The 72,089-nt window shown below is 34.7% G+C and overlaps 7 protein-coding genes across 8 annotated transcripts in view; 6 read left to right on the plus strand and 1 right to left on the minus strand.

Annotated features, from left to right (window-relative positions):
* LOC132312604 (probable inositol transporter 2) overlaps nt 1-294 on the minus strand; it is a 1,647-nt gene extending 1,353 nt beyond the window's left edge. For both annotated transcript variants that reach the window (XR_009483305.1, XM_059811025.1), the window contains exon 1: nt 1-294. This exon is cut by the window's left edge. The gene's annotated coding sequence lies outside the window, so the exon portion shown is untranslated.
* Nucleotides 295-2,200: 1,906 nt separating this feature from the next.
* On the plus strand, nt 2,201-4,143 carry LOC132314992 (3-ketoacyl-CoA synthase 5-like). The gene has a single exon (XM_059813750.1). The coding sequence runs from the start codon at nt 2,244-2,246 to the stop codon at nt 3,684-3,686; it is 1,443 nt and encodes a 480-aa protein (XP_059669733.1). The 5' UTR covers nt 2,201-2,243; the 3' UTR covers nt 3,687-4,143.
* An 8,177-nt stretch (nt 4,144-12,320) lies between these two features.
* Nucleotides 12,321-20,162, plus strand: LOC132312606 (glycosylinositol phosphorylceramide mannosyl transferase 1-like). Its single transcript, XM_059811026.1, has 5 exons — nt 12,321-14,440; nt 16,438-16,834; nt 18,258-18,421; nt 18,512-18,582; nt 19,806-20,162. The coding sequence occupies exons 1-5, from the start codon at nt 14,172-14,174 to the stop codon at nt 19,964-19,966; spliced, it is 1,062 nt and encodes a 353-aa protein (XP_059667009.1). The 5' UTR covers nt 12,321-14,171; the 3' UTR covers nt 19,967-20,162.
* A 6,484-nt stretch (nt 20,163-26,646) lies between these two features.
* LOC132312607 (receptor-like serine/threonine-protein kinase At4g25390) lies at nt 26,647-29,178 on the plus strand. The gene has a single exon (XM_059811027.1). The coding sequence runs from the start codon at nt 26,935-26,937 to the stop codon at nt 29,047-29,049; it is 2,115 nt and encodes a 704-aa protein (XP_059667010.1). The 5' UTR covers nt 26,647-26,934; the 3' UTR covers nt 29,050-29,178.
* Nucleotides 29,179-38,821: 9,643 nt separating this feature from the next.
* On the plus strand, nt 38,822-40,070 carry LOC132314505 (transcription factor bHLH118-like). The gene is made up of 3 exons (XM_059813364.1): nt 38,822-39,121; nt 39,373-39,717; nt 39,829-40,070. The coding sequence occupies exons 1-3, from the start codon at nt 38,822-38,824 to the stop codon at nt 39,898-39,900; spliced, it is 717 nt and encodes a 238-aa protein (XP_059669347.1). The 3' UTR covers nt 39,901-40,070.
* Nucleotides 40,071-46,429: 6,359 nt separating this feature from the next.
* Nucleotides 46,430-47,929, plus strand: LOC132314506 (transcription factor bHLH118-like). The gene is made up of 3 exons (XM_059813365.1): nt 46,430-46,860; nt 47,178-47,522; nt 47,643-47,929. Exons 1-3 carry the CDS (start codon nt 46,561-46,563, stop codon nt 47,712-47,714), a joined length of 717 nt encoding a protein of 238 aa, XP_059669348.1. The 5' UTR covers nt 46,430-46,560; the 3' UTR covers nt 47,715-47,929.
* An 8,787-nt stretch (nt 47,930-56,716) lies between these two features.
* On the plus strand, nt 56,717-58,327 carry LOC132314993 (transcription factor bHLH36-like). Its single transcript, XM_059813751.1, has 3 exons — nt 56,717-57,109; nt 57,390-57,719; nt 57,864-58,327. The coding sequence occupies exons 1-3, from the start codon at nt 56,819-56,821 to the stop codon at nt 57,936-57,938; spliced, it is 696 nt and encodes a 231-aa protein (XP_059669734.1). The 5' UTR covers nt 56,717-56,818; the 3' UTR covers nt 57,939-58,327.
* Nucleotides 58,328-72,089: the final 13,762 nt, after the last annotated feature.

Here is a 72,089-nt window from a genome sequence, read left to right on the forward strand (position 1 = left end):
ACGTCGGGGTTCACAAGCCGCCTTCGCCATCATCCACGGCCGAGTCCACCGCCGCTGCCATCTCGTCACGAACCAGACCATCACGGCTAAGTCCTCCCCACAGCCCATCGCCGGCACCACCTTGCCCGAACCAGCCCGTCCTCACCGTCCGATCTCTTCACCGTCCGTGCATTTTGGGTGGACGGCTATGGAGCACATTTTTTTGTCAAATATTTATTCATAAGGCTGTGTTTGGTCAAGAGGGACGGAAAGAGAAACGACAGAGAGAGAGAGATGAGATGAGATGAGATCAGATGGTAGTTTGGCCATTTTAGGTGAGGATTAAAATATATATAAAATATATATTAGGGCATATTAGATATTTTGGCTCTGTTTTTTTAAAAAGGGGTGTCATTGTTCAAGTTTGCAAATTTAGAAGGTGTTTTTGTTTAAAAATAGACTAAGTTGTATATGGCTGTTAATATAGCAAATTTCGTGTCGTTGTAATTGATCCAAAAAAAAAAAAAAAAAAATGTCAAAAAAAAACTTTTGCATTTAATCTTCAATGGAAGGCTGGTCAGGCCACTGCGTCAGAATTTCGAGTAGTGTAAATTATTCATAAAGAATGATACTTCTGTCTACAAATTAAGAACATGTCATGAGGCACATAACAATATTCTAATCTTAGGCCGAGGTCAACACATCAAAATCAAACCACTTGAAACCAAAATGAGACAACCAGCTGTTTCCATAAGAGCCCACCATTCCTCCATGTCTGGCTCTCCGACCTTTAAAAATTGCAACCACCAACAAATGTGATTGAAACCAATGGAAAATGATACAAATTCCCATTGGGTATTGTAGCCGACTGATCTGGCATGCATTTAGATAATTACTTTAAGAAAGGAGAGAAGACTGATATAGCATGCATTTAGGCCACGGATTCAAAATAAAAAAATTACACTTGTATGCAGAGACAACGCTCGGTATATCTAATTCTTTATTTGAATCGAAATATTAGACCTAAAACTTTAGTTAATGACTTACTTATCTGTTTTAACTAGGATCCGTATACATCTATGGGATATAACTCATTTGGCTAGTGTTTTAGCATTTTAGGTCTAATTTATGGTCGTGTCTAAGAGCCTTCTTCTGACTCTCCCTTTTCATTGTAAATTCCTTCTTCTATTATCTATTAGTGACTAAGAATTTTTGTAAGACACAAACCCAACAAAACACTAATCCGGCATTGCTCAAACCAAACTATCAAGAGTTTTATTATTATTTTTGCAATGATTAGAGAGTTAGAGTTGGAATATAAATTCTAGAATCAGCACTAAAGGTTTGACCCTTTAGCACTGGAATAACAGTACCCCACACGTGAGGCCATATTTGGTGTGAGTGAATGGAATCAAATGAAGTACGAATAGAATGCTTTTATTTTCATTCTTTAGTTTGGTAACTTATTTTAAAGTTGGAATGATTATTCTTCTCTAAGAATGGTGATTTCCAATTAAAGAAATAACCATTCTATTTCCACTTTAAAAATAATAATAATACTAATAAATAAATGAATAAAAAAAGTTTTTAATAAAATGTCTTTTATATATATATATATATATATATATATATATATATATATATGCATATTTATATATATATTTTACAAAAATAAAATGTTTTTATGTGCAACCAAACATAAAAATGAGAATGGTCATTCTATTCTCTAATTCATTTCATTCCCGTTTTATTTCATTCAACCACACCCAATTAGTCCTAGATTTAGGATATGTAACTAAATAAATTGGTCAATTGGTCCCACGCATGCACGTAATCTGATTGGTTTTGTAGCATTACTCAGACCCATTGAGGTTTGGTACATGTGCCTAATAAAATATTGATCCGACACATGTATGTATTGTGATTGGTGTGTTTGGACCACATATCTTATATTAATCATATATTTGGTCAAATTTTTTTTTACTACAAAGCGGTTTCTAGTTGCTGCTCCGCAGCAGCCAACTGGAAACCAACCGTGTTCTTGAACCAAATGTAGTAATGTGCATTCATCACTAACAAGTCCTCTCATCATTTACAACTTTCATTTAATTGAAGTGACAGGAAAAACTTTGGGCTAGTCCATTTTGACCCTTCCCCATGCCACCCATTAAAGCCCTCCCCAACACCACTCCATTTCAAAAATCAAACACCACTACCTCTCTCTCTCTCTCACACACACACACACACACAAACACACAGACTGTATGGAGCCTCTCTCCAACCCCAACCATGGCTCTCTGATCAGCAGCACCACCACCACAACACTCCTATCAAAGCAAATTCACTCAACCCTCTTGGAGTTCCTGAGGCTCTCTTCTCTCCTACTTGTTCTCTCCATAGAAACCATCTTCATCATACAAAAACAAAAACCCATGTTTCACACGCTCTTACTCTCTTGTTTCCTTCTCTTCTACTTCTTGCAATCTTACCTCTCAAAACACCCACCTGTTTACCTCGTGGACTTCTCATGTTTCAAGCCACCAAACTTCTGCAGAGTCCCATTCTCAACCTTCATAGAACATGCTCGCATGTTCGATTTCTTGGATGAAGAAAGCGTAAACTTCATCGCCAAAGTCCTCACTTCCTCGGGACAAAGCGAAGAGACCTATCTCCCTCCAGCTTTACACTACATCCCACCAAGATCACACCACCAAGAAGCCATCCAAGAATCCCACATGGTCCTCTTCCCTGTCTTCGAAGATCTATTATCAAAAACCAACATCTCGCCTCGCGACATCGACATCCTCATTGTTAATTGCAGTGGCTTTTGCCCTATCCCTTCACTTTCTTCCATGATTGTTAACAGATATTCAATGAGAGATGACATTATGAGCTTCAATCTCACTGGTATGGGGTGTAGTGCTAGTGCACTTGGCATTGATATGGCTCAAAACATGCTAAAAACTCATAAAAATTCTTATGCTGTTGTTCTCAGCACTGAGATCTTATCCACTGGTTGGTATTCAGGAAAAGAAAAGCCTATGCTGGTCCTTAACTGTCTTTTTCGTATGGGCAGTGCAGCTATATTGCTTAGTAACAAAAAAGAAGTGAAAAGATCATCAAAGTATAGGTTGTTTAGGACCCTAAGAACCCAAAGAGCCTTTGATGACAAGGGTTATAACTCGGCCATTCGTGAAGAGGACTCCAATGGGTTGACTGGTGTAACCCTAAGGAGGGACTTATTGCTGGTGGCCGGAGAAACTCTCCGGTCCAACATCGCCATCCTCGGTTCAACAATGTTGCCATTTTTGGAGATGTTTCGATATGGGGTATCCATAATTCGGAAGAAATTTATTGACAAGTCTGTGGAGATTTATGTGCCAGATTTTAGGTCGGTGATACAGCATTTTTGCTTGCCAGTTTCCGGGAAGCCGGTGATCAGAGAGATAGGGAAAGGGTTGAAGCTTGGAGAGAGAGACATGGAGCCTGCTTTGATGACACTGCACAGGTTTGGGAACCAGTCTTCTTCTTCACTGTGGTATGAGTTGGCATACATGGAGGCTAAGCGGAGAGTGAAGAAAGGTGACAAGGTGTGGCAGCTCGGGATGGGGAGTGGGCCCAAGTGCAATAGTTTGGTTTGGGAGTGTATTAGGCCCATTGTTGGGGAGGCCCAGAATGGCCCATGGGCGGATAATATTGATCGTTAATCATGCAAAGCCACAATTAATGGAAAAGTGATGGAGGCTGGTTTTCTCTAACGTTTTTGCATTTAAAGAAGTGTATAATCAGTATTTGGTCCTTTCTGGATAGCAGATTGTGTTGATGTACTTGGCAGAAAAAAGATTGGGTTGGTATAAATTACGTTCGCATTTATGGTCTGTGTCATTTTAATTTTTTTTTTTTTTTTACTTATTTTTTAATCAAGTAACAGTAATGTCCTTAATTTTTTTTTTTTTTTAAGGGTAAGGCAACAAGGTGACAATACTACGATGTAATGAACAATGCTTGTCTTATGCAGCATAAGAAGGAATATGAGATGGTTCAATAAAATATCAATAAGTGTTAAAGTTTTAAAAAAAAAGAAAATGATGACTACAGGAAATATAAACGGATCTTTCTGTCTTTTTCTCTCATGTATCGATATATATTACTTCTATGTTTTGAATCTAAAATCAAATAATATTTTTTGTTTCAGTGAATCGAACCATGTGATTGTGAGTTGAATTAATCAATGGCGACATCTTTATCTCAGAACAAGTAATTCACCATTCCATCGCCGATAATCTTTGAGTCAGTACTCCTCCACATCGATGCCGTCCTTTATGGACAATGATGGTGGTGAGCTAATGTATCGCTCGTGTTCATCTTCGGTGGTGTCGTTTTACGACTCCGACAATAAGTTCAACTCCAAATCCATGAAATCGAGTTGGCATTTGAAACGATGCTACATGTACGCCGGTGGCTTTGCGTCGTAGGAGGAGTTGATTGAATAGTCTATAGATATTTATTGAAGTTTTTATTGCCTATAGTCATTATTTTTTTTTTATTTTTTAAAATTTAAACATCTTTTATTGAGCTACCTCGTTGTAAGAAGGAAGTTATTGTCTAAGGCAAACATTGTTCGTAGTTAAGTATGTAAGAAAAAAAAAATGTTATTATCAAGCGCGGTAATGTTGTGGTATATAGTGAAAAATGAGCTTTTAAATTCTTATATGAATTTTTTCCTAAATGAAAAAGGAGGAAAATAATTTTCACACTTCATTTTTCAACATATGTACTTAAAAAAAAAAAACAATTTCTGGAAAAGGAAATGGAACAGTGTTTTCCATTCAAAACCCTCTCGACTCTTACTACACTTCTACGTTGGAGGATAATTATATCAGTTTTTCTAATAATAAAAAAAAAAAAAAAAAAAAAAAAAAAAAGTCAAATCAAATGAAGTGCAGTTATATATAACAAGTGAAATGCTAATATAATACTGTAAACCTGTCTTCGTCATTTATGAGCGACATTGGAAACTCAAAGAAATTGGTTGTGTTCAGTCTGCAAATATAATACCGCTGCTGCAGACTGCTGCTTGAGTCAAATCTGCAACACGAGGTTGCATTTATACCCATGCTCATCCACTTGGGCCTACTGGGGACTCGTAAACAATTTGCCCTCTTATTTTATTCTAGGCAACCAAGATGTCACATTATTTAAAGAGTAATGCTACAATTGAGAATCAATTTTGTGTGTGTTTGTGTCTGCAATTGTTATTAGTGTCTAATAAGCACTCTTAGTCACTACTAGTGTCTTCAAATAAGCAGTCTTAGTTAGTAATAATACAAATAGATTTTTTTTTTTTTTTGTCTTAAATTTTTTAAATTAACAATAAATACATCAGTCAATACCATTAATCTATCCCATCATTATTATCATTAATATGTAAATAAGTATCATAGTGGAAAAGTAACAGTAAGTGTGATCCGCAAATCCCAAACGGTTCGATTAGGGACAATTATACAAAGATTTAAGGTCATTTATTCAAATTACCCTTCATTTTTAAGTTCAGATAAGTGGTTTCAGTGGTTTGCCCACATTTGGTTGGGTTAGTTGAAGGACAGGCCCACTAAGAAACAACAAATAAAATGTATGACTGTATATGACACAATAACCATGGACCTATATCCTGAAGTTTCCTTTTTGGCTGTCCATCTGTGAGACCATGACTTCCAATTTCGATCTAGTCAGAGAAAATTTTATAATATTTAGAGGTTTCTCAGCTTTTGAATTATTAATCAGATGAGTCTCATCATCTTATTCAACGGTTGTCTAGATAGATATTATAAGAAATTTCATATATGGGGAGTGTTGAGAGGAAAAAGTGTTGGCATATATATATATATATTTACACAAAATGATTGCTATCATCTTCTTAAGTATTTTGTGCGTTCAAGAATTTTTACCAAGTTCTCTTCAAAGTGGAGATTTAAATTTGTATTACTAACGACTAAAGTTGAAACATATTTAATTTTGACATTTTCATCACAAACTAATGAGAGTTGACACATATTTAACTTTGACATTTCTTTTAGCTAACTTAAATTGTGTTTCAACACATCTGTTTTGTGTTGAAATTATGTTAAAATATAAAATAAATGGTAATTTGCACTCACAATCTCTTAGGTGTGAGTCTGATTCAATTGCCCCCTCAAGTTTACAAACTTGAACAATACCCAACCATAATAAGAGTACCTAATTGCCCTTTAATTTTTGAATTGACCCATTTAAATTATTAAAGTACAATATTAACCTTTATAGGTCCTTTTATTTGACCAAAATGACCCTTAGAAAAAAAAAAAAATCAAACTCCACCACTGCGTCCGCCAATGCCATATGCATACAGACAGGGACGTGCCCACGAATTTTTAATTGGTGGGGCCAAACTAGAAATGTAAAATTATAATTTTGAAATAACATAAAATCATTGTAAGAATTTTTTTTTTTTTTTTTTTGCAAGTTTAATGTATATTGTTAAAATGTGTCTATAAATAATATGCAATAAAATTGAAGAGAAAAGTTGTCGATTGAATCATTGTTGTTGTCAAATAAATAATTTTTTTTCTTTCTTTCTAATTCATAACAAATAATATTTATATATGTGTGTGAATATATGTGTGCATAAATATAGTATGCTATTAAAAGGATTACCATAATAATTAATAATATTTTTTTTTACTAAATTTAATAATTTATAGCAAGAGGTTTATTGGAATTTGAAAGGGTTGCAAGTAATTTCATTATTAAACTATATTTAATATCAGGAGCCATATAGTTTTTTTAAATAAAATTAGAGAGATCAACTTTAATTTTTATATAGAAAACAACTATTAGTATCTATGATTTAATACCATAAATAAAGTGTTACAAAAAATTTGAGGTGGCCAACTTTAATTTTTATGTAAAACATTACCATAAATAATTTGAATTTAATACTATAATAAAGTTTTGCAAAAAAATTGCGAGGGCCATGGTGGAGTTTGTTTTTGTTTTGTTTTTCCTTTTTTTTTTTATTTTTTTTTTTTATTGTCAAGGGTCATTTTGGTCCAATCAAAGGGCTTGTAAAAGATTAATATTGTACTTTCATGATTTAAATGGGTCATTTCAGAAGTCAAAGGGCAATTACGTACTCTTATCATAGTTAGGGTGGTGTTATTCAAGTTTGCAAACTTGAAGGGGCAATTGAATCACACTTTCCCTAAATTGTATCTATATGTCTTTATTGCAAATCTGAGGGGGGTGTGAGTGCAAATTATACTACAACAAATGTGCTAAAACATTAATTAAATGCTTAAGATACATTAAAAAATGTTACAACGAAGGATCCAAATCCAAATCCAAATCCAAACCCAAACTTGACTATTACCATTTTTAAATATATCATATGATGATTTGAGCTAACTTTAGAGTATTAAAAACTAAAATAGATTTTATAGAAAATTATTTTAAAGAAACTACAGTTATTACAATACTTCCTTTGTTAAAAGTTACCAATTTACCTTTATATTTAAGTTTGAAAATTTAAATTCCAAGGACATACATAAAAAGATGTAAAATATAATATTTTTAAAAAGAAAGTGGACAATTATTTTGAAACATACCAAAAGAGAAAGTATGACATTTTTATTTGGGTTAATTTCACCTAGACCCCCTAAAGTTGGCTTATATTTCACCTAGATGAAGATTTGGTTTTTAATGACCACTTAGACCCTAATTTGTGAGTTTGTATTTCACTTACACCCCAAATGTCAATTTGTAGTACTTTTTAGGTATAAAATGACAATTTTACCCTTTTGACCATATGTTGACTTAAAAAAAATGTATTTCAAATTTTTCATAACAAAAATACCCTTCAAGTTTTTCATCACAAAAATACCCCCAAATGAGCTTACCACAATTGCCTCTGCTATAAATTATTTTTTTCTCGACAATGACCATTGCTAATAAAAAAGTAAATTTCAAAATTTTCACTCTTATTTCTTTCTTAATTTATTAATTGCCAAAAAAGTGAATTTCAAAATTTTCAGTCCTATTTCTTTATTAATTACTTGAATATTAACATGTAAAACACCTGTTAAAAAAAAAAAAAAGCCTGTTTCTTTTTTTTAAAAAGCCTTTAAAGCAACTATTACAATCATGTAAAGCAATTAGTCAATAAATTTTAATTTAAATTTAAAACCTGTAAAAGAATTGTAATTTTTTTAAGCCTCTAAAAATCAGATGCTGATACAGTTCAATTGCATATACTACTGCTGCAGATTTTTTTTTAAACCTCTAAATCAGAACCTGTTAGAGGATTGCAAAATCAGATGCTGATACAATCCAATTGCATATACTGCTGCTGCAATTTTTTTTTTAAACCTCTAAATCAGAACCTGTTAGAGGATTGTAAAATTTTAAAACCTGTTACATTCCCAAAATATATCAATACCTGTTAAAGTCTCAAAATATATCAATACATTCCCAACATAAAGTCTCAAAATACATCAATACACTCCCAACTTAAAGTACAGAATATCATAAATACCAAATACCAAACTTAATGTACTAAATAACTGCCACAAATAGAAAATGCCATCAAATTCATTCCATCTCAATGGTGTTAAGCTCCTACTTCCTGCTGGTGCAACATGAAGGTTGAAATGAAACAAAAAATATTTATTACAATACAATTATATTCCTGAGAGCTTTGTGTTTTGTTGTTATTAGGATCAATAAATGAATTACATACCTGAGAGCCTTGTGTTGATGTGGCTTGAGTTGCTCTTGTTGCTACTGCCCTACCGGAAGCCTAATATGAAAATTGAAATGAAGAAATCTTTATTGAAATGTGAAAAAAAAAAAAGAAAAAAAAAAATTGAAATGAAGAAATCTTTATTCAATGAATTTAGTACCTCAGAGCCTTGTGTTGCTGCTGTTACTGCTCTATTCCTTTTTGATCTTTTTGGTGGATGTCTTCTTCCTCCTACTTTTGGGCCTGCTGTTGCTGATGATGATGATGGGCCTGATGCTGCTGCTCCTGCCTGTTTTGCAGTAGGAGCCTTTTGACATCCCCTCTTGTTGTGTCCAAAATATCCACATACACTGCACTGAATAGTTGACCTTTTATTTGCTTCTGCTTCACCATCCTCCCTCTTCTTTGACACTTTTGGTCTATCACAGGGTCTTTTGAGCTTTGGTGGATCCAATTCAGGTTTGTCAACCTCAGTCCACATACTTTCATCGGGCATGGGGTGGATGAAAGGAATGTAAGTCTTTGTATATGTATCCTTATTGTAGAAATCTGAACATAACTTCTCAATATCCACCCTTGTGGTAGTAATGGCTGCACATGCATGCATACAAGGAACTCCACTCACCTGCCATTCCCTACAACAACAAGTCCTCTCCCCAAGCATAACAATATAACTCTTCAGTTTTGCATTATCAGTTACCTCATACACACCTTCAGCGGGCCATGTCAATTCACATGTACCAGCTTTGGATATATTGGAGTTTCATCTTTTCTTAATTTTTGGCACTACCATGGTTGTCCAATCTGCTGTCCTTCGAAACCTTTTGTTGAATTTGGACATCACCTTTGTTCTTATACATTCAAAAACAGCAGTGATTGGTTTTGCTCTAACATTCCCAAGCTAAGAATTAAATGACTCCAAATGATTATTGGTGACATAGTCACATTTCACCCTATCATCAAATTTGTGTCTTGTCCATGTCTCCAAAGGATGCTCCATCAACCAAATTGAGGCATCCTGACTAATTGACTCAATCTGCCTCATTGCAATTTGAAATCTTCTTCATTATATGCATTTACAGCTTCCCAGAATAGTTTATTGTACTTCACACCTGGCCACCGTGTCCTAAAGTTAGCATATATATGCCTGCAACATCTCCTAGTTATTGCTTGTGGAAAAATTTCAGAGAGAGCGTTAAAATGCCCTTTTGACCATCAGACATAAAAAGTCCATGGTATATTAGTTGTTGTTGTATCACCTAGGAATTTATGCAAGTGATCCAGAAACCATTTCCAACTGTCTTTAGTTTCAAACTCAACTACAACTACTGCAAATGGATATAATCCATTATTCCCATCAAGTCCTATTGCACTCATCAAAATACCCCCAAATGGCCCCTTCAAAAAACAACCATCAATACCAATAAATGGTCTGCAACCATTAATAAAACCATTTTGACATGCTGCAAATGATAAAAAAAAGTCTCTTGAACTTGGGAGGGTCATCTATACTTAGTTTTATAAAAATTAAACTCCCAGGATTAGTTTTAACTACCTCAGCTGCATATTTCCACAGCTTTTTATATGAAGTAAAATGGTTCCCTAGAATCTGATCTCTTGCTATATTTCTAGCCCTCCAACAAGCACTAGTACTTACAATTGCAAGAAGTTTTTCTCTAACTTCTTCTTTCACATCTTTGACACTAATTTCAGGATTCCTTTTAAACTTCTCCATAAGCTTTTTTGCTATAAAAGGTGCAGTCACACTCTTAAGCTTACTTATTCTGATGCAAGTGTGCTCTGGGCCTACAAACTTCACCTTATAGGTCAACTGATCAGCCAATATAGTTGCATGAATTCTCCAACTAGAGCCTTGGTTGGCACAGTGGCAAGTAATTCTACCGGTCTCATTTTTTTCCCTAGTAAGGTTAAAACTTTTTTGGACTGAATACTCCACCAAAACCTCTCTGAAATGGCGGATGTCATAAAAAATATGGCCCTTCTCAAATTCAATTTTTCCCCCTTCAGCATATTTGAACAACTTCCCCTTCAATGATTTATATAAATAATCCACGGTCCTTGTTTGCTTTTTTCCTTTCCCTTTCGTTACATTACTCTCTATTTCATCCTCACTTTCTCCAGTCAAATCTTGATTCTCACTGTAATTAGATAACCCATCACTACTCATATCTGGAATTTCATTTTCCAAGCCAATGTTTTGAAGATTATGATCTCCCAAATTCTCAACTCCTTCATGAACACCAGTCCAATTTTCATCATCACTATCACAAAAACTATACTCAGATCCACTAACATCACTTGCACTGTTCTCTTCTTCACTCATCTCTTCACCGACATTTTCTTCTTCACTGACCTCTTCACTAACATTCTCTTCTTGCCTCACCACTACTTCTATCACCTCATCAACATCATGCAATATGTCATATGCCATTTCAAACTTGAATAACACAAAAGAATCAAAATGGTGAGACATTGAAGCCCCAGTAAATTGTAGACACACTTAACTCGAATTCAGTGACTATCTGCTGTTTTTTGCAGAGACATGAGCAGTAAGCTGCCATGACAAGACCCCTTTCTCTCTCTCTTCTCTCTCTAAATAGTATCTACAATATAAGAGGGGAACAGCGAGACAGAAACATAGGGTTTGATTAGGATCGTACCTGAAATTAAGGTTCTTCAACGAATGGCCTCTGAAAATTAGGGTTTGATCTACCACAGTGAATTACTTGGTTTCGCCTTAAAAAATGGTCACAAGAATCTACTCAGGAGCTTCGGCAAAGAGGATCTCTCGAACGGGCGGCCTCTGTAGGAGAATCACTAAGATTTCAGAAAAGCGGCGAAACCTCCTCGTACGGGCGGAAGCTACATCATTAAGGTTGATGGCGAGATGGAACGGCGGCGGAGGCTAGGTTTGGTTCGGAGATAAGGGTGTTGGGTGTTAGATGCAGAGACGATTGAGGGTGTTAGATGCAGAGGAGAGTGTAGGTTTGTGTTTGCCATTTGGTTCGCCTATTTTGGGTTTTTTTGTGTACAATGTCATTAGGTGTACAATGTCAGGGGTAGTTTTGCCTTTTAAAATTATAAATTTTTTGGTATTAAATTGTATTAAAAATTTAAGGATAAATGGGTCAATTCCCTTGTGTCAAAGTCTAAAAAAACAAACTGGGGTCTAAATAGTCGCTAAAAAATAAATCTTCATTTAGGTGAAATATGCACCAATCCCAGGGATTTAGGTGAAATTAACCCTTTTTATTTTGAGACTGGGGAAGGATTAGAAAGGAAAAAATTGATACAATTGACAACAAATTTGACAGACTTAAAAAGGGACTTGGCGACGTACAAAACTAAATATGTACATATAAAACATTGTTTCTCACAAGAAAACCGTAAACATTCAACGAGTCTTTGTTGTCCGACTCTAATATAAATTACTCTGAATGCATACTAGAGGTAGGGGTGAGGGCAAAAATCGTCTCCAGACACCCTCTCACTGGAGGGTGTCCATTGCTGACATGGAAGCCAAAAAACAGGTGACATGGTAGGGGTAAAAATAGTATTTACTCTTCTTATGTATATGTATGTATATAATCTATGTGTATGCATGTATATGTATATAATATATATATCTGTACATTGTCTTCCACTTCCTCGCCGCCCACCGCCGCGCCGACCTCCGCCGCACCATCCTCACAACCTTCCCTTACCTCACAGAAACCCATTTTCTCTATCCTTCAAGGCTTAGATCATTCAAGAGAGAGAAGGCATGTGGGTCAGATGACGGCGAGAAGAACCCAGACGATATAGGAGCTAGAGTTGCCGGCGCCGGCGACGAGATCCCCGGATTCTGAGAGGATCCTCGGCTGAGATCGGGTCGGCGATGAAGTGGAGGCCGACGATGTGGGTCGGCGATGAAGTCAATCAGCGGCGTGAAGATGATCCCTCTGGTGACTCCGACCCCTTAGTTTGGCGACGGCAGGGATGTCGCCGTTGAAGACGAAGACAGTGATTCGGTCGATGGTGGAGTTCGGCGATGCTGGAGTTGACAAAGGTAACAGATCCGGCAGCGGCGACGGATCCGGCGGAGATCACTGGTTCGGCCGGCTGTGATGATCTCTGGAGCCGGCGAAGATGGAGATGGCGGTTGAGACAGATCCGGCCAGCTCTCCTTCAATTCATCCTCATCTTCACAACAGCTCCGAAACTCTTCTTCATCTCCTTCTAATTTCACTTCCCTAGCCAATTTCGCAGAAGAACCAACACCAAATATTGTTTGTTCCTCCATTCCCAGCCACAATTACCCTGTAACTAGAACACTTCAAGGTGTGATTGATATCTAGCAAAACCCATCAACAAAAACAATCCAAAACTCAAAAAACTACATCTTTTTCTCAAAGTCACAACAACAAAGATTTTTTTCAACAGCTCAGCTCCTATTTCTGAATCAAAATCTAAGCAAAACCCATCAACAAAACAGTCTAGAACTCCGACTTTAGCCTGTGTATCTAAGAAAATCACTAATTCCATTATCAAATAATGATCTTTTGGCTACTTTTTATTTTTTATTTTATTTTTTTTTATATCAATAATCTGTGAAATACAAATCAACGAGTAGATCTAAAATTCCAAATGATTTCCAGCTACACCTTACAATCTAAATTAGGAACTGCACAAACCAAAAACATAAATTACAGGGTCTTCGCAGCTCAACCTTAAGAAATATGATTCTGGGTTCTTTATTTGAGATCGCCGTTGGCAGCTCCCCGGAGTCAGACCTGCGTGTAATGTATGTGTATATGTGTCTCTGTATATATGTATCTGTGTGTATATGACGATGGAGTATGGGTAGAGAGAGAGAGAGGAGCAAGGACGATACCGGAGTTCCTGAGAGAGAGAATGGACGGTGGTGATCCCGGCCGTTGCGGTGGTGGTGGAGGAGGACCGGTGGTGAGGATGGTTTTGGTATATTGTATTCGTATATGGTAAGTATGTATGTATATTGTTTGTAGTATTCGTACATGGTAAAAAAGTAAGGTTTAACAGTTATTGCTGACTTGGCGCTTCGTCATCGCTGACAAAGCAATGACATGGCAAAATTGGTTGACATGGCTTAATCCCAGCCATTGGATCCTCAGTGGACCCTCTCCGGTGAGAGGTGCCCAGGAGATGATTTTTGCCCGGGGTTTTGACCTTTGTGCAAGTAATCCACGCATATATGTGTATAATATATATATATATATATATATCAACTGTTCAAACAATAGCGCCTATCTAGAGAATCATTTCCTACTGAAGAATTTCAAATAAAAAACACAACTTCTCTGCATGTAAGCGACAAGGAAGAAGACAGTCTGGAACTTTGACTCGGTCTCGTCCATCAACAGACTAGACTTTGACGATGTCAACCCTCGTCGCAATCAGAGACAGCGTGACCGCCGACGTCGACGCCCTGTACTCTCCGGCGAAGGAGAAGGCGTCCAACAGAGGCGGCTACATTGCCCGATCGCCGCTCCTCCACCGCCGTCTCCGCCACTTTCTCGGCGGCGCGAAGGTCAAACTCCTCCTCTCTCTGTGCTTTCTCTGCGGCGTTTTCTTGTTCACTTCGAGACTCGGTTCGTTGATGGGTTGGAACCCTCACTACCCTTCTTCGGTCTCTTCTCCATCTCGGTAACTCATCCTTTCTTTGATCGATCTTTCATTTCAATTCGTATATGTAAACACTCGCACAGAATACCATTATTGCTCCACAATTGAGTCGGGTTGTTTTTAATTGTGAATAGAGATGAATTATATTTGGTATTGAAATTAAATTAAATTTTAATATTTGATTGATGTAGGACCAATTTTGTTGTTACTTGTTTGGTTGTTGGAGTTTTTATTATTGGGATGAAATCTTGTTTATCATAGATTAAGGTTACAATCAAATTTTGATGTGGCGTAGATGACATTGAATTGAAACCATGTATCTTAATTATCTGGCTTTTATTCAGGATAGTAATATAATTAGCTTTACTATTTAATTTTTCCGATAAATGGACTTGTCTCAATTATAATATTGTATATAATGACAATTGGAGTTGCAAAATTAAAAAATTATTACTTAAAACCTAACGGGATATGAACCTTAAGGCAAAAGTGGCAACAATGGTAAGATAGATGATGTGAAGGAGATAAGTAAAATTGTGCCCTTAATCACGGTTAATTTGTATAAGAAAAGCTTCTGAAGGTGAACAAAAAACTTATGCACCATAGAGAAAATATCTTTTGAATATAGAAGAAGTTCCATTTTGCATTTAAAGTTACCTTCATTTTTTTTTATTTATTTATTTATTTTTTTCTTCTTCTTGTAAGTAGGATTCAGAAACTATTCTAAGTAATCAGTTTGTGTACATAACTTCCAAAAAATAAAAGATAAGAAACAAATAATAAAAAGCATACTACTTGATCAAGTGTACTAGGCATATCACATAGCCCTTTTAAGTTGCATTACCACAACAATACAGGTTGCATTTTACTTTGCAGACTGTAAATAGTTTAGTGAGCTCTTTTTCTCTTGGCATATTGCCACCATGAGAAATAAAACTCCTCAGCAGTGAACAAGTTTATGGGGGTATGGATGGAGTCATATATACACAAACATGCCCATATGGAATATTTTGAAAATCATTAAGAAATTAATATGAAAGGGGGGAGAGGACTCAGCATTATACATAGTTGTATTACTAGTTTTTTCTTTTTTTATTTTTGAATTATCTTCCATATTAAGTTTTTAACTTATTAGTTATAATAATAGAACTCAAATGAGAAACAGAGTTACTTACACGAACATAAACCTGCAATGTAAACCTCCATCTTCCTCCCCCCCCCCCCCCCCCAAAAAAAAAAAAAAGTTTTATTTATTATAACATTTCTTTAAATCTAATTTCAGTTATATTCTAATGCTTGTGATGGAGTTTGTGGTTGTGCCCTTGGCCTTGACTGTGTTCTTTCATGACATGAATTCATCGTGTTTGACTAAGATTGTTTTAGGCTTTCTAGAGTTATGCTACATGGCCGAGCTCCTTATGGCTGGAATTTTCTTATCTATTGATTATGTTTTGTCATGTTTGCTTGATTTTTCATCACTCTATCCACTACCCTATAATTTTAAACGGATGCTTTACTCCCCTTGTTGATATCTTTATTTTTTAAATTAAAGGAATTTCCATTGAAAATTGGTTTTATAATCAAAAACTCTTTTCAACAGTTCAACACAGTTCTTTCTTGACCTTTCTTGGTCCGTACTTCTGTTGGGAAATTATTTTGCTGAGCATTCTGTGTTATTTGTTTTTCAGACTCAGTAAGAACTTGCAGCAAATTATGTCTGACATTCTATCATTCTTTGTGCTATCTAAGAATCATAGCAACCATTTAAGTTGGGGAAGTGTTGTTTCTTGTTGCTTTTCCTCACAATGATGCTAGAACTAGAACTAAAATTTTCTGTGCATCTCTTTCGTATATATTTGTGCTTATACTTGTATACATGTATTTCATTTGATATATGTATTCTAGAAGTCTGAAGACTTTCCTTGGTGTTATAGTAGTTTTATGCAATATTATTTGAATTATTGGATACAACTTTCGCGTTACTCTGAATAATCTTAATCTGTCAATATTTTTTATAGGGGGGGCTATACAGTGCTTATCAACACATGGAAAAGAAATTCTCTTCTGATGCAATCTGTTGCTCATTATGCATCCTGCAGTGGTACTAATGCAATACATGTAGTGTGGAGTGAAAGCGATCCGCCATCAGAGAGTATAAAAGCTTCTCTCAAGAAGATCGTGTTGACAAAGTCAAAGACAGCTCATAAACCCAACTTCAGGTTTGACCTAAACAAGGAGGATAATTTGAACAATAGATTTAAGCCTATTGAGGATCTCAGAACCGATGCAATCTTCTCGGTGGATGATGATGTAATTGTTCCATGTTCTACTCTGGATTTTGCATTTGCTGTATGGCAAAGTGCTCCACTCACAATGGTGGGATTTGTTCCTCGCATGCATTGGCTGGATGGGGAGGTTAGTAGTTTAATGTGGAATATTCACTTGGATAATTTGTTTAAATTTTGCTTGGTATTAGAAGTTGTAATGACAGATTTATGTCTTATATGAATGCTGTGTTAGGACTTTTGGTTGAATGAACGAAAGATGAATTCATGTTAGACAGCCATATTTGTGCTTTTCATTGTGCATCTGCTGATGCCTGATGAGATTGTTGATAAGAACAATATGATCTTACATGAAAACCTATTCAGGGTTCCTTTGTTATAACTGACTTCAACTAGAAAACCCAGCATAAGCAATTCTTCACAATTGGTATTTGCTGAAAGTAGTAGCTTTGAAACCCATTATATGTCTCTACAAAGCAGCTTCTTTTTGGAGACCTTTGCTCTTTATTGCCAGTTTTGTCAACAAGTTATCGGTTAACCTCTAGGGCTTGTATTCTTTTTCAACCTAAAACACTTTCTTCTTGGTGTTAGTCCAACCCTGTTTTTTTGTCAACCTAAAACCCTTTCTTCTTGGTGCTAGTCCAACCCTGTTTTTTTTTTTTGTCACGACCTTATGGCCCTAAATTAAGTGTTTATCGTTGTTTAAAGATTTCTGGAAACCAGTTTTTTTAACAACCAGCAATTTATTTGCTTTAAATTTTAGCCTATTAAACGAACTTAAGAACCTTCTTATATTCTTTCTTTCTCATTATGTTTTTTTTCCCTCATAAATTCTACAAATAAGATGCCTAACCCTAGCCCACTTCTTATTCTTCTTCTTCTACTTTTTCCTTTTTCTTGTAAATCCCTAGCCCACTCTTTTTTTTTTTTTTTTTGGGTTAGTTAAGTACTCACACACATCTCACAAATTGCCCGCTACAGGTCTTAAACCTCTCACATCCCCTTTGAGGGAGAAGAGGTTATACCGTTGGGCTAATGGCCCATTGCTCCCTAGCTCATTTCTTGAAATTTCATAAACTACAGAAATTGTTTCTGAATTATGGCATTCTTTTCAAATAACCTTCTTGGTGCATATTCTTCCTATTAATAATGAAAACAATTTGTATAAAGTATTTAAATATTTGACATAAAATTGTCAGTCATGAAATTATGTATTGGTATTCTGCTGCTAGCATATCCACCAAGTTATGGTTTGTATATTTTCTACCTGGAATTTTCAGGTTTCCTCACTACAGATATCCTATTTTTAAAGCATATATAGTAGCAACTATTGCTTTATTTCCCTTTTAGTGAATAATTCATTACCAGATTAGCATCTACTGTGAGCACTCGTGTATATGAATATACAACTATACATATTTTCTCAAAAGCTAATTTCTTCAATTGTGTCTTGCTTGACAATAGAAGTTCAGGAAACCTATTACAATGGTTTTCTTAGGAAGATTAGTCTTAGGTTTTCTTCATTTTGTTTGTGCCCATTTCCGTTTGTACAGAAAATTGGCATTACATATTATCAATATGGTGGACGGTGGTCAGTTTGGTGGACGGGCACTTACAGTATCGTTCTTTCAAAAGCAGCATTCTTTCACAGGAAGTACTTGGATTTGTACACTTATAACATGCCCTCATCAATCCGTGATTATGTAACCAGGGAGAGGTTTGCATAAATTATTGGTTAATTATTTTGCCATTCTGGTATTTAATTTTACTTACTTATTTTAATTCAATTTTCTCTGCTTTTTCACAGAAACTGTGAGGATATTGCAATGTCTCTTCTTGTTGCAAATGCTACTGATGCCCCTCCAATCTGGGTCAGAGGTAATGATCATTAATAATTTCTTTTATTTTTATTTTATTATCAGGTACTGAAAAATCATGTTCAGATGACAATGAACTACATCTGGTTTGGAGGTTTTATATATAAAAAAAAATTTATCAAAAGAATGTTCAATGTCTAGAACAGGATTTAATCAATTTGTTTAAATTATCCAATTGTTTAAAATTTGGCCATGTAAATCTATTGGCTGGAACATTAGAGGGGCAAACAAAAACAACGAATAAGATGATTTTCTTTACTCAGACTTTAACAGTTTATATAAATTTTGTGCTTGTTATGGAAGTGGCACTACTTGAATGCATTGCTGCTCTTACACATGTTATGTTAGAGAACTATCTTAGGACAACCGTGACATGGATTTTGTTGGCAGTGGTCTAAAGATGATTAGAATTTGTACGGTTCTGTAATCGTTTTAATTACTTTGATCGTTTTCAAAGGTTTGCATTATTGCCTTTGTTCAATATATGTTCCTGTGTGCATCCTCAAATCTTGATGACACAAGTAGCATGGACCCTTTTAGGGAGGAGCCACCTCAATGGTAGACATGTAACACTCTTTTCTACGTGTTTGAGGCACACTGTAGGCTTTTCGTTATTTCTGAAGTAATTTTTACCCTTGAATACACTGTCAACAGATGCTGAAATTCTCTAAACAGGTTCATCTCTTGCTTTCTAAGAATTGGTGTATTAGGAAGCCTGCCAGTTACAAAGGGTCTATTTGCATTAAACAATTAAAAATGAAAGGTTTAGCGTACCTTTTAGAACCTGAGAATTTTATATTTAAATTAAACTAAGGGTGTGTTTGTAAAACGTATCCTAAAGGTGGAGGACGTGGGTAACATCTCTAAAAGAAGCTACTGAGTATCGAACTTTTGAGGCATGAATTTAAGAATTACTTTGAGATGTAGCACCTGGTTGAAATTGTTACTCTGTTTATGGTTGTTATTGTTTTCACAAATCCTGTTCAATTTAATGAAGCTAATGACGGTACTAGTCATTGCTAATTATTTATGTACAATTTGGTCAGCACGAGTCTAGAAATAGCATCCTGTGGTACATGCATTTCAGAGAATTGATATTTCTGTAAGTTGTTAATCCTTAGGTGCTCTTGCATGACATGGATGTCCTAAATTTTACCTATTGATAACTTTTAATTATGCGAAGTCTACACCTTTCACGAGCTGTGACAATGTTACATTTTGCAGGGAAGATATATGAGATTGGGAGTTCAGGCATAAGCAGTTTAAAAGGGCACAACAACCGGAGAAATAAATGCCTCAACGATTTCATCTCCCTTTATGGGACTATGCCCCTTGTATCAACCAATGTAAAAGCTACGGATGCAACACATGGATGGTTCTGGTGATCACTTTAAATGGTGCCAACGCTCTTCCAACTTTTGACGCAATCATGGTTTGTTCAGTATATTTCCTGTATATATACTTTACTTGGAGCGAAACTATATTTAGAGTCTTAGGTTACAAATATTTGATATAACCTTACTCTTAATCTGGTTATCCTATTTATTTTATTCATTAATCTATCTGAAAATTTTAGATTTAGGTCAGATTGTTCAGTAACAAGACAATTACTAAATGTTTACCTTTCAAAAAATAAAAAAAATAATTTTTTGGTAATGCCTAAGCACGCCTCTCAATTGATTAACAAGCTGTCCTGTTAAGAAACAAGCTCGTGCTTATTGGAAGATTGTTCCTCATTGTGTCTGGTGGTGTTTGTGGCGTGAGAGAAATAACAGATCCTTTGAAGGAAAAGAATCATCCTTAGCTAATTTAAAAATTCATATTCTTCGTTCTTTATTCTTTTATGTTAGAGGAAGTACATGCTCCTCGATTGATGATTTCTTTGATCTCTTGGATTCTATTGGTCCTTAGATCTTTTCTCTTGTATTAGGGATGCGTTCCCTTTTTGAACGTTTTTCTAATATATTTTTACTTATCAAAAAAAAAAAAAAAAAAAATTGCTAGACATTAGGGCAAGGATGAGAGGTTTAGAGACAGATGTTGAAGATGATATGACTGAAAGAAACTTGGTTTGCCTTGAGAGTCATGTGGTACCATGAGGTGCTGACTTCAAAATAGTTGAACTGATTGTTTTTTGGCATCTCATGGCATCCTTAAATCCAGCGTGTTTGTAGGCATTCTAAGGTGAATTTGAAGGATCTTTGAGGAGAAACTTTATATGGTAATCTTGAAGTGCTGAAGGGTTAAATATATTTTAGAAACAACGGTCAAGCCGAGTATATTTCAGCAATAGGGGATATCTTAACAAGCTTTTCTATTCCTCATCATTGGGGAAAATCTTTCTGGACTTTAACACCATCTCATTTCTGAAATCGCATTTTTAGAGTACAATAAGTGTGAAGTGGATCAACTTGACAGGACTGCTAATGGAGAATGTGATGTTGGATCTGAAATTCTTTGTGCACTTCAACCCAAGCCCCATGTGAACTTAGGTAGTAGTCAGGTTTATTAGTCCAGATGCATGTGATTTAGGAAATTGTGTGAACCCGGTAATTATGTCATTTTTAGAGTAGAACAAGTGTGAAGTGGATCAACCAGACAGGACTGGTAATGGAGAATGTGATGATGGATCTGAAAATCTTTACTGCTAATGGAGAACGTGATGTTGGATTTGAAATTCTTTGTGCACTTCAACACAAGCGCCATCACGCTATGAGAACTTAGGTAGCAATCCACTTAGATTGCACAGAGCAAGCCCGAAGGATGACTTTCCGCTCCCTCACATTGACGTCCTGGTGGACAACACTGCAAAGCATTCCATTCCATGTTCTCGTTTATGGATGGATTCTCCGGATACAATCAGATCAGACTCGTAGAAGAGGATTTAGGAAATTGTCTGGGCTAAGTAATTATGTTAGCCTAAAATTTGACGAAAATGCTTGTCGGTGGTCACTCTTGTGCAGAAATGCTTCGCGGCTTACTCTTTTGTATCTTCTTTAGCTGTGTAAGGAGGAGGAAAGGAAAAACAATTTACTTGCTTTTGGAGGTAGCAGCCCTGTTATATTTCAATAATTCTGCAAAATCATTTTGAGTTCTTAAGGTTCAAATTCCCTCATTTATCTCATAATCTTTCTTCTATGAGCCTTTAATCAAAAGATTATTTTGACTTGAGTTCGAATAGGTTTGGTTCATTCACAGTTCCGCGGCTTGTGACAGAATTTATGTTTGTTTAAATAAGATATGGTTTACCCTTTTAAAGCTATTAGAGCAAGTCCTGTAAGTTTTAGAAATTTTGGGCCCAATTTAGAGATGCTAGTAGTCCAATGGATTATGTTTGACTGATATAAATAGTGTATTAAAGGCTTTTTTTGGGACAAAAAAAGTAAAAAAAGAAAAGAAGAGATAAGTGCTTTTTTAAATAGGAAAAAAAATATTGTATATGATTGTTCTTTAAAAAAAGGAAAAAAAAGTGTCATATGGTTGTTATTTTTTCTAGTTTATTTTAATGATGGTATTGTATTGTTTATGTTAAAAAAAAAAAATCATATAGTATTGTGCTGTTTTAATCTTTCTAATTCATAATAAATATTATATTGTTTAATAATTTTTGTATGATATAGCTGTTATAGCACTTAGGAGAAAGTAAAAAGAAAAAAACAAACAATTTATTTATGAGAGCGAAAACGCATCATTGGAGCATCCGAGATAGCTAAAATTTAGAGAGTCAAAAATACTAACGTGATTCCTGAAAATGTTAATGGGATAATTGAAAAATGTTGACGTGGCAAATTTGGAGGCCCAAATTTTAAAGGTGTCATTGGAGATGCTTTTATTAGTTTTTGACTAAAATTTTATTATGATAAATCCTGAATTTTGAGTCTAAAATATAAACATATTCAGATTATAAAAAGATAGCATAGGCTTTCACAAGTGGTTCTTTTGTCTTTGCAAGCGACAAAGTGGTCGGTCGACCCCCACGTGTTCTAAACATTAAAGGCAATATCCATTAAAAAAAAAAAATTATTAGATGGTTCAATCGAATTAACAATTATATTTAATTTTTTTAAATTTTTTATTGGAATGGTGTTTGGAATATATTTCAAGATATATAATTATAAATCTGTTGAAAAATATATAGGTACATGCTTAACAATTACCTTTCCGTCTCAAAACGAATGTCTATTTTAAAAAATTGTGACTCACTCTGTCTCAAAAACAGAGTGTCTATTTTGAAACAGAGGAAGTAATTATTTTGATAGAATAATTCCTTGAGTAAGTGTTTCATGTATTCACATTTACCTGCATATCTTGAACAGTCACATGTTAATTTATGTGATTGTATGAATGAATTTTATTGAAGTTCATTAACGGAACATGCATCTTCTTAATACGATTGGAGACCAACTTGGGAGGTTTATAAATATAAAGTATATAGGTTGATCATATCTCAAATTCAACCGACTCTTCAAGTTCTCTACACTCAAAGTCTAAGAAGTTCTCAATCTTTTATTATTTATTTCATTTTATTTTTAGATTTAAACATTTTATATTGTTTTTGATAGTGTATCGTACAAATACACTGCGATTGAATTGAGTGAATATTAAATATGGATTGACAAGATGTGTTTGTAAGGGTGTGCGTGAGAGGAGAAGACATTCAATGTGCCTGGTGTAATGTGCACCGGGCACATCATAGCTATTTGTGTAGTGCACGCTCAGACGGATATGGATGATTGTGAGGTGCACCGGGTACATTGAATATCTTTTCACGTGTGAGAGAGAGATGCTAGGGCGGGCAGATGATGGTGTTGAACAGTTGTGCTTGTGTTTGTACGTGCACAACACGAACGAGAACGATTGTGATGGTTGGACGCCCATTGAATATCTTCTTGTGTGTGAGAGAGATGCAATGCTGGGCACTGCAGGTGGTGGTGTTGGGCCGTTGTGGGTAACACAAGTCAGTCATGTTTGGAGTGCAAGTAATTGGTGTAATTTTGTTCTAAATTAAACATTGAAGCATGTGGGACACCGAGGATTTGTTAACTTTACTTGACTAGATCCCACCAACTGTGTCAAGGGTCAAGCAACACACACATGGGCATCTGATGGAAAGAGTGAGTCCAAAGTACATAATTTAACACTATTTTTGGTTTACCAAAGACTCATCTAAATCTTTGACTCTCACAATTCTTAAACATATGAAGTGAAATATTTTCAATTGATTTTTTAAATATGTCTATTTTCCACTTTCAAGGAAAAATCTTTGGACCTAGTTTATGGAAAAAAAAAAAAAAAAAAAAAACGTCCAATGGTGGACAGTGCTAGTCAAGTCCTCAATCTCTTAATTTTTCTCCCTTTATTTGATTCTGTTTCCCCTTTATTTTTATTTTTTTATTTTTTTATTTTTGTCCTGCTCTTTCCACTGTTAAGTTCTTGTTATTATTTTTCCTTTTGTTTTCACTTTACATGGGAATAAGTTCTATTCCAAGTTCAAAAAGTCCAAAGGAATTGGAACCAAAAGCTTTTAAGAGAAGTGGAATTGAGAATCTGTTTTTTGCTTTTAAACAATGTCTTTGTAGTATAAATCCCATGTTCTGTTTTTTTTTTTTTTTTTTGGACATATAAATATCATGTGACTAAGCACAAAATTATAATGAATTTGAAGAGAGATTTTCCTTGTATCAATTTGCTGGGTGGACAGTGAATATTGTTAACTCGGACGTTAGGTTTGTTCTTCATAAGTTTAAAAATATCTGAATTTAAAAAATAAAAAAAATAAAAATGGGAATTGTTTGTTACTGTTTAGGTGGAATTCAAGTTCCATCTACTCAACATTATAAATTGGATTGGACCACAGAGGCGCCACTTAGCTAATGAAATGGGAAATCATAATTAAGAGGTAAGAAATTAGACACCCCACCAACTGCAAATTTTTTGTTGATTAAAAATAAAAGTAGTCGGTGAAAAAGTGTCTCTATCGGTTGACAAATTCAATATATGATTGTCAAACCCATCATAAGAAAACTCAGTCGTTTTCTTACTCCAGCGTGGAGCGCGCTGTAAAACAAAACAAGCACATACTGTTTGAAAATATTGGAGAAGCAAACAAATTTACGTACTGCTAACCTGCTCCACCATCTTTTAACATTTTCTCCATTGACGGCTCATATATATATATATATATATATCTATCTATTGCTATGATTATAAATGATTTTGAGTCTTATATTTTCAAGCTTTGGCAGTCTTAGTAGTAACCAATTATTTTCTGCTGCCACGACAGCCAAACAGCAATATAGAGCCCATCTACTGCAAACTTTCATGTTCCTTTTCAACCAAATTGAAGAAAATTGTTACCACTGACATTAAATAGTATAGAATTATTTTCTCTTCCTTTTTATTTTTTATTTTCCTGCCTTCTTTCTACCTTTTATTTTAAAAAATATAAATATATCACTAAATTAAAATAACATAATATTCAGTTTATTAGAAAGAATAATAAAAAAAAATACTTCAATATTATGTTTGCAAGTTTCAAATCGCCACTTTTGACTTAGAAATAGAAGAGATTTAGTTTAAATTTTGTACCCTTTTTTTTTTTTTTTTAAAAAATTTAAATTTAAAGTGCAATTCATTGCACCCAAATGCAACATAAATATACTTTTTCTTTTGAGAGCAGGAGAGAAACACTCACTTAAATTTCCTTTTGGTAGCCATTTTATTTTATTTTTTTTGTCTGATGCATTGTAGGGGTTAACTATTTCTATAATTAAATAAATACGTAATTCACTTAAAAAATTTTAAAATTATATTTTGACCTTAATTTTCACAACAATCTACATGCCTGAATAATTTGATTAATAGATAATTAACTTCACGTTTATTATAATTATAAAGTTGAGGGTGCAAAAGATAATATATATATATATATATATATATATATATATATATATTTACATATTTCTATACTATTATTAAAAGTACAAAGGGTGTCAAGAATTTTAAATCGTCATTAAAAATAAATAAATAATAAAATAAATTACTAATTAAAAGTAACTAATTAAAATAAATACAATTATACTCTTAAAAGTTATCAATCAAAAAAAATCCTATTATACTCGGACATCATTAAAAATAAATATATAATAAAATAAATTATCAATTAAAATAAACCCTATTATAGTCTTAAAAGTTACCACCTAGAATAAATCTTATTATACTCGGAATTCTTAATAAATTCCCAATTAAAATAAATCCTATTATATTTTTAAAAGTTACCGATTAAAATAAATCTTATTATACTCAGAATTCTTCATGACTAAAACAACTAAAACAAGTTATTAATTAAAATAAAATAGGTAATTGTTTAGCTTGATTCAATTTTTTTCTTTAGTTTTTATTTTTTTTAGAGTATGTTTTATGTTCGGTTGGTGATAACAATGGTTGATTTTGTAAATTTCAATTATACTATTATTAAAAGTACAAGGGGTATAAAGAATTTCAAATCATTATTAAAACCAAATAAATATTAAAATAAATTATCAATTAAAATAAATCCTTTTATACTTTTAAAAGTTACTAATTAAAATAAATCTTATTATGTTCGGAATTCTTAATAAATTATGCTTGATTATTGTTTAGTTTTGGATCATAGTTAATTTTTTACATATTAATTTTATCAACACATATAGAAGCTAATTTTTACATATAGAAGTTATATTATTTCTATTGATTATTGTTTATTTTAGTTTTGGATTACGATTATTTTATTATTACATCTACTTGATTATTGTTTATAAAATTTATTAATAAAAAAATAATAAAACTGAACTCTTATAAATATATATTTATTATGTCTTTATAAATATTAAATATCAACTATTTAAAATAAGTTGGTAATTATATATATATATATATATTTTGTTATATCCAAGAGATACATGCCTCGAATTTTATTCGTGTAGCATTGCTCGAATAATAATGTTGTTAAGAAAATAATAAGTTATAGGAAAAATCATCATTGGTGTTTAGAGAAAATATGAACCTAAAATGGGGCACTACTGTAATTAAAGCAAGGTACAGAATGAACAATACCAGTTGCACAATAAAGTCAACAACCAGAATTCAACCCCAACGAAGAAAAAGTAAAAAAAAGGAAAAAAAAAGCACTCAATAATCTTCACAAAGAAGCAGGAGAAAACGAAACAGCACTAGTAATACAATTTGGCAGAAAGAAAACAGTGTGTTTTTTGGTTCAACAGGTCTCAATCTGCAACAACAGTAAAGCTAGAGAGCTATGTGGTTCAATTCTCCTTGATCATTGTCTTTCATTCTCTCTCACAATTTTCTCACCATGCCATCTCGTCAGATGTTGCAGTTATCACCACCGTTGATCATCCCCACCACCGCATCACCACCGTCGATCATCCCTCACCACCATCACCACCACAACAGCCACCTCATTCCTCCACTCGCCGGCGGCGTTGCCGCCGCCTTCTCCTGCCTCATCCTCCTCACCGTCTGCTTCCGCAAAATCTCCCGCAAACGCACCGTCCCCGCTGATTCCAAGCCGCCGCACCGCTTCTCCTACTCTTCCCTCCGCCGCGCCACCGACAATTTCTCGGAATCTCACCGTCTCGGCCAGGGCGGCTTCGGCTCCGTCTACAGCGGAACCCTCACCGACTTGAACCTAGAAGTCGCCGTGAAGGCTATGGACGCCGGTTCTCTCCAAGGCGAGCGCGAGTTCCAGAACGAGCTCTTATTCGCCGGAAAGATTGAATCGAATTACATCGTCTCGCTCATCGGATTCTCCTCTGACCGGAAACGGCGGCGTATGTTACTGGTGTATGAGCTCATGAGGAGCGGAAGCTTGCAAGATTGCTTGCTTCATCGCAAATGTCCGGAGCTGATGGTATGGAAGAAGAGATTTTCGATCGCGCTCGATATTGCTAGAGGACTTGAGTTTCTTCATCACTACTGTGATCCTCCGGTGATTCATGGAGATATAAAGCCGAGTAATATACTGTTAGATCGGTATTTCAATGCAAAGATTGGTGATTTCGGATTGGCGAGGTTGAAATCGCAGGTTCAGTGTGAAATCGCGGTAAATGACGGATTTGAGGGGAAAAAGAAGGACTTGGAAAGCAATGGTGCAGTCGTAGCAGAGGATAATGGATCCGTGCTCGAAGATACAGAGAGTGTGATGACGAACGGTTTTGAGGAGTTTAATGGTGGCATCGATCAATCGCCGGAGAGTTTTGTTAGGGTTACGGTTGCCGAGGCATCGCCTGAGACGGTTGCGGAAACTCCAGTGTCACCAGAGATGGTTGAGGGGGCTCCGGTGTCGCCACGAACAGTGGCAGCGATGGCGTCACCATCGGAAGGTTTGGAGAAGGCGAGTATGTCGGAGGGCACTTTTGATGGAATTAGCGTGGGGAGTGGGAAGGAAATGATTGGCGGGGGCAGTGTGAAGCAGAGTGGGAGGCGAAAGAAGAACCTTTCAGGGAAGGATTGGTGGTGGAAACAAGATAATGGCGGGACTGAGTCTGGGGTTGTGAAGGACTATGTGATGGAATGGATTGGAAATGAAATTAAGAAGGAGAGGCCTAACAGTGGTTGGATTGGAGCTTCGTCTAGCTCTGGACCAATTGGGAAGATCGAAAAGAAGAAGAATCGGAGGAGATTGGATTGGTGGATGTCAATGGATGATGACAAAGATGTGAAGAAAGAGAAGAGAAGACCTGCAAGAGAATGGTGGAAGGAGGAGTATTGTGAAGAATTGGCAAGGAAGAAAAAGAAGAAGAAAAAACAAGGGCCAGCGTCCATTGGCGATGATAGTCATAGCGAAAATTGGTGGCCACGGGATGAGGATTTGTATGTTGATAGAAAGAAGAAGAGGAGTAGGAGCAGGAGCAGAGGTAGTCGCGGTAGTGTGGATTGGTGGTTGGATGGACTTAGTGGCGAGCTCTGGAGAGCTCGCCACAACAGCCATGACTCGGAGAACCCTAAGAGTGGTGGTGTTAGCAGCACTCCAAGTATGAGGGGAACTGTTTGTTACATTGCCCCTGAGTATGGTGGTGGTGGGGATCTTTCGGAGAAATGTGATGTTTATAGCTTTGGGGTTCTATTGCTGGTTCTTATTGCAGGGCGTCGGCCACTGCAGGTGACCAGTTCACCAATGTCAGAATTCCAACGTGCCAATCTTATATCTTGGGCCCGTCACCTTGCACGCGCAGGGAAGCTTCTTGATTTGGTTGATCAGTCTATCCAATCTTTGGATCGAGAACAAGCTCTATTGTGCATCACAGTTGCACTCATCTGCCTGCAGAAATCGCCTGCCCGCAGGCCATCCATGAAAGAAGTTGTGGGGATGCTCTCTGGAGAGTTAGAAGCTCCCCAATTACCAATTGAATTTTCCCCTTCGACTCCGTCCCGCTTCCCATTCAAGCCTCATAAGAAAGTTCGGTGAGTTTCTACTGTTTGGTGCCAATACTTGCAAACGGCAATGTACTGTTGAAGATCATAGTTTCATCATCTTTGTGGATGATTGTTGTAAAATACTACAAAATTAATATATTTAATGGATTTTACTTGCTCATTGTGGATACTTGTGTAGCTAGTAAAGCAAGATAATCTTTTAGTATTGCATAATTAAAAGGCAAATCAAACACACTGACCCCACTTCATATTTTCTCCTACTCTGAATTTCAGGAATGCCTGGAATTATTGGATACCTTTTTTAAATGTGGCACATACTTTTTGCAGTGAGGCCATCTTAATGAGTAAATATGATTAGTGTCCATGAAATTGAACAAGCATCATGCTTTTAGTCAGTGGAGAGTTACTGGGCCAGGGGAAATTATCCCTGCTTGTTGCTGCTCTTTTGAAGTCAACTAACTTTTGTCAGTGCAAACTTATTCACTTAGTCTTTTTGCTAAACATTGCTAACTTAATTCATTGATAGAAGGTGAAATAGTTCATGCCTTCATGGTTTTTAAGTGTCATAGTGAACCTTGGAAATGCAATTTAGTTATACCAATTAAATATATGTAATTTGGCAGGACTTTGGTACAGTATGCCAGGCATTAGTTTGAGCCCTTATATGGCATTATGACCAGGCATTGCCTATATGTATAGCTTTCATATTTGATTGTTCTCAGATGATGGTGATACATAAAGCTGTTCAATTTAGCATCTCTGTTATCTGTTTCTTCTAAGGTTATATGAATATTTATTTATTAGTGCCCCGTATGAATATTTGTGTTCTTGCAGCCCAAGCAAAATAAGTAAGCAGATAAGTCATTTGAACAAGGGTTTTGGTTCTGTGGTAAGGTTTTGTGCTTCCTTGAAATAGTGGTGTTATAGATAGGTACAGGCATTGGGCTTCTCCTGGCTTTAGGCTCAATGCTTTCTACTTTTTATTTGTGGTTCTGCATGCATTGATGGAGCGAGCTTAGACTTTGGTTGTGATAAGAACTAGTTGGTGTTTGTTGGAGAGATTGAACAACAAACCCAATTAATTGTGGCTTGCCATAAATATGCCGATTGAGACTCATAAAACAGAGGACAGATTTATGCATGTGTGACACAGTTTGGAGTTTTGACCCGATTCCTACAATTTTGCATCCATTTTGATATCAGTTCTATTAAAAAAATTAAATAGGATCAGTCCCATTTTTAATTAAAACCCTTTTCCAGTAGACAATTTACTAATGTTTTCTTTCTTTTTTTTTTTTTTTGTTTGGAGAGAGAGGGGGTGAGGGGGGAGATTTGGTTTGTTTAATTAAGCTATTTTATATAAGCAAAACTAGGTACATGAGTTTCATTTTTTAAAATAGCTTAATTAAAAAAAAAAAAAAAAAGGAAATACATAACAAGCAAAAAGACAAAATTGTCCTCTTAACATGTGGAAATTACAAGAAAAAGTTCATCAAAGGAAAATGAAATGAACTGTTGAAGAGATGATCATGAAACTGTGAACACTGAACACAGACGAGACTTGAAGAGATCTACAACCAAGTAGCTCCACAAGATGTCCTACCAGAACTCTTCTTTGTGCTGCAACAGGTGAGCAAGACCATGGTGTTGTTCCAAAGCCACGAGGAGAGGAAAGAGGCCATGCACTAAGTTGAAATTGACAAGCTGTTTAAGAGTTCAGACTTAAATGAGTTTATTCTGAGAGCTTCTGACTTAGTTTCTGAGGTTGCATGGATGGAGAAACAGATTGATTTGGTGACTTAATTTGTGAAATTGGAAGAGAAGTTGTGACCAGCGAAGATGGTATGATCGAGACAAGGGAAGCTGAAACGAAAGAGTGATGATTTGAAGGGTTCTATGAGGAGTTTATCCATCAAAACTACTATTTTCTCTTCAGGTTTGCATAAATTTCTGATTATTTTTTGAATTTTGTTTTTACTTGACAGGAATTTATGCAAATATCCAAGGAGTATCTGTTGTTAAGAACATTATGAAAACCTCAATTAATCAACTCAAATTAGTGTTTATTTGCTCGATAATTTTAGATTCTTTTTCTTCTGCTTTCTTGATGTTGATGGTCCAAACTGTAACTTAGTCCAGTAGGCAAAACATTTGATGCTTAATTCTTCTTTTCTCTTGCCATCTTTCTCAATTCAGGTTGTGGCACCTTGTGTTTTTCTGGAGAGAGTTTGGAATAAAGGCAGGATAGATTTCATTATCCAGTGGGCAAATGATAGGTAATTGCTTTTTGGTTGTTCATCGAAGTAATTATTATAGGGGCAATTGTCTAGTGTCATGGTAAAGGTTGACTGACAAGCGTGGGGATGGAGTATATGAGAGCAGTAACTTTATATGCTAAGCAATGCCAAAGGAGCAAGGTTCTAGTCTTCCTTGCCCAGTACCTCACATAGGCAGGACAAACACTGATAATGGCCTTTTAGATAAAAGTAATTGTCTTAGCCATCAAAAATGAAATTGTGTGAGATATTGCAGCCTGAGATAATACCATATGCTTCCTTGACTAGTTACAATTCAGTAATTTCTGTGTTAATAATACAAATTGATGTTCCAGCTTGTCCTCACTCTGGTATTACATATATAACTATAAAAATTCTTCACAACAACTGCTGCATAAGGTTAAAAAGAAAGGTGGCTGTCCTTCCAAAATCATTTTTTTTCCCTTTTATTTATTGAGGTGATATAGATTATGTAAATCTGTACCTTTTGTTATGCATTTGGAACAAGGCTAACAGTGTTCACCATTCTTTATGCCAGTTATTCATATCTGGTTGACTGCTTTCAATCATTTATCGGGTGTGTCTGAGCAGACTTCATGGTAAGCAATTATTATTATTTTTGTTCTCTCTGATTCTCTTATGTTTCTGCTTGTTTAGGATAGTTGGAATTCCTGGAATAATTATTGTTATAAGCAAGGAGTTGCTTTAATATGGCATTTTTATTTATTTATTTTTTACCTTTCTCTTCCCTTTTTTCTTAGATTTGCTTTTGTATGTCATGGACTTTGGTAAAAATAGGGGTATTAGAGGATGGTAGGAGCGAGTACCAATGGTAATGTATTTAATGCATGACATGTTATTGGGTCTCAGTTTAGGTATAGAATTGAAAAGGTTTTACATTTCACAAGAATATCTAACATATATATATATATATATATATATATCCAGAGTCTAAATTACAGTGTAAAGTAACGATATCCAATTAAAAAAAAATGGTGAAACACTCATTATTTATGCAGGAGACATGAAATAACTGTAGGAAACTAAGAATCTGAAGTAATGACCAACAAATAGACTTTGATCTGGATCCAAAACCGTGGCAATGTTACTGCAACTTGATAATTGTGTAAAATGATGTTGAACCCTTTATTTTATTTGTAGCTGACTGTAAGGCCATTGGTTGAGATGTACTTCAGCTGTCTGTCCTTGAACCAGCTGACCAAGCTCCTCATTTTTGTTCATTCCTGAATATTCTCAACTTCTTACAAAACCACTGAATCCATGAAGCAACTTGAGGAACAAAAGTCCTTATGGTGCTTCCATGTTATAGGAAAAGATAACCACCAAAGTGGAAACTTTGTAGCATTGCATTAAGATTAGCTTTCTAGTCCACAATTATCCTTCCCTGCTTGATAACTGGTTCTGAGGCACATATTGGCCATTTCTTTTGGACTAACAATGTGCCTGATGTGTTGTCATTCCATCACCAAATTTCATTAACGTTCACTTAAGGCACCATAAATGCTAGTTTCCCTCGTGTGACCTGTTTCTCTTAGAGATTTTGATGATTAGTTTGAATCATAAGGCTGTCAACTTTTTATTCTGGTAGGATTTGTTGTTCTCTTTACATATAAACCAGAACAGGTTCCTACTGCTTTGGTTCATACAATTGTACTAGAATACTTGTTCATTCTTCGTGCCTAGTCTTCTTGAAAGTTCTCGGATAGCTTCTTGAGGATAAATTAAAGCCTATCCATGGAAGTTTATCACTACTTGAGAGTTCTTTTGTCTGGACCACTCTTGGGTAGCTTTAAAACAAATTTGCTAGTGGAAGGACAAAGGATTTGGTTCATTACAGTCATGAAGGCAGTTTCAGTGTTGAAGAGATTGACATAACAAGTCATTCATACAAGCCTACATGTTTTGAAGGCGGCTTTTGAATTGTCACCAAGTTTGATTCGAATTTGATGGTATCTTTGAAGATATTTGAATACTTGCAAGCAGGTCAAACATATCATTTTCTCTTGAAATCATGGGAATTGGTACTTGATAGTGACCAACACATGTTATCATTAATTGGTACTTGATAGTGATCTACTCATATGCCATGATGATGCGACTATCTACACAAATGTTCTGTGATCCATCACTCTTTGAATTAACAAGGTCAGTTCCACACATGGTCATGCCTTCTCTAATGTACCTTTTCTTAACAACAACATGACATTCCATGCAATTTTTCTTACTCTTTTGGTTTCACATATGGTAATGAGGCTTGTTGGGTAGACTAGAACCCCAGAATCAAGTCTATTTGATGTCATTGTCTCTTAAAGAAGGAAGTCTAGCTGCTAATTCATCAGGTGTTAACTTGGAATTTCTCCAAAAGAGGCTTCAACTCACTAAAGACTTCTGAGGACTTTTTCTTTTGCCACCAACATGCGAACAACATTACTTCACTTTTTGCTGCTCACCTCTTGTAAAGGCTTGGGAGCCTTATATTCCTTAGTAAAGAAGAATTCCAGGATTTCATCCTGAAGGTGTATGTACTCTTGTGCCCATCATGGATGACATTTCAATGATACTGCAAAGAAATTCCTAAAAGAGTTAGTAGCTGATATCTATAGGAATTGCATCACCCCAAGTTTGGTCTCCAAAATTTTTACCTAATTTCTTTTTTTTTTTAACCATGCAATTCAGTTAGGCTTTGGACAGAGCTGAGTCTTTCGGTAAGGCACGGTCATCATACCTCAAGAAAGAATATTTTCACAACTTCCACTATCAACAACAATGGTGAACACTTTGTCATTAGATCTGCATCAATTGAAATAGAGCAAATCTACACTAGAATCAATCCTCACGTTGCATTTCACCTTCCGAATCAGACATAGGCTAATTGATCCATCACACATTCTTATTAGATCTGCATCGCTTGAAATGGAGCAAATCTACATTAGAATCAACACTCACGTGGCATTTCACCTTCCAAAGCAGACATAGGCTCAATTTATCCATCAACAGTCTTCACTATCGTTTCTTGGTGTTGAACTTGTACCTGCACCACATGATAATTCACCTCTGAACATGGGTTGAGACTATGAACATCCACGAAGATTTGCCTCAACTTCGAAGGTCCATTGATAAGTATCATTAACTTCACTTCATCATGACTTGGTGCACTCAGCCTGCCACATTCCTTGCCACTAGTTGCTTTAGTCTCTTAAATATCTTTACGTGTTTTAGCTTGAAAAATTCTTTAGTTTCCTCCATCACACTCTTGAGATTTTGGTGAAATTATTGGTAGGAGAAAATGTAGTTTGAGCAAAAAACTCCAAGAAGAATTTGAGGCTTTTCTTCAAAGTTCCGATCTCTTGGACCTTTCCCAATATGCCGAAGCATAGTCACATGGGTAGGATGCCATTAGTGATTGAATGCATGCTGTAAGGTTTTCATTTAAAATCATCATCATATTTCTTGGGCTGCATGCATTGTTATTATAAACTTCTCTACTGTAATTGGTGAGGGATGTCGTCATCCTTTTATGACCCCTACTTCAAACATCCCTTACTCGTAAACTATATATTTATATTAATCAAGAAAAGAGAAGATAGAAAATCTTTGGAATACCGATTAAGATACATGTAATGCCTTAATTGTGACATTTCTTAGCATCCTTTGGCTGATTGTCAGTGACAATATTATTCCCTGTGCTAGTCATCAAAATTTCAATGATTGAAGCATCAATTGATGACAAGTTGACCTGATTGTTTAATTTTAATGACAGAGGAAGCATAGAGGATTGACACCAGATTAGTTGCGAGTGTCAAGTAAACTGATTGGCACCTTCGGAATGGCATCAAATTCTCGAAAAAGTCAAATCATTTGTCCATGCTTGACTTTGTTCATTGGTCTGCACCATAAAACAGAATTTAGAAACCAAAGATGCGTCACTGCGTATATAATCAGGTTGAAGATTTGATCGAAAGAAAAGCAAGCACTGTGACAGAACTCAATCTAATTTTAAATTTGCAACGTGAATGGAATTGAGTTGGCTTTTCATTTTTTATAAATTAAATCCTCTTACTGTTATTTAATTATTTTTATTTTCTAGCTAATCTAATTTTGATTCCTGACAACTCCAGTGTCAAAGAGTAGCAGATCCAATATTATATGAGATCTTTCATTGCCCTTGAAGTGGAAGTTCCTTAGAGACATTGAATGAGGAGAGTATAAACAAATGTTTAACAGGTTTGAATGTTTGATCTCATCCTTCTTATGTTATCAAAATCGAACGATTGGTACATTATTCAAAAGGAAGAATTGAAAATTATGTAGAGAGTGTGGACTTTTGTCAGCAGTCCATGTTTCCTTGGTTGAAGGCATATTCACCAACTGTTTCTGGTGAAATCATGTGACTTTGTGAAATTTCCCGCCAGTAGTGCTTACTGAATTTGAGATTTGATTTGGGGTTTTCTAAATTTGATTCTCCACATGAGTTTCTGCTCAACTCTGTTATGAATACTAACCCATTAGAATAACTAAAGAGCTTCACATGTTACATTACTCCGTTTGTTTGGACGCAAAATATTTTTCAGAAAATATATTTTTATTTTTTGGTATTTGATTGTCGTAAAATATTTATGAAAAAAAAAATATTAAAATTTAACAAAAATAATTTATCCATAAATTTTGAGCAAATTATTTTACATACGCCGCCCGATGGACTCGATCTTAATCTCGATGTAGACCTTTGCCAAATACAGACAAAGTAAAAATAAAAGAATATTTTACTTGAAAAATAAAAACATTTTTAAAAAAAATTATTTTACGTCGAAACAAACGGAGTCTAAATGCAAGTATTTTTTCCAATTTGTTTGAGGGAGCTCATACCTCAAGACATTTTAAATTGTTGAAGTGGAAGTCTGTGTATGGTGTTGGTTCACCTGCTTTGCTTAGTTCCTCTATGTATTCCTTTGAAGTGTTGTGAGTAATATTTTTATTATTTGGTTGTAAAATTGTTGTTTTGTTTCTTGCTGCTGTATTTTTTTTTTTACCTCATTGTTTTACATGGAGGCATTTGGTGCTCCTGTAAAGGGAGTTCTTTGATTTTCTATTTTTGTTTTCTTTCTTCTCTCTACTAATCTGAAAATCTTGATTTGGCGATTTCGAAAGCCACAAAGCCGGAGGTAGATCGGTGAAGTGTATCGTGTGATGACACCGATGATAATTCAATATCAATAGAGTTGTGATGTGTCCCATTACGTGATGTCACCATAACTTCATATGATGGGATCCACCATACTTTTTACATAAATTGAATTCGATAATTACTAAATTTAATATGTAAATCACAACTATTGAGACTTTATTTAAACATCGATAACTTGAACCTTCAGCTATGTACATTCTCGCTTTTTGTTCTTTTATTTGTTGGTCGCCTAGGAAGACTTTGGGTATGGGAATGTTTGGTATGGGAGGAGGAGAAAGATGAGAAGGTTTTCTTATGATTAAATTTATTGTCACCAACAAACTTCTTGTTGTGACAGCTATGAAATCACTAATAATTCTAAAGTAATATATTTTGTTTCAATGTCTCACGTGGTCTTAATTATGCCAATTTTTTAAATCCTTCTCTCCAACAAAGGAGGGCTAGACGAAAACCCCATATAACCTTGTTCCAACGACTTCAATAAAGCTACGGAAATTATCTGGTAGGTATCATAACACACATCGACAGTTATGGCTCTATAATTTCTATTAGGGTTACGATCACCTGCTTGTGTCTGCCAAGTTTCGAACATGGCCTTATGTGTACAGACCCAATCACATTTCTGGGTCTCTTCAGAAGTATACAATTGATAAATGTTGACCCACATGGTAGGTATATATATATATATATGAGCGAGTGGGTCAATAACATTCATCATTTTATACTTGGAGCCCCTTTTTAAGGCACAATGTTTTACATTTTTGTAAGAAAAATATAACTAAAGCTTGGACCCAAATCCCTTTAAATTCTGAGTTAGATAGTACCAAATTTGATGATCCATATAGGGCACGGAGTACGATATATACATGTATTATATAATCAATATTCTTATCAAGAGCATAACCACTACAAGTGAGATATAAATAATGTGTCTAACACGATTGAATGGGCAAGAGAAGCAACCAAGCTACCTCCTCAATTATTTTTCTATTGCTTTACAATACATAATATCAGCTTCTCCAACTAATGCACTTGCAATATAGTATAAACTATAAGGAATACCCTATACTATAAGGGATACCCTATCTTCTTGAGATCTTCTTCTGATACTGTTGGTGGGTTGTTCCTCTTTTTTTTTTTTGAAAAGATTTGTGTCCTTGCTTTTCTTTCTCCTTTTACCGACTGTACGGGTGCATGCACCTCCGGGAGCATGATATTTTCAAGATTATATGGGCATAAAATAGAGTTATATATAAATTTTAGGAATATATAAAATGGAGTCAAAAATGTTTGGAAAAAACATGGAGTTAGACCAAAATGCAGATATGGACATTAAATCATCCTATTCATTTGTCAAAACTAGCCTTACTATTTTCAAGCACCATTTTTGTAGACGCAAGTGTGAACAAAGATACCACTATTGTGCACACATATGTGTACTATTTTTTGTGCAAATCATGTCATTAAAATGGTCTGTAAAAAATAAAAAAATTTGGTACCTAAAAATAGTAAAGATAATTTGGATAAATGAATCATAAGTGTTTCTTCATGACTCTATATTTTATATATATATTTTTTATCTGCATACTGGATTGTTGATCCCCGATTTTCGCATTTTCTTTTATTTTTTTTGTTTCTACGAGATGATCCAATATACCATGCTCTTTCAAATGTGACTTCCATTTAGGTGGTCCAAATTAAAATAAACAGAAGAATATTGCATTACTGTCTGAACTCCAATTTTCAAGGCGATTTGGAATATTTGCTTGTAATTAAGAACAAAATTAAAAGACAATTATCATACAAAAGTTTCTAGATATTCCAACGTTAAACTGACCATATGGATCCAATAATGAGGTCAAATTAAGAATTATAAAAAAAAACCAACTGTACCTTAATTGTTAATTAGCTTGTCAAATGATGATAGCAAATTGGATTATTATAATGATCATATATACAGTCGAGAAACACTGCTAGTTTTAAATATATTAATTGTACGTAAGTTGCTGGTCCATCAGGACCCCAAGTGTGAATGACTCGATGGAGATGAGTAGGGTATCAGTTGTTCAAATGTACAGTGCTCAGAAGCAATTAAGCATTTAAAAAATGGCTAATGAGGTCACCTTTTATATCACCCTTGTCTATGAAGAGATTGCAGAGAATCTTGGCATGTTATTGAAGATTTCATAAGCTAATACAAGCATATTTTCTTCATTCTTTGCCACCTCCATTGATACATGCACCAAGAGATTGAGAAGGACCTTAAAATCTTGAATATCTCTTAATCTATACTTACCTATATATATATATGTGTGTGTGTGATGTTTCCTTTACACCAAAGGGATGAGCTGGTTTTTCAGATCCCCTCTAATATTTCAAACCAACAACTGAAAATCCAAGAAGATCTGATCAAGGGTCAATCTTTACTGCAGGAGGGCAGTAGCCCTACCAACAGCGTGGGTAAAAGGCGGCGAAAACTATTTCGTATTGGAGATGATAGCACTGAGCATGATGACAAGCAGAAAAGAATTACGAGGAAAGAGATTGAAAAGCAAAGAAGGAAAGCAATGGCTGACCTTTACGCGTCTCTTCGTTCACAACTCCCTGTTGAGTACATCAAGGTGAGGAGCCAGACTGTATTTTAATTATCCTAATTTTCCCCCATGGTTTAGTTTGATTTATGGAACTTTCTAATTATATATTATGCCACTGCAATTGCTGCTGTTTCTTGAATGTCTTAATTAGAGATATATATTATACTTCCATTACCTCTATATAATCTTTATTCTTTCTGTGTGTGAGGCATTGGATTGTAATTTGATTGGTTTGTAAATATATTCATGATTCTAGGGTTTTGTTAATGGTGTTTCAGGGAAAGCGTTCAATATCCGATCACATGCATGGAGCTGTGAATTATATAAAGCTCTTGCAGAAGAAGATCAATGAACTGAGTATCACGCGAGATAAGCTTAAGATGTTGGACAATTCAAGTGGTATTGGTTCTGCAAGTGGAAGCTCAAATAATAATTGTTTGCCTAATAGTGTCATGGTTAGCCCATGCTTGGGTGGTCTGGAGATTTTGATCACTTGTGGCTCAAATGAGGATGTGTTTCCCCTATCAAAAGTGCTTCAACTACTGCTTGAAGAAGGTCTTACTGTCATTAGCTGTGTTTCCTCTAAAGCACATGAAAGACTGTTTCACACAATTCAGTCTGAGGTAACTAGTGCCACTGATGATTCATTCATTTCTAGGTTTAGGGTTTTCTTTCAAGTTGTTTAATAAGTGGAAGAGCATTCTTACCTCTATCTTTATGTACTATCCTTGCAGGTGAGCGATCTGACGTGCATTGATCTATCTGTGCTGCAGCAGAAACTGACTGATTTGATTAGCATGGGTTAAATTTCCAGTAACAATTAGTCCAATGGTATAACATCTCCTCTCTCCAAGGGGAGATGAGGGTTCGAGCCCTGTAGTAGAATTTTGTGAAATGTGTCTGAGTACTCACCTAACCCAAAAAAAAGAAAAGAAAAAGCATTGTACCTGTCCTTTGGAGACTATCATGTGTATAATCTGATCCAATGCATTTGAAAACCAAATTTGAATTTTGTGTCTATAAATCATAGCACATATCCATATCTCATTCTTTGCAGGCACTGTTTCTGAGAAACTCCAATGGAAAATGAAGATCTTCTGATCTTCATTCAAAACCTTCTTGGTTAATAATTCTAAAGAGTGTATACAAAAGATTTTCTGTTGAGGATTTTTCACAACACACCTTTTCAAATTATAGTGAGATTGTGGGGTTGTGCCTTCAAATTTGCTTGTGCTTAAGTTTTAGTATGATCCTTGTCGTCATCTTCCAGCTTGATCTATTCAACTGAATTGAGAAGCCACTAAGCCAGATGCAGACATACCTTTCCCTACTTGGATGATACAGCCCAATTGATGATCCCTTCATGTGTAAGTATGAGACTCTCACCATTTATAACTGCTGAACATACCTTTTCACTCTTGTTTTCATTTTTAAGTCTATTTCAATTTAGTAGAGTTGCTTTTTTACAATCACCAGCAAGTATCAGCAATATCAATGATATATATATATTCCTGGTAAACAAACTATATTAACAAAAGATGGAGGGGAAAGTTGCTGTCATGTTATATATGCATGCCTTGTAAACTCATACAGTTTTCTCTAGTGATGAACTAATAAAAATTCAAGATTCCATGCAACTCTTCATGAGTACTAATTAATTACAAAAGGTTGCAATTCTATATAAATTTAAATAAAACAAAAAGCCTGACAATGTTAGTCTTATTTCTGTGTATATAGTACTTGAAATGAGTTTTATCTCCAAGAAATGTGGCGCTGCTGTATAAACAGCTCACTTTGTCACATTACTAGCTTATAGTATAAACTTTGATTGTACAATATTAGTAAGAATCTATAATGTGAGAAAGTATTCAATACCCGGGGTTATTTACACGTGGTACTCTCGCCCAATCAATGGTAATGAAAACTCTCAATTTGCATGCCTTGATACAAAGAATTGAGTAGTTTTCAAGGAAAAGCATGGCTATACATATATTGGATACGGATACCACATGTATAGTACCTCCGGATATTGTATACTTTCTCAATGCGTTTATTAGCTTATGGTACTTGAGGTGAATTTTATTTCCAAGAAAGACAGCGCTAGCTGTATAATCAGCTCATTTTATTACAAAAACAATTGACTCTTACTTTGCATGTTATCGGAAATTTGTTACATCCAATATATGGGAGGTTGTGGCATTAAATCTATTGCATTTCCGCCCTAGCTAGCTAGTTGATTAATTACACCTTATGCAGTATGCCTTTTTCTTTGAATATAAAAGCACATATGAAGATTTGACATTTATAATTTCAGAAAGGAACATTTGTCTACCATGGTGTATTTTTTTCATCAGAGTTACATCAATATTTAATAACAACCTACTAGGGTATGAATGTAGAAGCATTACCTATGCTTAATTTTTCATGAACAGCTAGCTCTTGCATATATATGAAGCAATAGTGGGATGTGCAACTTATATAAAGATTTTGGCTTTAACTAACCATTTTTCAATCATAGCAGAAAAAGTTCATCTAATTTCAGTTGTATACCATCTCATGGGAAAATTATATTGGTAACCATGTAGAATATGATGGACATATGCAAATTAAGCTATTGATTACAAAAAATATGATTTTTGTGAAGTTGTGACTCGAATTTTGTTTTAGCCTGGGTAACACAACCCGATTTCGACAGAAATTTTTTTGACCCACTTTTCTCTTGCACGTCTTGGACTTGTTTAGGACTCTCTTACTAGTATATAATAAGGCGGTTTAAAATTTGGAGTGGGATATGAGAGAATACTGAATATTGCAAGAAAGAGAGTGAGGGAGAGCTAGGTTTCATGTTTTTTGGATAGCGAAATCTTTTCCCGAATCTTTACCGTAGATGTAGGTTGTTGCCAAATCACGTAAATCTTTGTGTAGCGTGTTTACTTTACGGAGACTTATGCCTCTCTTTGTGTGTGGCGTGTTTGTGATTCTTGATTGTGTTTGTGATTCTTGATTGTGTTCTTGGTTCCCGGTATTTGTTGTAACAACTTTTTTATTTTTTTTTTATTTTAATAATTTCAGCATAGTTCAAAATCTGGTGATGCAAGGGAAGTCATTGACTACTGCACAGAGATGGCTCATGGACTCCGATTCCTTAGGGTATATCTCATTTTGGTGTTGCTACAGCTAGTGCTTCTTTGTTGGTTCGTTCTGTTGATCTCACTTCGCCGTTGATCATTTGCTCATGTCTCATTCTGTAGCTTTTAATATTTGAGCTTTTGCCTATAGGCTTTGTTCCTTCGTGGTTAGAGGGGAGGGGGAAAGTGTAAGGCTTGAACACGATTTTTTGGATACGGAGAGCCTTAAATGTTTTTCTTCATGGGGGGTTCATTTTTTCCTCATGGGTACTTAAACATTAGTTTATTCGGTGTCTGTTCTATTTGTTTGGGGGAATGCGGGCACTGTCAGCCTTGATCTCACTGTGCGTACAATATATTGTCACCTCACAGGAAGTGTGTGAGCAATTGTGGCTAGCATTCCTCTCTTAATTCCTTGATAGGCTTTTGATGTATGTATTTATTTATTTTTTGGTAAGTGTTTGACGTATGGAGTATAGTCCAAGTCAAGATTGACAGGATCTTTATGAGTTGATCTATATAAGGAAGGTCGGAGGCTGGTTCAGTGTAATTTATTATTGTAGAGGCAGTTGGGTCACAAGATGGAGTTGTGTTTTCCTTTCTTGTATGAGAAATGCTAGAAGAAAGGAGCCTGACCAATTGCTACTACTACTTCACATGAAAGCAGCCAGCTTCCAAATGTACATTGGAGTGGGACGGGGCAGTTACTAGCTAGCTTTGAGTTTTGTATACCACTTAATTGAAAATGGTTCCATTGTATTTTCATTAGCCTCGTTCTTACATATTTTATTGGATTCTGTGTGCTTATGTACGAATGACAAATTTCAAATCCCATTCAACATCTTGTTTAGCACTTGTAATTCTGCAATTTTTATTGGATTATGTGTGCTTAAGGTAAATGATCGAGTTTTATAGATGTAAAGATCGAGATTTAGATGTGAAGGGAAAGAACCCCTAATTACAATAGGCCAGGTTCAAAAGCTGCTAAAACAAGTTTAGAGAGCCTAAAGCCACCAAAAGCACAAAAAAACGAAAATGCCAGCTATGCACAAAATAAAGCTGGTGAGAACAACAAATATACAAGGAAGAGCAGGTGGGGCTAGAACACCCACACACCACAGACAAGAGCAGATCTCTGTGAGAGGACCAAGAAAAGACTAGAGCCCATCAGTTCAGAAGCAACACAACAAAAAGCTAGATTGAGGAATGAGCCCTTCCTAATACTCTAGTTTTCCTCTTATCTCTATACTTCCCAGATAGAGTACACAGAGCAGGAAAACTATATCTATATATATATGTAGTCTCTGTATAGGTTCTGGGTTTTGCAGGACAAATCAATGGACATATGACGTGTGAATGCTTAAACTGAAAATGAGATGATATTTGATTTTTATTATTTTTATTATTATTTTTTCATTAATTAGATTTTTGGATGCTTCTCTAATTAGAGATTTCCATTTATGGCTAATCCTAAACAAGACATGAACATGTATTGGCACAAAAATGGGTAATCACTTTTTTTATATTCATTTTAAAAGTGATAGTACACTATACACACACACACACACACACACACATATAGATAGATAATCGATTTGTCAATTTTAATTCAAGAAGTATCCACCTGAAGCCAACGACTGCACGTGCACACCTTGGAGCACTTAATAATGAAAAGAAAAAGAAAAAAAATGTATTCTACGTGGAACACAAGAATTGAGAAATAATCAAAGAAGCCCTCCTCTTCTCTGCCCCCAAAAGTAAACCAAATATTAAGAAGAAATTCCCTTTCAAAAATAAATAAATAAATAAACCAGATAGTACCTAAATGGAAACAAATTTAAACTTTTTTTTTTTGGGGTCCAAATTAAACATGGTACAATTAAAAATTAATTTATAAAATCTTAACGTGTCATTCTTGTTCGGTGGTAAAAACTTAGTTCATAAATTCATCACGAAGTATATGGGTGCAGAAAAAATAGTATTTGAATGCACAAAACTGGTACCTTACTTATAAAAAGACAAATTGGGCACTTAAAAATAAATGCACAGTGATTTTTCATCCCCACATCAGCAATTTTAAATCCTTTCCAACAACAAAGCAGGCCTAGACGAAAGCCAATATAACCCACCCTTGTTCCAGCTACAACTTTAGTAAAGCTAGGGAAATTATCTGGTAGGTGTCATCTACATCGACATTAATGGTTTTGTTGGGATCGGAATCGGGATCGGGATCACCTGCATGTGTCTGCCAGGATTCGAACACAGCCTCATGTGTGCATACCCAATCACATTGTTCGGTCTCTTTAGAATTGATAAATGTTGGCCCACATGCTCTATATATCCAATTCTATACATGGAGTCCCTTTTTTTAAGGGACAATGTTGGTACATTTTTCAAATCCATTTAAATTCCGAGTTAGAGATAGTACCAAACATGATGATACATATAGGGCACGGAGTACCATACATTACGGAGTATTATATAATCAATATTCCCATCTGTATATAACCTACTACAAGTGATATAAATAATGTATTGCTTTACAATACATAGTATCAACTCCTCCCGTTCATGGACTTGCAATATAGTTTAGACTATAAGGTATAACCTTATCTTCTTGAGATCTTCTTCTGATACTGTTGGTGGGTTGTTACTTGCTTTTCTTTCTCCTCTTCCCCACTGTACGGGTGCATGCCCCACCTGACAGGGAGCATGAATTTTTTTTGGAGATTATATGGGCAAAAAATAGAGTTCTAGATAAATCTTAATTGAGAAAAATGTAACACAAGTATATGAAAATGGGCCCTACGCGTTGACGTGGTAGTGCCGACAGGGCCAAGATGCTAACGTGGCAGCTGGCCGGTGTATCAGCTGGCTTGGTGAGGCTGACCAGTTTTTGGTGGTGTTGGGACGGTTTGAGTTTGAACTTTCTCCTAATATAACCAGAATTGCGAAAAGGATGGTTAAATTACAAGTTTATCTTTTTACCTACCACTTAGGTTTCTTGCATACTACCAATTACCATTTATGATTATATCTTTCATATTACTATTTATAGGTTACTTATTCATCAATCGCTCACCTACCTTCAAACCTTCTCCACATTTATGTAATCTTCATATACTAATTCAATACAATATAATATTTTTTTTTTATTATTATTTTTTTAATTTCTAACATGGTTTCAGTGCTTTACGGAGTAGTCATCGTTTGGGATGGCACCATCAGCCACATTCTCGGCAGCGCTTCCGTATCCCAACCTTTAATCTCAAGTTCATAATCAGTAAAAACTTTATTTGCCCCGCCTAATCAGCTTTCAAGACACATCATCCCAATTTCACGGCAATAACGACATAATTTTGCCTCATCAGTGCTTCATCCTCAGACATACTCAATAACATTGCCAGCAGTAATGTGTCACAACAGTTGTCATGTCAGACACAACCACTAGATGCCACGTTACCTGTCAGGTCAAACACAGCCAGCAGCAGTGTCGGCAGTAATGGCACATTACTTGCTATTAAATATGATGATGTCATCATATAATTTTTTTAATAATATATTTGAAAAAAAGGAACTATGTACTGGAAAGAGAGGGGCATATATATACCCCATCATGTACAAAAAAGCAGCAGCAAATAGAGACATTAGAGCAAGGAGCTCAATCAGAAATATACTCAGGGAGCCTCCCAAGTGAGCTGGAACCATTTTGAAGTGGAGTTGATTACATCAAGGGCTAATGCTCTTTCAAGTGTGACTTCCATTTAGGCAGTCCAAATTAAATAACAAGAAGAATTAATTGCATTATTGCTGAACTCCCATTTTCAAGGTGATTTGGAATATGTGCTTTTGAATGAACAAAATTAGAAGACAATAATCATACGGAAGTTTCTAGATATATCAATGTTAATGGCACCACATGGATCCAATAATGAGGTCAAATTAAGAATAAAAAATCCCAGATGTACTTTAGTTTGTCAGATGGGAATTGGATTATAATGATCACATATATACAGTCGAGAAGCAGTGAAACACTGCTAGTTTTAATTATATAATATTCTAGGTAAGTTGCTGGTCCACCACCATGTGTGAATGAGTCGATGCAGATGAGTAGGGCATCAGTTGTACAAATGTACAGTGCCCAGAAGAAATAAGCATTTAAAAAATGTGTAATGAGGTCACCTGTTATATGAAGGGATTTCATAGAATCTTGGCATGTTATTGAAGATTTCATCTCTCTCCTTAATTCTTTGCCACCTCCATTACTGATACACCAAGAGATTGAGCAGGCCTAAAAATCTTGAATATCTATCTCTCTCTCTCTCTCTCTCTCTCTATATGATGTTTCCTTTACACCAAAGACATGAGCTGGTGTTTCAGATCCCCTCTAATATTTCAAGCCAACAACAGAAAATTCAAGAAGATCTGATCAAGGGACAAGCTTCACTGGAGGGGGAGGGCAGTAGTCCTACCAGAAGCGCTGGTAAAAGGGGGCGAAAACTATTAATTGGTATTGGAGATGATCATGATAACAAGCAGAAAAGAATTGTGCGTAAAGAGATTGAAAAGCAAAGAAGGAAAGAAATGACTGACCTTTATGCGTCGCTTCGTTCACAACTCCCTATTGAGTATATCAAGGTGAAGAGCTAGACTGTATTTTCATTATATATCCTAAACTTTTTTCCCATGTTTTAGTTTGATTTATGCCAAAAAAATTGATGAATACTTTTATCTGGTCAATACAATTGCTGTTGCTTCTTGAATGTCTCAATTAAAGACATTATACTTCCCTTCTTCTTATGACCCTCCCTCCCCCCACCTCTATCCTTCTTTCTTTGGGCTTTGGATTGTGATTTTCTTGGTTTCTATATATATATATATATATATATATATATATATATATATATATATATTCAAGATATATTCTAGGGTTATATATGTTAATGGTGTTTTAGGGAAAGCGTTCAATATCAGATCACATGCATGGAGCTGTGAATTATATAAAGCTGTTGCAGAAAAAGATCAATGAACTGAGTATCACGCGAGATAAGCTCAAGATGTTGGAAAATTCAATTGGTGTTGGTTCTGCAAGTGGAAGCTCAAATAATTGTTTGCCTAACAGTGTCATGGTTAGCCCATGCTTGGGTGGTCTGGAGATTTTGATCAGTTGTGGCTCAAGTGAGGATGTGTTCCCCCTATCAAAAGTGCTTCAACTACTGCTTCTTGAAGAAGGTCTTACTGTCATTAGTTGTGTTTCCACTAAAGCAAATGAAAGACTGCTCCACACAATTCAGTCTGAGGTAGGTAGCTAGTGCCACTGATTTATTTATAATTCATTGATTTCTAGCTAGGTTTAGGGTTTTCTTTCAAGTTACGAGTGGAAGAACATTCTTACCTCAATTTATGTACTATCCTTGCAGGTCAGCGATCCGACGTGCATTGATCTATCTGTGCTGCAGCAAAAACTGACTGATTTGATTAGCGGAAGTTAAAATTCTAGGCAACAACGTATCTGTCCTTTACCAATGAGGGTTTGAGCCCCGTAGTGGGCAATTTATGAAATGTTTGCATGAATGCTTGCCTAACCAAAAAAAATAAAAAAATAAAAAAATAAAAATGTACCTGTCTTTTGGGGACTACTCTTAGTACTATCATATATATAATCTGATCCAATTAATGCATTTGAATGAATTTTGAGCCTATGAATTGTAGCACATATCGATGTCTCATTATTTGCAGGCACTGTTTCTGAGAAACTCCAATGGAATTAAATGATGATTTTCTGATCTTCAATCAAAACTTTCTCGGTTAATAGTTCTAAAGTGTGTACAAAAGATTTTCCATTAAGGATTTTTCACAATGCACCTTTGCAAATTATAGAGTGATCGAGATTGTGGAGTTGTTCCTTCGCTTATGCTAAGTTTTAGTATGCTTCTTGTCCTCATCTTCCAGCTTAATCAATTCAACTGTATTGAGAGGCCAGATGCAGACATATCTTTCTCTACTCGGAGGGTACAGCCACTTTGATAAAACCCATTCGTAAGTAGACTATCACAATTTATAAATGCTGAACAAATTTGTTCAGTAGAGTTGCTTTATTACATTCACTGGAAAGTAGATTTTTTATTTATTTATTTTTTTTGTTGGTTACTTTGTTGCTGTCATGTTATATGCCTAGCTTGTAAACTTATATAGAAAACTCAACCGATAAACTAACATAATCACATATAATAAAAGTTCATGATTCTTTCGCAACTCTTCATGAGTTCTGATTAATCACAAAAGGTTGCAATTCTATATAGATTTAAATAGTAATAATAAAGAAGACAATATATATTAGTCTTATCTCTGTATAGTAAGAAAGGTGGCGCTGCTGTATAATCCAGCTTCACATTACTTAATTATAGTCTTATACAAGTTATCTTTCTTTAATTTCCTTTGTTTTGATCTGGTTCCAGATTTTGTAGCTAGTTTGGCTTTCACTTTTGTGCCTTGAGCTTTTGGTTCCCCTTGTTTTGATTGTTTGCATTACTTAATTATAGTCTTATACAAGTTATCTTTCTTTAATTTCCTTTGTTTTGATCTGGTTCCAGATTTTGTAGCTAGTTTGGCTTTCACTTTTGTGCCTTGAGCTTTTGGTTCCCCTTGTTTTGATTGTTTGCTCCAATTTAATAGATTTTCAAATTAGAGAAAGAAATAAAAACTTTGATTGTACAATGTTAGTAAGAACCTATATATAATGTTGTATTTGCGTATGTTAGTTGAGGTGAATTTTTGAATTTAAAGAAAATTAATATTGTATTGATTAAGAGAAAGGACTCTTACTTTCCATGTTATTGGAATTTTGTTATGGGAGGTTGTGGCATTAAATCTCTTATTGGCAGCATGCATTTTTCTTTGTATATAAAAGCACATATGAAGAAGATATGATCACACTTAGAATTTCAGAAAGGAACATTTGTTGATGATGTTTTATTTTCATCAGAATTACATTAATATTTAATAACAACATACTTGGGTATAAATGTAGAAGCTAGCATCACCTATGCTTAATTATTCATGACCACCTAGCTCTTGCATATATATGAAGCAGTTGTCGTTGCTCATTTGCTCATGGCTCATTAGCTTTTAATGTTTGAGCTTGCCTATGATCGAGGCCTTGTTTGTTCCTTGAAGGACTAGTTTGTACATTTATACCTTAGTCAATGCTACTCACCCAATTTATTACCTTAAAAAAAACAATTTCAGCATATTATATATTGTCATGAAAGGAATACTTCTCCCTTTGAGAATGTCATTTGATCTCTATTTGATTTTTTTTTTTTTGACACCTCCTCCCTGATTTAGAAAGTTTTAAGCTGCTCAAGTTCCTAGGTTTTTTATTTATTTATTTTTATTTATTTATTTATTTTTTTGTGTTTGGAGGAATGATAGCGACAAGCGTGCATTGTCTGCCTTAGTCTCACTATGAAACTCACACCATTTGATGAGAAATTTTAGGTAGCTGGTTCGGGACTCGGCTAATTACAAGACGATAAATTTATTTAGTTTTTTGGTTGGTTGCATGACATCTTGTGATTTGGTTGGACCACATAGTCCAAAACTATCTAATATAATTTCTCTCATTTGACATAATAGTCGCCAAGCAAAGGGCGTGCAATTGTCAGTAAAATTCCTCTTTTACTTGATAGGCCTTCGATGTCTCCTAGATTTTATTTTGGTCCCCAATCACTGGGTATATGAGTTAATGTTTATAGGGAAGGAGGGTGGTTCAGTGTGCTTTGCAACCCTAATTTGCATTTAGTAAAAGAGAGTTTAATCCATACAATCAAGCACTACTCACAGCTGTTTGGAAATTTTAGTGTCAATTGGTTGTTTGCAGCACCAGTACTGAAGATTACTACTTCACATGAAAGTAGCCAGCTTCCAAATGTACATTGGAGTGACAATATTCACTAGCTTTGAATGATCTGAAAATTTGAAAATATTTTATTCATTTAACATAGGGTCATGCATTTAATTTGTAGATCCGGAGTTGGACATCCATCTCATGCAAATGAAAATGGTTCCGTTGTATTTTGTATAGCATTTGACACCAAACCATTCCATTGAACCCTCAAGTATCATTTTCATTGCCCTTGTTCTTCAATACTTAATGGGTTTTTTTGTGCTTAGTGTCAGAATGACAAATTCCAGATCCCAATCAACATCTTGTTTACCTTTTACTCTGCAATTTGTTGTGTGAAATTTAGCTTACCATGAGTTAATTAGAGCCTATGGTTGTCATGTGTATAATAATAGCTAGGCCTCAATTTTTATTTATATTTTTTCATAAGTTGTGAGTTGTATAGATGTAAAGAGATTTACATTTGAACTGTGAAGAGGCCAAAGCCATAAAAAAAATTAAAAAAAAAAAAAAAAAAAACAGCATCTATGAACAAAAGCTGCTTAGAACAACAAATACCACAAAGTAGAACAGCTAGGGCTAGAACACCCACACCACAGAAAAGAGCAGATCTCAAAGAGGACAATGAAAAGACTAAAGGAGGCATCAGTTACTGATGAGCATTAATACTTCTGCCAGCAGTCTGCATCTGATAGAGTAATTGTTTATGGACATAACAGCATATAGAGCTTGAGGAATGAGCCCCTTCCAAACACTCTAGGGTACAAAAGCTTGTACGTTGATGAAGACTTGGCCTAAATTAATGTTTGTCATGTATAAAGAATTACAGCCTGCCACCTATTTAAATAGGCCTCAATATGAAGAAGAGTCTATGACTCTATGACTGGACGCTTTTTGGTTCAAGTAACCAACACCTATATATATACCTATATACTCCATATATATATATTATACTATTATATGTAGCCTCTGCATCCATTGTAATATCTTCTTGATTTTGTTGTCATCTTGCTTTGTTTCTTTAGGGATGTCAACAGCCGGATTTAGTCACCGGACACCAACTTATCTCACAAATAAATTATTTTTCTTCATGCATTTTGTGGGGGTGGGGGGTTGTTAAAATAACAATTTAAACTTATAAAAATGGTGGGGAAAGGGGTGTTAAAATAACAATTTAAACTTAATATCATAAAAATTTCAAATTATCATAAGAAATCGGCGTGTTTAGAATTTGACAGGTTAAAATTTTTTTTTCTTAACCCACCCCCTAACTCTATTAGAATGATTCCAAATTCATCCCTATAAGAATAAGAAAGTGTGTAAGTAATGCATAGACGGCCGGGTTAAATTGGCATCCTTGTTGCTCCCGATGATCTGAGTTTTTTTTTTTTAATAGATAAGCTTGTATATAAAAAGGGAAATATTTACAAAGTCTGGACACAGCAAGCCTATAGGTCACAGTAGACCAAGGCATCACAAAAGTTACAATAATAACCAAGCAATTGCTGAACAAAAGACACTCTAAACCAGACTCATCCACACATTGAGTGACATGACATTGTAAGCTAATCAATTAGAAACCAAGATGTGAGCATGCTACAAAATACACTCTAAACCAGACTCATCCACTGTAGTAGAGAAGGAGGGGTGAAGTAATTTGAAGTGTGACTCAGTGAAGCACAAGGCAACCATTCAGTCACATTTTTTATTCATCAATATATTCACTTATTATCACAAAAAAAAAACAAAAAAGGTTTAGGTCAAATCATGAGTGGAATAAGACGAGTGAAAGCCCAAACTGAAAATGAGATGGTATTTGTCTTCTTGCATAAGCTTTTTGAAAAAACAGCAGATAGGCATGTTACATGGACGACTAAATCTTAAACAAGATGTGAACATGCATAGGTAGAAAATTGGGTAAATAAGTTGATATATTCATTTAAAACTCATGATGTTACACTATAAATCATTAATATGTCAATTTTAATTCAAGAACAATCCTCCTCAAGTCAACGACTCCACCACCAGCTTGGAGTTAATAATTAAAGAAAAGGAAAAACAAATGTGTTCCACGTTGAACACAAAAACTGAGAAATAATAAACGTGAGCCAAAAAAAAAGTGTTTTCGTACCAGTTTTACACTAAAAAGTCGGCTTCTTGGTTACACATGCAATCAATCATTTTTCGTCAACAGGAAGTTCGACAAAAATGTTGAACCAGTCTCCCTAGCTCTGCGCCAAAAAGTTAACCAAACAGTAAGAGGAAATTTCCTTATAAACCCATAAAAAAAGGAAGAATAAAAGAAATATATATACACACACACAATTACTTGCGCATTTCATTGCCCCAAGTCAATGAGACCTTGACTTGGATAACAATTTCATTTACCAACATCATACCTCAAAATTCATTCCGGTCAAAAAGTTTCAAATATAATTGTTTGAAATTATTATTATTATTATTATAAAAAAAAAAAAAAAAAAAAAGGTTGCTAGACCTAGACAGTACCAAACAGTAATCACTTGATCCGTGTAGGTGGGAACTGGACACATTGACCACGTTAGTTGACCAAAAGCACAACTGTTGATGTGAATGGGTTCTTAATTTAAGAAATAATTAGATAGTCACGTATTATGAGTTGAATAAAGTTAGACATATTACCTAATTACATGCAATTAAACTGAGAGAAATACAATACCACACATTACAATATTAAATTATTGATGCAAAATTATTAATTCTAGGATGCAACAATGATATAAATTTGTTGTTTTTATATTTTTTATTTAAAAGTGTGACAGTGCTACATCTTAATGTAATATACCATGAAATATGTATGTAATACTTAAATCTAATGGCACCCTAATATAATTAATTTTTTTTCTCTTTATTTTCTCATTGATATCTCAAAATCTAAGAGCTTTGTATGTGGTAGTTTTTGTCCCCTTACTATATATTACTTCCCTAGTTTTAAGTTTCTTACGTTAAACTTATAAAAAGTAAATATCACATATTGTGGACCCACTATAAACATATTTGATAATTCATTTACTACTAATATAATTGAAAAATATTAAAATCTATCCTCTTAAAAAGTTAGATTCTTAAAAAGGGACATTTAATTTGAAATGGAAGGAGTAATAGTCACAATATATAATAGAGTAGGGTATATCTTGTATGAATCAAAATTCTCAAAAGCTATTACATAATCTCCAACACTTGTGTGCGTATGTTTAAAATAAATACATTATTAACAGCTCCTGATTAAATAAATGCAATATCCTATATATAATAGCATTTTCAAGAATGGATAAAAAGAAGAGGGACATAAATCTAAGAGAAAAGTTGTATACTCCATCCGTCTTATATATAATTTTTGTTAATCTTTATATTTTGAGATGTACCAAAATACATGTCTTATTTTAAAAATGGATGTACTATTTTTTATAATATTCCCAAACTATCAATTTGACATTAATGAGATTAACAAATGCACTAATTTTTTATTTTTTTTTTCTTTCTAATTAGTACTGACACACATGTCTCTTCTGATACTTGAACCCTGACCTCCCTTTGGGAGGTAAGGGGTTGATACCACTAGGTCACTGCCAGTTGGTACAAATGCACTAATTAGGAAGTACTGCTTTATCTTTAGTAAGGATAAATTTGAAATTTTGCTCTTATCAAGACAATAAAATGTATTAAAAGTCCACTTTCGTAAAAAGTTGGATTTCCAAAACAGCCCAAATTTTTTGGAATGGAGGGAGTATCATTTATTAGGACGTTTGCCCTTTTTTTTCTTCCCTATTTGATACTACATTTGCCCTTATTTATACATGCCAACACCACTACTACCTTTCGCAGCCACCTTCCAACACCACCACCTACACCACCACCGCTTTCCATATCTACCACCATCTACCATCGCCATTGCCATCATTTATTATTAAAAAGATTATAGAAGAATGTCATTTTATTAATTTACTAAGAGAGATAATTTGGAGAATTCAATTTTAAATTTTAAATTGTCCAACCAAATACTAGAATGATTATTAACATTTAATTTCTTTCATATTTACAACTAAACAATAAAATTAGAATAGTCATTCCACTTCATTCATATTCTCATTACATTCCTGCACACCAAGATTGAAATAGAATAAATTAAGATTTTCTTAATATATATATAATATTATTGAATATAAAATAAAATATAAGGACAAAATTATAATTTATCACTTTAAAGTGGGCAAAGTAACCTTTCTCCATCGCCACCTCATAACTACGTGAATTTTTACTCTAAATTTTCATTTCTCCCCTAAAGTCATTTAACCTCTCCCTTGAATGTTCTAAAACAGGTGGAGATATTTTGTCATCCCGGCTCAAACCAAAGATCAAAGAAGAAACGTTCAAGTTTCAACTAATAAATCATCAACCTAATTGACATGGGACAAGCAGGAACGCGCTGTAAGCAATGTTTTATTCGGCTATTTTTTTCAAGAATTCGAAAAATGTAAATGGTTTTTTAAATTACAAAAGACTCCTCTTTGTCTTGTCTTGTTAGCTCCATGTACTTGTCTTGTTTCCCATTTTGGGCTTATACAATTGTAGTTTTTTTTTCGATAATTGTTTATACAATTGCAGTTACTTTATATATATACACAATTCCTTGACATTTCCAAAAGTACATAAATTTCATGACTAGGATTGGCAATATACAATTGCAAAAACATGTACAAATACAATAATACCTCATGCGTAAGCTGATGGATTATAATATCTTCCATAATTGAGCCGTTATCTTAAGAAACATATTTATTAACTATTGCTTGTCTCTCTAAAGTTAATTAAGATATATATTAATAATTTATTCTATCACAGTAATAATGTCATGAGACATACTTAGTATCAAATCACCATAGCACACGTCTCTCCTTGTGTGAAGAGCACACAATGCGTAATTAAAGAACATATAATAAATATGTGTGAGTGTATATATATATATATATATATATGTATAGAGAGAGAGAGAGAGAGATAGAGAGAGATTGCAGAATGCCTTTTTTATTCACAAAACACACTCCCACGCAGTACATATGTATGCCATATATATAGGTGTTGCACTTGGTTTCCCAAAGAAGCCACAAATGAAATCTTCTCATATAAGCTAAATATGGTTATGTCATGGATGACATACATATATTGTGGGCCCTACTTCCATTATATATTATATATATAACAGAACAATCTTACTTTCACACTTGTACATATATTATTTTTAGCTTTGTACATTTATTATTTTGAAATTGTAAATATGCCCCATCTCAAAATTTTCAAATAAATAAAAAAAGCTCTCAAGTTTTAATGATTCTTATTAGCTTTTACTTTTCTTAGTTTTAGATCCATTTGGTCCTTTTTTTTTTTTCTACTCTCTCAAACTCTCTTTTAACGGTCTAACACAAAAAGTGAAATGAGAGAATTTTAGAAGTCATAGTCGACCATGACTGACCTTAAAGTCTATACACAAGAAATGCTAATCCATTCTTTTCACTCATTCCATTGGTTGTGCAAAGTTGAATTTTCTTTTAAATAAAAAGAAATACAAAAGAAGTAGATTTTTTTGTTAAAATATTGTATATATAATGATATTGATAATAAGACATTTGTGCAATTCTTTTTGAAGACATTAGACTTTGTATTTATTAGTTCAATTCAAAATTTTTTTATCTTTATTATTTTTAAAATTATTCTGTCCCCATTAGAGAAATTTTTTTGACTCCACCACCGTACTATAGCCTTGGTGTGATTTAGCATTAGTATATTTTCTCTCAGGAACACACATAACGCAAGTGTATAAACGAATAATATTTTCCTTCACACGGATGGAAGTAACCTTCTCAAACCACGGATGTGGTAGGATGATGACAAGATGATACTGTAATTTTTAAAAAAAAATTTAATATGTATAGGAAAAAATATATCAAAATCTTAATTTTCTCTCTTTTACAAAATTGTTTTTTTTTTTTTTTTTAATTATTGATAAGAATATACTCCATTTTATAATTTTAGGAACTCAAAGTCTCGCTATTCACTTTAGAAGGTACATAATATCATAAAGGTACAAAACATTTGGTTTCCCCTTAAATCACACAATTTTTCTCAACAGATGTTACTTTCACACTTAGAACGCTTATACTCTGCGCGCACTCTGTCTCAAATTTTTACTACTTATGATTTAATTCTGTCACTCTTGCTTTCGCTCCCATTTTCACTTTATGTGACTTAAATTTCCTCTACGCCATTTAAAATTTATTAAAATTAACACATAATTGGTCGGTGTAGGAGAGGTCTCTCCTCACCCACGTCCACACAGGTATTATTAAGTGTGAAATTCCGAAACTTCACCATGAAAGTGTGAACTAAAATGGTGGGTTGCGGCCTAACAAAAGTAAAGTGCCCACATAATAGATAATAAAATTAATGACTCTGGTGGGGTCACTACTACTCTCACCTTTTCCATGGAGAAATTGTAAAGTATATTGGAATCCTAGGCCCATCGAAGATCACACAGTACTCTATATACCCTAACCCACCCTCTCATCGTCTTCTCATACATATATATATATCAATTGTCACACATAGACTAGCTAGCTAGAATTTAATTGAAGCTTGATTAAATTTTCTTCCCTAATGTTTCCTTTTCACCATAGTACTACTGATCACGAACTCTCGCAGATCTGCTCTACTATCCACCAACAACATGACAACCAACAAGATCTGATTCTTGATTTTGATTCTGTACCCGGCAGCAGTAATCTTACCAACAACATCATCAACACTTCTTCGGACCACAACAATGTTGTGGATACTAATGTTAATGACAAGAAAATCATGCGTAGGGACATCGAAAGAAAAAGAAGGAAGGAGATGAGTGATCTTTGTGCTACACTCCGATCTCAGCTTCCTCTTCAATATATCAAGGTGAGGAAATTTTATATATATATATATATATATATATGTTCTCCCTATTATTAAATTTATGCATTAGACCATGAATTTTATTTGAGATAGAAATTGCTTACTAACATATTGTAGAAGCCTACTGGTTTGTGTTACTTTGCCAAGAAATGAGTGATCTTGGGGCAATTCAGAATTGGTCACCCTCTCTCTATGTCTATCCATCTGTATGCGTTTGTGTGGTGGTGGAACTGTATTTTTTGTTTTTTAGGGTTTTTATTGATGGTTTTTTTTTTTCCTTCAGGGAAAGCGTTCACTAACTGATCACATTAGCGAGGCAACGAATTATATAAAACACCTGGAGAAGAATATTGAGGAAATGAGTGGGATGAGAGATGAGCTAAGAAAGAAGTCGAGTTCAAGTGCTTTAAGCTCGGAAGATGGAAGCTCAAGTCAGTGTGTCATGGTCTTCCCTTGTTTGGGAGGAGTGAAAATTGTGTTCAATAGTGGCTTCAATGAGGAAAGATTGCATCTATCAAGGGTGATGAAAGTTCTGCTTGAAGAGGGGCTTAGTGTCATTACTTGTGTTTCTACCAAAGTAAATGAAAAGTTACTCCACACTATAGAGTCTGAGGTACCAATATCACCCAAATAACTCATTTATTGATTGCAAATTTTAGGGTTTTGTGTGTGTGTGTATGTGTGTGATTAAGTTGATATATATATGGATATTGCGAGAGAAACCTTGAAATCTTTCATTAATGTTACCTCACTGCAGGTCAAGGATTTGACATGCTTCAATTTATCTGAGCTGCAAAGAAAACTAAATGATGCTGTAAATATTGGTCCTTGAGAGAAATTTGTAAGTGCCACTATCATGGAGATCGATTAATTTCTGCACTGAACATGATAAGAGTATTGATCGAACATTAGCCCACATGGATCAAGAGTCAGGTTAATTTTGTGATCATTTTTCTCGTCCATGCATGCAGGTTATCTATAGCTAGGAGTTCTATTTTAGCTTGAATTAATGCATTCATTGTGGCAGGTTTTTTATGATGATCATGTTTGACATGTGATGTTGCAGTCTTTGCTGGTTTTGCTTTTTTTGAAGCCTCTTTGTAAAATTATGTGTGGAATGCCCAAAGAAATTAATGGTTGAGCCTAAAACAAGTACTTGTGCCTATTTTCGCATTTGCAAGTAGTGAGTTTTGTGTTGTACTGGTTTAATTTACATTGTCATGCACCTCTTTAAATGGTTTTAAAATGATCTGATATACTAGATCTTCACATATATTCAATTTTCGTTAATCTAGATTTGAATCTAAAAATTTGTGTCAGTATATTCATTCTGGGACTCAAATCCTATCCAAAGAAACAATGGTCCGTTCCATCCAGTTATGAATCAAGGCACTAACTAGATGGAACGGAACCGGAGAGAATTTTGTTCCATTCATTATGTCCTTCCCAACTTTCTCGAATAACTAGACCATGCTAGGTAATGATCCCTTTTATGTAATTTTTGTAGGACTTCTGACAGATTGGAAGCTAAATTGAGAATTGTGCTAAAGCAATTAGCAATCACAGCTTGTAGATAAGCTGAAATATTATTAATGTTTGGGTAAATCTGCTCTGCAACACATCTATAAATATACTAGCAAAGAAATATCACAAGGACAGCCCAATTTGAAATTATCTCTAAAAATTATGAAATAAATAAATAAATTTTGAAAGAATTACAATGGAATTTGTTAATAAAAAATAAGATATATAGAAAGAAAAAAAATCAGCTAAATCCGATTCTTATTCGACCACTTACAAAATTCTCAAACTATGAAATTTGTTTGAGAATAAAATTTGGCCGAAAAGTGACGTACATCATGAACCGAAGTTCGTATAATTATCATTGGACCAAATCTGAATGGGAATGGATCTCCAAGAGTTGAAACAGGTTCATCAAACTGCACCGAAAAACATGTCAGCCCCTCCATTAGTATTTCAGCGGTCCAAACGGTTCCCATAAGTGCCCACAACATGTTCTACATCAACTTCCATTCTGTTAAAAGAGTTGCTTATACACACTATGGAGACTTCAACCCTTGACCTTAACATTAGAAGGCAGGGAAGTACCACTAAGCTACAAACTTTGGTAGTTAAAGTTTTTTTTTTTTTTGTTAAACTTTGGTAGTTAAAGTTGCTTATACTATATACCTTTGTTGAATTTTTTTATTAATTTCCTTTTGTGTGTTTGTGTCAACAGTGGAGTTTGGAATAATTTGATTAGTGTTATTAACCTTAAGAAGAGCAACAGACTATATTAATAGCTGAAATTATCACATTGCAATATGAAAAATGATACTCATGCTGAATTTTTTATATTTTTATGATACACAAGCAGCATGTCACAAAAATTTTAATGCCTTTACTCAATTTCATCTTTTATTACATGAATTAAATGGATTGAAACTAAAGTCAATGGATTAGGTTGAATCGTTTATTACATGAATTATAAAGTGTTTGAGCATTTGATCTATTGACTCCAATTTCAATGGTAACATTGAACAATTTACTGTAATGGAAATCAATCGATGAAGAGGCCTCACTTTATGAAACCAAATAAAACTTAGCATAATCATAATCTATGGCTGAAGTCATAATCTCTGATGCAATCTTTCATATATTTTTTTTTACTTTTTATTGTGTATTAAGGTGAGATAGACCCACAGTTATTTTTTGGGATAGGTAACAAAAAAAGGAAAAGATGACCATGTCCCACATTACTCTTTGCAATAATATGTTCAATCCTAATCCTATGATGGAATTTTTCTTAATTGCCTCTCTCAAAGATTAATTTGATGTTGAAGTATCACCTATATTAATTATCCATGGAATAGAGAATAATCCCATTGTCTCTAATGAAAATTTAGTCAAAGTTGCATGGTAGATCACAGCCTGTACTTGCATTGTTTTGTGAAAACTTCTTCGAAGTACTGAAGCTACAATTTCTTAATAGTTCAGATTGATTTACAAAATCTTTGTAGAACATAATTTAATTGGTTTCCAGAATACACTGGGTTTTTTTTCCCCTTAGTTGTCTCTCCTCTCACCTAATTTACTCAGTGTCATGATCAGTTTAATGGTGATTGGTGATCAGTTTTTTCTGCATTGACTTTTTAATCAGTACTTAGTGATAAGCATATAAATTTCCTATGGAAGGGTTGGTAGACTTCATTACTACTTGATTTGGAGGTTGTTTTGGTTCCATCTTATTTTGCTTGAACCATCTTTGCAGCAACCATGATTTTCCATATATATGCTCTTCGATCATATAAAATAGAGAAAAATTAGTAAAAAGGGCACAAGCTAGGTTCTGTTATTCCAGGTCTACAAAGGTTTAGATGTGCTCGGTATTACCTTCGCATGCTAATGTTTTTTGTTTTAAACCCGTGACCTCTGAATTAGGAGGAAAAAAAACTTTAAAAGAACAGAAGTGACTAATGTTACTAATCACATGGATAGTTACTCAATAATCATAATGGTAGAGAAAACTAATTAATTTAAGGTCATCTTCGGAATTCTTAATTTGCATATTTGATCCATTCTTTAAACTTCTAAAATTTAAGTGTCTAGGTAAAGAAATCACTATTTGTGAAAAAAAAGAAAAAAAATCCAACAATTTCCAAATCTCTGAATTAACCTCCTTTTTATTATTTTTTAGATGTAAATAAGTTTATATTCCCCTTGTTCTATTGTATTTGTTTTTTTTATATACTTGTCTAACTTACCCCCAAAAAAAAAAAAAAAAAAAAAAAAATCCACACACACACACACACACATACTGTTATATATTTGAACTTCCCCCAATTTGAATGGAACATTTGGCTGTCAACTAGAAATTTAGAACTAGCCTTGCATGGGGTACCTAATCTCGTGGCAAAAGTATAGAGAAGGATATATTTATCATATAATCTGATTTTCTTGGAAAGAGAAAATCCGGAAAGAGACATACTCCTATAATCCATCCAACAATAAGTCTACCAACTCCCAACTTTTCTTGGTATTCAAGATATTTTTATACATACACATATCACATATGACATACTGTAATGTATGTGTATATAATAAGGAGACACACACGAGGGACCAGAAATATATACAAAAGAAGAATAAAGATATCATATGACATAATGGAAAGTTGAGAAGATTGTATGGGTTGAGATGCTATCCACTCCAATAGTAATCTTCTTATTTCTTCTCAATCTTTTGGGCGCCTTATACAGTTATACATATATACATATAACACATGTATATAAAATGGACCCAGACACATATACAGGTGACCAGAAATATATATACAAAAGAAGAAAGATATCATATGAAATAATGTAAAGTTGAGAAGATTATATGCGTTTGATCGAGATGCTATCCACTCCAATAGTAATCTTGTCATAATTTCTTCTCAATCTTTTGGCCAGCCTACCCAAGATTTAGGTATATAAAATATTTAGATACTCTCTGCCATGACTCTATTCATGTAACCAACAAATTGGAATTAAAATCAAAATAAATTACTAAGATCTACGGAATATAATATCGGTCGTCGGTGGTTCAGGCACGAGGACTCAACAAGTACAATTTCTTTAGAGTCTATTTAGTATTAACAATAAGGTTGTACTTGATAAAATACTGTTTTTGCAACTCAGACCTCAATTCAGAGTCCGATATGTATAACTTGGTGAGTAAGATGCTCACTATATGGATCGAACCTGTACCTGTTTTTAAGGAGGAAATGTTATACCAACTGAACAATTGACTCCGTAAATTGTCAGCAGTGTTCTCATCTTTTCAAAGAAATCTTGAAAAATTATGGTAGTGTGTGGTTGAATTACCATTCTATTGATAATGGGCAAATATACTGGCCCCAAACAACCGTGCAAAATGTTGGAATGGAGGTTTTTTTTTTTTGGTGAAATTTTAAGCAGCTGATATAAAATGAAAGTATTCATGGTGGGCCTTTGGCCAAACAAGCCCTGAAAACTAGGACACAAATAAGCCCAAATAGGCAAACAAGTTACAAGCCCAGTCAATAATCAAAATAGATAATCGCATTTAACGGTTTGATTAGTCGTTAATGGTGCTTATGAGTACGTCATTCCAGTGAGCCCTAGCAGGTACAAGAGAACTGCACTGCAATTCTCTGATCTCAGTTCGGTGGCATCGGTGGTGGCCGGCAACAAGAAGGCAATAGATTTCAGTCCATAAGGATGCGTCTAAAAGTTGGGCAGTCTTGAAGGAACCCATTTTGAATGGCCAATATAAAGTGTTGGTACTAGTATAATTCGAATTCATAACTGGAGAAAAATATACAAGAAAAAAACAAAAACAAAAAAAAAAAAAAAATAAAAGTCTTATACACAAATATTTAATCTTCCTCCCCTTCCTCCGGACCAGTAATTCGAACTTTGATTCCTCATTTCGTTGATAGGTAATTTTTATTCATAACAAGAAGTCATAAACTCTTCATATTTAATCACATAATTGAAATATATATTAATTGATTTATTTGATTTTTACATATCTCAAACAAATGTGAAGAGCTCAACCATCAAGTCTAAGGTTCGTACGAGTATCAACTAGAACTATTGCAACGAGACAACTCTCCTAATAGTATTACTTAATTTTGGATTAATTGCAAAAAAACATATGATATAAATATAGTGCATATAATACCCCTCGTAATGATTTCGTTGAAATAAACTAAAATAGCCTTGCCATGAAAAAAATAATAATAATAATAATAAAAATAAAAAACAAAACAAAAATTCAGAATTCAAATAGAGTTTTTATTCTTTTCTTGAACCATCAATGGAATTGCAGAATACTCTCAAAATGAAGAGGCTTTTCTTGGGTGTTCTGAGTGTAAATTTAACGCATCGAAGGCTTTTCTTGGGTGTTCTTTTTAAATTGTTTTGGGCTCTGCCGTTTTAAAAATTTGGGCTTTGTCTTATAATCTTATGGGCTTCTGTTTTGCCCTCTTTTTCACCTTCATTTCTAATAATTTAAAAAGAAAACAAAAATCAAAAAACACATTTCACAAACAAATAAAAGTCAAAAACGAATCTATATAAGTGCGGTTCTGACAGGATTTTTTTTGGTGAAAGCTCATGCCAAAAACACGACTTTATGCTGATATTAACTTTATAAACATACCAAGATCATCATAACTTCTTTTATCTTTTAATGTTATGTGCCAAGATGATCATAGCTTCTTTTTTTTTCTATCATGGTATGTTTGTCTTGACGTGACTATTTTTTTTTATCCGACAACTAAAATATTCTGAACGTGGTTGGATTTAATATGTTTTAAATTATGGATTCATATCTTTAGGTGTACCGTGTACCAACTTACCAAAGAAAAAAAAAATTATATATTTTATTTTTTAATATTTACAAGTGTATTCCAATAGAAGCATTATATAATTTCGAGAAGCAAGTTGATTTTATATCATTGTCAATTAAATTTTTACTTATGTGTTACTATGTAATTGACCAGACCAACACTTTTGAAACCTTATAATAATTTCTTATTTTTGTGAGGTCCAAATTAAATAGTTGTATGTGGGCTTGGGCTTTCCTTCGCCCGTGTTTATAAATTTGGTTCTTTTACCGCTAATTGAACTGGTTTTTGCGCTCTCTCACACACACATTATCTGCAATATGTTGTTTCCAAACTTGTGAGAAGATATTAAATTGACGCATATTGATGACAAAAATAATTATTTGGTATAAATTGTTGTGTAAAAATTTTAGATAGCCCATTGCCTCTTTAGGTACAGGCAGAATTTTTATAAAATGGTAAGATTCTTCAATTATAATTTGAAAATTTTAAATTTAATTTAAAAATAATCTCTCCATATATATAAAGTTAAAATTGCATTTGGTGCTTTATAAAGTTCTAAACAACTACCATCACAATGATTGAAAAAACACAAACCAAAAAAGGCAAAACTTTAGAACTCTGAGTTCAATAAGACAAGATTTGATTGATAGACCACTTCTTAATTTTTTATAAGGATAATGTTATTAAGAGGGATGAACTCTTTACATTTAATTTGATTAAAATATTTTTTTGAATAATTTATTTAATTATTTTATTATTTCAAAAAATTATCTCAATTAAGTGACTAAATGTAAAGAAATTATGAGTCTTGTCACAAAAAAAAACTCTTACTTTTCATCCAATTAAATTGGACGTTAAAAAAAATAGTTTATGTTTTTATATTTAATTTAATTTGTGTATAAATTTGTTACCAATAAAGTACGTGAACAGTACCAATTATATATATATATATATATATAATTGGTAGTAATCAAAGTTCCTCTGCCTATTATACCCTTCATCGGATCCCAATGTGCAATACATATTAGTACTTAATAAAAGCATCATGGTAAACCTACATGCCTATATTAGGACACCCTACAAAATTGTCTAGGATTTGATTATGAGAACACATGAGTCCTCTTCTCTCATAAGTAATTCAATGCTCAAAGAACAAAAAGCAGTGTACCCAAAAAAGTTGATGAATGAAGCCTGTGAGAGGATTTGCATGTAGGACACACTCTCTCTCTCTCTATCTCTATCTCTATCTCTCTATATGTCTCTGATATGTATGGTTTATATTGCAGGAAAAAGTGAAGCTATATGTGTTAAAAGAAAAGTCGCCGACCTAAGTAGTAGTAGTAGTAGTAGAATAGGCATTTCAAGTAGAGCACAGAGGAGGTATCTACTATCTAGATGCCATTTACTTGTCATTCTGTGTTCCATGATAACGGTTTGTGAAATTTAAGGGACCATTGTGTGAAGATAAAAGTGACCATAAATACACTTACATATACAGACACACACACCATCTATATGGTCCAACTTTGTTGCAGCCTTATAGCAGGTGCAATTGCCAATAGCCCACTCACACACACAGAGTGATACACCTGTATATAAATCACGGGCGACAATATGTCACACCTATAATTATAATTCACGTTCATCTAGTGACTGCCATTTAAACCATCAGGTTACCACAAATATTACTGTACTACTTGTTTGTTTTTTTTTTTTCATCAATAGTTATTTGACAACTGGTAATGAATTTGTCCAAACTTATTTCTGTCAAGCAATAAAACTAGGCAAAAGACACATTTTGGATGGTACTTTTCCATCATAGCGATATATTTATTTTTAACGGGATGAGATAGTACATAAATACACTCTTAGTTCTTTATTTATTTATGTTTTGTCAAAAAAAACGCACATACTCATTTATTTCTATGTTGATCAGATGTTATGGAATGATGAAATTATAAAATATAATAATAATATGCGAAAACAGTGAAGAAGAAAAACAACCACACAAAAATACAAGAATTTATGTGATTCGGCACAATTATTTTGCCTACGTCCACGAAACGCACCGAAATGTTCACTATCAACAATAATAATGGATGTTTACAAGAACTTTATACGATTTGCTCTTTGTCTCATAATCTCTTGTGTATATGTCACAACCCCGATATGTCACACACTTTTATCATGACTCACTAGGGTTAATACAAAACCTAATATTTATTGTGGAAACAACTTATTTCCCAAGAACCTTTTGGAAACAAATCTTCAATTTGGGAAACAAATCATGTAGCTTATTTACATCGATCAAACTGGTTACGGCTTTGTGATACCCCTAGAATCCGAGAAATGGGTTGATCAGACCCAAGCCCAAACTGAGAGAATATCAAACAATTAATATTTAAATGAACACAGATTTTAAAAAATTACAAGCTGAAAGAATTTTAAATTAAAAAAATCCTCAAAATATTATTGTTAAAATCCAATAATCTAAAACCTCCATTAAATTAACAACTCGGGAATCCATCCCATGCACCCCTAATAATATCCCAAATTGAAACTGAAACAACCGAAATAAAATCTAAAGCTAAACATGGGAAGTAATCTTACGTAGTCGGAGGAATGAATGTCTGTATCTGTTCTACACGATCAAGCTCTAACCCTGGAACTGACAAGCACTTGAAAAATAAGAGAGTGGGTCAGGCCCACATGCAAGTCCTATTCTACCACGATCCATGCAGAAACCCGATACACAGATATATCCTAGATAGCTCAACAATATCTAGAATAGTTTATATATGTATAAGTACACACTATAGGACTGTGAGCACTTTCATTTTTATTATTTTCTGGACATATTGGCATTTATGCATTTTTATTTCATTGTCGGGATTATGATTAATTGCAAATGTGGTTATTTAATTTAAATGTCATTTAATTATTTTATGAGGGACATTATTGACTTTTATCTTGTAAATGACATTTATTTATTTTGTGAGGGGTATTGTGGACCTTTTGCTATACAAAGGACATAGTTGGTATTTAGAAATTGTTGGAGGGTATTATGGACTTTTATTATGCAAATAGCATAGTTGGCATTTGATTATTTTACAAAGGGCAAAGTAGACTTTTATTATGTAAATGGCATAATTGGTAATTAGAAATAATGGAAGGGCTTTTTGGTCATTGCACTTAGTCCACCTTTTGACTATATGTGTACTACCTATGTGTACACTAAGCCTTATTGCATCATAGGAATGATTATTACAAGTTGATACATATAGAAATATTCTGCAGAAGTAACATTTCGTCACTTTTATTTTCTTCACCATAGTCATCTCTTTTGCTTGCAAAGTTAAGGTACTTGTGTTGAGAATTTGGGGAGGGTTTGTGAATGAAAAGTGACCTAGAGATCATGGACTTCCTTTTTGGTGCTGAAGTTATGGGCATTTTCCAACTGTGGAGTTGTCAAAGTCTGTTTCAAAAGAAGAGGGTTTCTGGTTGAAAAAGAAAGAAGTGTTCTTCCATCTTCATCATTTTAGGTAACTTTGATTCAGTCCTTGGGTGGCTTTTTAATTGTTCTTGCAAGGGTTTTCAAGCTTCATTGAGGTAGGATTGTCTAACCCTCAATTCCTTTGCCTTTAGTGAGTTAATCTCTTTCAATTTGAGTTGCAAAGTGTATAAGAAACAAAACTGAAATTCTGTACTGTTGAAACTTAATTACATGCTACTGTTTTGCTCAAAATTATGTAAATTCGTAATTTATCTTTTAGAGATGATTTGATATTATGATAATATAGTTAATTAGCTTTCATTGAGAATTAGTTTCACTTAAATTGGTTGAGAAATGAATTTCTTATGCATTTTTAAAGTTAGAATGTTCTTGCTAGAAATTCTGGGTTGGGGCAGTTTCTGTCTGAGTTTTTCTCATCAACCCTGCTTTAAATGGTAATGTATTTTGATAAAATAAAATTTTATCTTGAAAATATAGTCTTTGAACTTTCAGTGGCCTTTGGATTCATTCAATTTGGACGAAAATTGAATTTACTATGAATTTTTGAAGATGGAAGCTACAGGCTGGAAATCAGTTTCTGGCAGATTTTTATTTCGAATTTTTGGATCAAAACTGTTCCAATTGGGAAGGGATTTTGTTAAAATAAATTGACAATTTCAAAGTACATTGTTTAAGCTTTCATTAGGCTTTGGAATCACTGAATTTGACTGAGAATTGAATTTGTTATGAATTTTCAAAGATAGAGGTAACAAGCTGCGTATGAACTATTTTGTTGTTTAGAAACTTTGGGACATGACACAATTGTGCATTCATCTTGCATGGTCATGGGGTTAAGATTAGAATGGAAAAGGAAGTGAAAGTATCTCATTAAATGATTTTGAAAACCGGATAACAGGGAGGTGCCTTGTATCCGTTTAAAAAAGGGAGTTGAATCAATGATTTTCAAAACCGGACAAAGGAGTTGCCTTATGTCTGTGCAGTTAATAGGAATCTAGAGGAGACGTAGGGAGTGGCTCTACGCGTAGTTGTGTCACTAGAGCCCCAAATGATCACAAGGAGGTGCTTTGGATCAGGTATAGATGACCAACTCTCTTCTCGTGGTACTAGGGAACAACCTTGGGCAGATTACATTAACTTTTTGTGATGGAAATGGGATTTTTGGGTGTGAGATGTGTCATTGACATTAGCATTGGCATTGGCATTGCATGACACTTTATTTTATTATCTTATATGATATGTTGCTTTCCCGAGCCTATATGACCCCTTTATCTTTTATCCGTTCTTTGTTTGGATTCACGGAGGTATTAAGGAGTGCGCTTTAGACAATTCTTGCTGAGCTGTGGTTGCTCATTCCTATTTTATACATATCTTTTCAGGTCATGGCACGGATGGTATGGAGGGTGTTTCTCCTCAGTTGTAGACAGAGTCGGGGCTGGTGTTGTTATGTTTTCATTCCGTATAATAGACTGTGTTTTGTATTATATTTCTTAGAATATCCCAGGCATGTAATAAATGTTATTTCAGACTTTAAAACTTTAAAGTTGTAATATGTGCATCTTACCTATTTATTTTCAGTCTTGTTTTTATAAAGAGAAATATATAAGTGGATGTGTGGTTGAGACAGGTTACAGGGATATTTATTAATTTTGAGACTGTGATTGTTTACGTGTTGTGTTCACAATCAAGACTACGGTCTAGGGGCGTGACAGAATGGTATCAGAGTGTGTCGACAGCTGTGTGTGTAGGGGTTTGTATTGTCTTATGTGCTTACATGTTTATATGTTATTTGCCTTGCAAGCATGCTTATGTGTATATGTGATTACGTGTTTCATATGAGTCAGTTTGAGACTATGGATAGTGTCTTGGTATTGACTTGCATTTCATTTGAGTATGTCGCCTCGTCGGAAGAGTCAAGCATTGGAAGAGAAGCCCTAGGAGAGAAGCCTAGTGTTTGACATGTTGGGGAGAGTTTAACTTCTTCTCCCATAAGATGGGAGGATATACCATCACCTGCAGAGGAAGGTGAACGATCTTTTTAATGGGCAGTGGTTCAGAGACAGAAGGCCAGTCGAGTAAAAGACAGAAAAATGGTCCATCTCAGTCTGGAGGGTAGCAGCCAGTGCGACCTGCTCCTTCGACTCCTCTGCTATTGGGATCAGGTAGGAGTGGAGTTGTATTTTTTCGATGCCAGCAATTTGGGCACTGTAAGATGGAGTGTCCGTAGTCATTTCCTACTGGAGTTTGCTTTGAGTATGGTCAGTAAGGCCACAAGATGAGAGATTATCCGAGGAGAGCTGGGGTTTTGGGTAGTGGTCGAGGTGCACAGCAAAAGCTGTCTTGGTCGGCTACAACACAGTTTGGATGTAGACCACCGCTGTCACCACAGCCAGCTATGTCTTCTCAGGGATCTAGGTGAGTTAGGAGGGATACTCCTACTGGGATTGGGCAGCAGGTTGGGCTTCAGGCTAGAGGTTCATAGGCCCAGACATCCCAAGGTCGTATATTTGCAGTTATTCTTGAGTTATCTTTAGGACCTTTAGTGGTTCATGGGTGTTGAGTAGCGTGGTGACCTCTATAGTGGTCAGATATCGTCATTAGACTTGGTTGGGTTTGTATTGTGAGGTGATACCAATGCGGTATAGTTTAGGGGTGCATTGATTAGTGCTTGGCACATGTGAACGTTTTGCATACACAATGGTGGAATGTTCAGTTGTGATTAATGAGTAAAGAGTCCAGAGTTGGATACTGATGTTAGAAAAGTTTTCAATTGAAATTCATGTTGCAAGTGAGCTTTAATGACTTGTGCTTCGATTTAAGAGGGGGTCAGTGATACTGTTATTGTCGTTTGGGCATGGGATGGCTATATGGACCGGCCGGACATTTTGGACCATACCCAGCCCGAATGTACAATGTCAGGACACTACAGAAAAGGGGATTGGTTGTAGCTTGATTGATACTTATTGTTTGGGAGGCTTCACAGTTGCCTTGAAATAAGGATTTTTTTTTTATCTTATCATTCTTGAGATGGCAGGGTTGATATCATTCTTGAAATGGATTGGTTATCATCATTTCATGCCACGATTGATTGTTTCAGTGGTAGAGTTTTTAATGTGTACGCTGGAAGGAGATTGTTTTGTGTTTGTAGGAGATTGGGATGATTCCTTGGTTTCAGCTTGTTATGGTGTTCGTGGTCTGGACCGTTGTGATTTCTTCTTAGCTAGCATTTTATCTGAAGAAGATGGTGATATGGAGACAGTTTATCCGTTAGTTGTTTGTGACTTCTTGGATGTGTTTCCGGATGACTTACCGGATTTACCTCCCAGAAGAGAAGTTGAGTTTGTGATTGACTTGATGCCTGGTACTGCGCCGATTTCTATGGCTCTGTATCATATGGCACCAGCAGAGCTGGAGGAATTAAAGAAACAATTAGATGATTTGAGGCTGAAAGGTTTTATTCGGCCTACTGTTTCATCATGGGGCGCGCCAGTGTTGTTTGCAAAGAAAAATAATGGTTATATGAGTTTGTGCATCGATTATCGAAAATTGAATTATGCAACTATCAAGAACAAATATCTTTTACCGCGGATTGATGATTTATTTAATCAGTTGAGGGGAGCTATTTGCTTTTCCAAGATTGATCTGAGATCTGGTTACTACCAGTTACGAGTTCAGGATGAGAATATTCCGAAAACAGCTTTTCGTACGCGGTATGATCATTATGAGTTCATTGTGATGCCTTTTGGGTTGACTAATGCACCAGCAGCATTCATGGATATGATGCACCGTGTCTTTCACAGATATTTAGACCAGTTTGTTGTGGTGTTTGTGGATGACATTCTTGTGTATTCATGATCTCGGGAGGATCACGAGATCTATCTGAGGATTGTGTTACAGATGCTGAGAGAGCACCATTTGTATGCCAAACATTCAAAGTGTGAATTTTGGCTACAAGAGGTGAAGTTTTTGGAAATGTTATTTTAGGCAGTGGGGTTTCAGTTGATCCTTCAAAGATAGAAGCAGTTCTGGATTGGAAACGTCCTAAGAATGTGTATGAGATTCGGAGTTTTTTTGGCTTAGCGGGTTATTACCGTAGGTTTGTGAGGGACTTTTCTCGCTTAACTGCTCCTATGACTCGGATGACCTGAAAGGGGATCAAATTTGATTAGACTGAAGCTTATGAGTCATCTTTTCAGGAGTTGAAGACTAGATTGACTACAGCTCCAGTATTGGTGATACCTGAGCGTGGCTTGGGTTATGTTGTCTTTTGTGATGCATATCAGGATGGTTTGGGTTGTGTGTTGATGCAGGGTGGCAAGGTAGTGGCTTATGGATTTAGACAGTTGAAGATTCACGAGCTTAATTATCTCACTCATGACTTGGAGTTAGCAGCAGTTGTCTTTGGTTAAAAAGTTGGAGGCATTATTTGTATGGTGAGAGATTCGAGGTGTTATTGAATCACACGAGTCTCAAGTACCTTTTCTCTCAAAAGGACTTGAACAATAGAGAGAGGCGATGGGTTGAGTATTTGGAGGATTATGGTTTTGTTTTGTAGTATCGTCCGGGTAAGGCGAATGTGGTAGCAGATGCCTTAAGCTGAAAATCTCATGGAATTTTAGCTGGGTTATCTATTCGGAAATGGAAGATGTTGGAGGATCTGGCAGAGATGGGATTACAGTGTTATGATGACAGTGTTGGTTATGAGTCAGCTTTTCTATTTAGTCTTGTGGTTCAACCTACTCTTGTTACACGGGTGATTGAGTCATAGAGACAAGATTCAGATTTAGCTGCCATTCATCAGTTGATTTCAGGTGGGGACACAGTAAAGGACTGGACCTTACCCATGGATGGTGGTTTACGGTTCAGAGGTTTGTTTATGGTTCCTACGGTTTGTCGGGAGGATGTGTTACGTGAGTTTCATACTTCTCGTTTTACTGTGCATCCAGGTGGTACTAAAATGTATCATAATTTGAGATGCCAATATTGGTGGAATGGGATGAAGGCAGATGTAGCTCAGTTTGTTACTAGATGTCTTACTTGTTAGCAGGTAAAGGTAGAGCATTAGAGACCTGCTGGTTTGTTGTAGCCATTAC

The sequence above is a fragment of the Cornus florida genome, unplaced genomic scaffold (assembly GCF_030987335.1).
Source record: "Cornus florida cultivar Cherokee Brave unplaced genomic scaffold, ASM3098733v1 CherokeeBrave_3.0.0_Hap2_Chr06, whole genome shotgun sequence".
Taxonomy (NCBI): Eukaryota; Viridiplantae; Streptophyta; class Magnoliopsida; order Cornales; family Cornaceae; genus Cornus; species Cornus florida.

Bases quoted from the DNA above. Each gene is read 5' to 3' on its own strand.
- LOC132314505 (XM_059813364.1), top strand. From the start codon at position 38,822: ATGTTTCCTTTACACCAAAGGGATGAGCTGGTTTTTCAGATCCCCTCT. The intron at 39,122-39,372 runs GTGAGGAGCCAG...ATGGTGTTTCAG, and splicing joins TCCCTGTTGAGTACATCAAG to GGAAAGCGTTCAATATCCGA. The intron at 39,718-39,828 runs GTAACTAGTGCC...CTATCCTTGCAG, and splicing joins TTCACACAATTCAGTCTGAG to GTGAGCGATCTGACGTGCAT.
- LOC132314506 (XM_059813365.1), top strand. From the start codon at position 46,561: ATGATGTTTCCTTTACACCAAAGACATGAGCTGGTGTTTCAGATCCCC. The intron at 46,861-47,177 runs GTGAAGAGCTAG...ATGGTGTTTTAG, and splicing joins TCCCTATTGAGTATATCAAG to GGAAAGCGTTCAATATCAGA. The intron at 47,523-47,642 runs GTAGGTAGCTAG...CTATCCTTGCAG, and splicing joins TCCACACAATTCAGTCTGAG to GTCAGCGATCCGACGTGCAT.
- LOC132312606 (XM_059811026.1), top strand. From the start codon at position 14,172: ATGTCAACCCTCGTCGCAATCAGAGACAGCGTGACCGCCGACGTCGAC. The intron at 14,441-16,437 runs GTAACTCATCCT...TATTTTTTATAG, and splicing joins TCGGTCTCTTCTCCATCTCG to GGGGGGCTATACAGTGCTTA. The intron at 16,835-18,257 runs GTTAGTAGTTTA...CCGTTTGTACAG, and splicing joins TGCATTGGCTGGATGGGGAG to AAAATTGGCATTACATATTA.
- LOC132314992 (XM_059813750.1), top strand. From the start codon at position 2,244: ATGGAGCCTCTCTCCAACCCCAACCATGGCTCTCTGATCAGCAGCACC.
- LOC132314993 (XM_059813751.1), top strand. From the start codon at position 56,819: ATGTTTCCTTTTCACCATAGTACTACTGATCACGAACTCTCGCAGATC. The intron at 57,110-57,389 runs GTGAGGAAATTT...TTTTTCCTTCAG, and splicing joins TTCCTCTTCAATATATCAAG to GGAAAGCGTTCACTAACTGA. The intron at 57,720-57,863 runs GTACCAATATCA...ACCTCACTGCAG, and splicing joins TCCACACTATAGAGTCTGAG to GTCAAGGATTTGACATGCTT.
- LOC132312607 (XM_059811027.1), top strand. From the start codon at position 26,935: ATGCCATCTCGTCAGATGTTGCAGTTATCACCACCGTTGATCATCCCC.